Here is a 71,751-nt window from a genome sequence, read left to right on the forward strand (position 1 = left end):
AAAATAATATGTTAATTAAATTTGTGACTGAACTCCTTGGGGGAGAATTGTATGTCCCCTGCTGTTTTATCCACATTCTGACCTGTATTTCATGTTATAACAGTCTTGATCATGACCCAGAACATGTTGTTCATTTTCACTGCAGATCTCACCAAACGTAAAGAAGGTACCAATGTGAGGTTTCTAAAGATATCTACAGCACTTAACCCAAGGTTTAAGAATCTGAAGTGCCTTCCAAAATCTGAGAGGGATGAGGTGTGGAGCATGCTTTCAGAAGTCTTAAAAGAGCAACACTGATGCAGAAACTACAGAACCCGAACCACCAAAAAAGAAAACCAACCTTCTGCTGGTGGCATCTGACTTAGATAATGAAAATGAACATGCATCGGTCCGTGTTGCTTTGGATGGTTTTCAAGCAGAACCTGTCATTAGCATGAACGCATGTCCCCTGGAATAGCAGCTGAAGCATGCGCATCTGGCACAGCTGTAAGGTTAGCAGTGGAGCCCCAGGCAGGGGCTGGCAGCCGGGACTCCACATGCGGGGACAAGAGCAGAGCCCCGGCCATGGGACTGGGCACGGGGCCAGTGGCCAGGGATCGGGGCCGGCAGCTAGGGCCCCAGGACCAGAGCCCCGGGCGCGGGACCGGGAGCGGGGTGGGCCCTGGAAGCGGAGGCCTGGGAATGGGGATGGGGCCAGCGGCCAGGACCCAAGCCCCAGGTGAGATGAGAGGTTGGGAAGCAGAGTGCAGGCAGAGGACCAGGAGCAGGGCATAGGCACGGGAAACCCCCAGGTTTTATGCACGGAGACAGCGGCTGAGGAGTGGGGCATGAGGCCACTGCCCCCACATAAAACCTGGGGGTGCTGAAGCACTCCCTACACCCATACTTCCCGCACCTATGCTGGCTGGGATGATTTAGTTGTGGTTGGTCCTTCTTTGAGCAGGGGGTTGGACTAGATGACCTCCTGAGGTCCCTTCCAACCCTGATATTCTATGATTCTTCTATGATTCAATGAATGGGATGATTCTTAACCATGTCTTAATGAAAATATATGACACTATATATCTTAAATGTTATTAAGAAAATTTGCCCTCTAAACAATGTAATTTTCAAGGACATATATAACCCATGTGTCTAATAGGGAAATATCTAGAGAGACCCATTGCAGGGAGGTAGGAGGAGGACTGTCCGTATGGTGGTGCAGGGCCAGGACAACCCCCACCCCTCTGGCCCAGGCCCTGCCCCTATTCCACCCCTTCCCCCAAGCCTCCGCCCCCCACCCCACCTCTTTCCGGCTTCTGCCCCCTCCCCCCAGCGACGCCGGGAGCCGGCGGGGCCGAGTAGAGTGGAGCAGGCTGGGGCTGGGTCGCTCGCTGCTGGAATAAGCTGAGCACAGGAGTAGAAAACAGGCTGTTTGCTCTAACTCTGAAGCATTTTGCAGCAGGTTAGTGATATTGTTAACTCTCTAACAGGGAAGCATGGACAATGCTAATTATAGCAAGGGGAAATCAGGAGGGAAAAATAACTTTTTCTGTTTTAATTGTATTCTTTGAATGCTGTTTTGATTTTAGTTAGATTGTCTCAACTAGTTTGATTCACCAACTTCTCTTTAAATGTAGTAATGGGGAAAGAGTCATTTCTATTTTGCTATTCTCAGGCCGGGCCTGGTTTTATTTTCTGATTGAGAAGAGGTATGTATAATAACTTCCCCTGATTTCCATCAGGAGCAACTGAAATGTATAAGGGAAGCACTGACGGTGACACTGAAAATAAAACTGATGAGCTTTGTGGCAGAGACTTAAGGAGATCAGCACTCATCGGGTCTCTTCTCTCCACCAAGGCTAGCCAGAAACTGCTCCCTCCTGGCTCTCATCCTATCAGCGGTGTGTCAAGGAAATGCTTTGAGTGCCCCTCTGGTGCTGGGGCCGCTATCGCAGCTGCTACCTATGGGGGCTCGGGGGCAGGGCCAGCTCCAGGGCGTGTGGACAGCAAGCAGGTGCTTGGGGCGGCCACGGAGAAGGGGCAGCAGGTCCGGGTCTTCGGCAGCAATTCGGCGATGGGTCCCTCACTCCCTCTCGGAGCGAAGGACCAGCCACCGAATTGCCGCCAAAGACTGAAGCGGCGGCGGTAGAGCTGCAGATTGCGATTGTGGCTTTTTTTTTCTTTTTGCTGCTTGGGGCGACCAAAAACCCTGGAGCCGGCCCTGGGTGGGGAATGGCAGGGGGGTTTCTAATGGGCACACAGGCTGGCTGTCAGTGGCCCAGCAGGAGGCAGCATTTGGGAACCTCTTTAGACTCAATCTGCAAAGTGTAGCCCAGTGGGCCAGCTTACCTGTATTAATTCACTGCTTTATTATATTTAGTAGTAATGCAAGAAACCGACAGGCTTTTATCCTGTAAGATTTGGCTTTAGTAGATAGTGTGAGGCTTGAAACCTATTACCTTTGGCACAGATCAACTTAAGTAACTAATAAGTTATAAGGAACTAAAAGTAGCATGCAAGAGGGGGAAATTTGTCCAAAATACCAACATCAGCCAGCCACAGAACATACCTGACACTAGCAAAGAACATAGCTGACACCAGCATCCAGAAGGTTCCGGACAGAACGTCCAGTCACAGAGGTGCCATGACAGCAAATTAACGTGTATGCTAATACTTTGCTAAATTATTAATAAATTATATATTTGTAAATAGATATAAAAAGTTCCTATGGTGTAAGTGTTGCACCTGTGCACATCGGGGGGTCCCAAATTATATAATAATTTTACAATAATCTTACTGGGCCTAATCTTGAAACAAAAGCCAGTTAATCCTCAAGTTACAATTCTAGATACCCAACTTTGGGTCAGGGCAGGGGAGGGGGGGGGGGCAGGGACAGGAGCCACATTTTTTTTTTTACATTTCCACAGAGCGGGGAGGGAGGGAAGATGCTGATCCCAGTTCCTTTCCCTCAGGTCAGCAGCAGCAACAGCACACAGCTGTCCACCCACACCCAGGGCTAAGGGGGGTGGTGAGGTTCCTTTCCTTTTTGCACTCCTCCTGGGGTATTGAGAGAGGGGGGGGGGGTCCCGAGATGTGTCTAAAATCCTCTCCTTATTAATAATAATAATAATCATCAATAGGAGGAGGGGGGGGAAAAAAAAAAAAAAACAAAAAAAATTTTTTGAATTTTGATGTGGCCCAGGGCCCAAGCAGGGTCCCAGTCATTGTCAGGGCAGGCAGGTCAATGAGGGAGTCAGGAGCCTGGGGTCCTTTCCTCTTGTGTGAGCTGGAGCTGCTGGAGTCAGAGTAGGGTAGAGAAGCAGCCTGTGGGCTTGGCTACACTTGCGAGTTACAGAGCAATAAAGGAGCCGCGGGTGCACTGGCTCAGTAAAGCACTCTGACTCTGCGGCTAGAGTGCTCCTGGAACTCCACCTTGGAGAGTGGAATAACATTTGCTGCGCCCCCGCTGGAGTGTCGCGACACCAGTGTGGACGAGGTGTTGCATCACTGCGCTGTGATCAGCCTCCGGAAATGTCTCATAATCCCCTTAAATCAAGTGGCCACTCTTGTCATTGTTTTGAACTCGCAGTAGGAATGCGGATATGCTGTTTGAAAGCTCCGTTTCTGACAGCCAGCTGCTTATCTGCCCCGAGACAGATTAGTGTGGAATGCTGTGTGTGAGAGAGAGAGGCGGGTGGGGCGGGGAAAGGGGGAGGTCTGCTGCTGTCTGAACTTACAAGACAGCATGCTGACATGCTCTCGGGCCCCCCAAAACCCACTCTCTCTCCCTCCACATACACACAACACACTCCCTGTCACACACACCGCCCCCCACCCCATTTGAAAAGCACATTGCAGTCACTTGCATGCTGGGATAGCTGCCCATAATGCCCCGCTCCCAATGCTGCTGCAAGTGCCCCAAATGTGGCCACACCAGCGCACAAGCAGCTGTCAGTGTGGACAGACCGCAGCGCTTTCCCTACTGCGCTCTCCGAAGGTGGGTTTAACTCACAGCGCTCTTCATCTGCAAGGGCAGCCATGCCCTGCGATGGGCTGGAGGCAGAGCAGCGGCAACAAGGAGCCAGAAGAGGCAAAGCTGGGGAGCTGGAGCAGTGCAGACCAGCTGTACCGAGGGGGGGCCAGGGCTGAGCCACCGCAGGAAGTTGCAGACCGAGAGCTGGAGAGTGGATGCCTGCTGTGCCACAAGTAACACCAGAGATGAGTGCGGTGAGCAGCTGGGGAGAGCAAGGTGGGGACCCTGGGCAGCGAGGGCCTAGTGCAGGGAGATGACATCAGACAAGAGGTCTGGCAGGCTGGACTTGGGGGTGGGGATGTGACCCCAATAGGGTGGAGGGTGGGGGCGACGCTGGGAAGAAAGGCTCTGCACCTAGAGAGCCTGAGGGTGTGTGGCCACTGCCAGAGCAGGCGCCTGACCTGTCGTGTCACTGCAGCACAGCCAGGGCATAAGAAGGAGGCCTGGGACGTGTGAGGAATAGACTGAACTTTCCTTACATCCTAGAGACGGCGGTGAGTGGTTTCCCCATGCCCACAGGGCGGGGTTCCTTGTTTCCTTGAATCTTTCCCATTTTTTCCCTTATACTTGTTTAATAAATTGTATTTGGTTTGAATTTAAAGTAATGATCAGTGGGTCAGGGAAGCGTCCAGTGCAGAGAGAGTGCCCCAGAGTGGGGACATCCTAACTCCTGTTCTAAATGACCACGACGAGACTGGGGGTTAAGCCTCCCAGGAATCCTGGGCCCAGCTTTGCCAGGGTTACAAGGTGTACGGGACAGTGAAAGGGGAGTCCTCAAGGTCAGGCAAGCCTCTGGGTAAAGAGAGTTGGAGCAGGGACTCAGATCCTTTTACTAGCGATTCCACGGGGTAGTGCATAAACCAGGAAAGTTCCCCACAATCGGGGGACCATTCTGCTGCTTACATATAGTAGCTGGGGGGAGGGAAGAAAACCATTTCTGTATTTTGAGTTGGGACACTTCACTGTTGTGGGCTCCCAATACATTGTTCCTGTTGTGTTTTCTTGGGGTATTGTAAAAAATATCTTGGTTTAAACAAAAAATCTCCCAAATCTTGGCTAGCCAGTAAACTGGTGGCCTAGTCCCCAGCTGAGAATAGACATTCAGCTAGGTCTAGGGTAGGTTAAGTTTTTCTCCCTTGCTTCATGGTTCTGTTTATCGTCTTCACAAACAAGAAGGAAAAGTGTGCAAAAAATAACACAAGCAACAGTCTGGCTAGGGGACCAGAATGGGGTCCTCTGGTCTCTGCTAGCTACCAGGTAAGGCCCACTCTGAGTCCACAAGGAAGGTGGACAGGCTACCTCCTGCTCTGATTGGCCATTCTTTTATCCTGTTTTCCTCCTTTATATTGTCTAGCTGAGACTATGGGCCAATCATATGATAATGATCAGCTGTGTCAGATGATTCTTGCCTGCTGGACTTCTCTCTGGGGCAGAGTTGTCTGTTCCCTGTTCCCCTCACCCCTGTGCTATTAAAGGGGCAGATTGCCCTGTTACAGAGCCTTTATCTCATCATTTCTGTGGCGGGTAGGGACATCCAGACACCTGCTTTGCAGTGCCACAATCTCCCTTGATCTGAACATTTTATCCAAACTCTTTACCTAATGCCCTTTGTAAGCAGCAAAAAGGCTTTATTGGAAGGGTGGTTACTTCCTCATTGATCATTGTAACAGCAATATATCTACTGCCAGCTAAGAGTTACAGGCTAACACAAACTGCACTTGAAATTTTCAGCCACCTAAAGTCTCTGTTACTTCCAAAATCAGGGTGAGTGAGGTGAGGTTGTATATTTTCATATAGTTGTAAAATCCCCACACTTGTAGAATGTGGGGACTCTCATGAGCCTGCACTGAGGGTTCCTGGAAGGCTTAAAGCAGATGGCTGTCTGAAAGGGGGAGCTCCCTACCCACCTGCCAAAATCCACCTCCATCCATGTTTAAAAGTAAAGAGAGATTTTCAAAAATAAGGAGAAAGCTGCACGAGGGGCTGCCCCTTTTGGCAGGGCCGGATAAGTAAAGGATTTGTACAGAATAAAAGAAGAAATACAGCTAAAATCAGGGGGAAAAAATATGGCCCCTGTCCAGAGCTCCCTGAGAGAGCTGATGGGTAAAGAGAAGAATTTCCAGTGCTGCTATTAATCAGGGAATGCAGAATGAACTGAAGGACTTCAGAAAAGACTCATCTCCCTCCTTGGTGAGGTAAATGACTCAGTTAATGTAATCAAAGAGTTTTGTCAGAAAAGAAATGAGAGTAAAAGTTTTGGGGTTCAAAACTACTTATTTAATTGAGGAAACAATCTTTGTGAGAGGCAAAGCTATGATTTTCCTCTGTACAATGAAGTAAAATAAATCTGTCCACCAGTACCAAACACTATGGGTGCCTTGGCTCAGGTTTCACACTCTTTGGCACTTGGGTAAACTTTCAAACTCACAGAAAATATTTTCATAGGAAGACATACGTTCGTACTGTGTGATCACCTTCCAGTGGTGCATTAAGCAGTGTGACTAACATCTGTCACATGGTGATTGTTCTCTCATCCTCTCCCCCAGGGCAGAAGCATGTGCAGTGGTGTATCTTGTTTTGGTAGGATTTTAGGGTTTTGTTTGGTTTGGTTTGTTTTAAGATAAAAAACCATCTCTCTCTCTCTCTCCCTATGGAGGAGTGTCAAAGAGTGACTCAAACGGACTCCATCTGGAAAAAGGGACCCTGAAGGAACATTTAAAGCAAGCAAAAAATGAGGGATTCTTATGGCTCCACAAGCAACACATGGGGTCAGCTCTGAGGATAATAATATATATAGATACATATATATAGGAAAGTTATAAAGTGCATGAAATCACAGAAGCATAGTCCCTCTGGTGATTGTGCAAGGAGCTGGAACTATTATTCCATGATCCTGCCAAAAAGAAGCGTGCGTGGCACCACTAAGTAGGGAATTTCCAAAGTGTTCTGGCTTGCACTTATTCATCAAGGATTGCATCAATGGTAGAGGGTTGGTGGAAGTCCCCACCGTGCTAGTTCAGTCTCAGAAGATGAATATGGAGCATGATGCGGTCCCTGAATAGTCCCTTTCTACCAGCAGCACTTTAAAAATACTGATTGTTCTCTTTGTCACGTCATATACAGTTTTATCTATGACAGGCGTTTGATCTTGGACTGTAACTTCCTGGCCAAGTGTAAACACATTCCCATACTCCATTAAAGCAAGACTCACCATGAGGCTTTGCACTGTGCATTAGAGAAGGAAGAGCTGGCATGAAAAGGGGCATCACCTACCACATGAGGGAGCTCTGAGTTATCCTCAGCTGCAGTTCACCAGAAGCAGCAGTCACTGCAAAAGCACTATACTTTGAAATGGATATGGGAGGTCTCTGGTAATTAAGTTTCATAGCAGAAGATACTAATGTGGAATCTTTTGTTTCAACAGCCACCACAGCTGACTACTAGAATAAAATTGTAAAAAACATCACACACATTTCTTGGTCATCCTTTAGAGTAAGATTCCATTTGTAAATGGCTTATAAAGGGTTAATGATTAATAGATGTTACAGACATCAGTAATATGTGGTTATAAGCACATCAGTAGAAGGTGTTATAGATGTTTCTAAGCAATCTAGAGACCTGTTGGACTCTATAACAATAAATTAATCAGTTATTAAAAGATACATTCATCCTTTAGAAACCATACAGAAGTGGAACTTTAATATAAAATGTGTCCTATTTATTAACTCTAACTTCTCTCAGGGGAGTATGTCAGAGAATGATTCCCACATGGCACCTTGATTTGGAAGGAGTTATATTCCATCTGTGGTTTTCCATGAGAACACAAGGCATTCTAAGAATGGGAACAGGACATCTTCATTCCCAACCTGCTAGTCCTATCAACAGATGTTTATTCAAATTGATCTTCCAGTACTTTGGAAGTTCACCCATCACATGTAGACATTACATTAAAAAAGAGCCATACAAATTGGCACTGCAGTTTTCCAAGTGTTCTTCTTGCTAGCAGAAAAACACCACCGCAAAGCCAACCTGACATGTCCTGGGGGTGCTTTTCCTCCTTATAATTGTAACTGACAGTATGGTATATGAACTCAGTTCTCACACACCAGAAAACCAGGTACCATCCAGCTCCTGTCATAGTGAACAGAGTTTGCTTTTCCTCTCCGTAGTTAAATCCAAAGGGACTAGGGTGACCAGATGTCCCGATTTTATAGGGACAGTCCCAATTTTGGGGTCTTTTTCTTATATAGGCTCCTATTACCCCCCCGACCTCCTGTCCTGATTTTTCACATTTGCTGTCTGGTCACCCTAAAAGGGACAGAATTTTCCATTTGGGGGGTAAGTGTCCAAACCTGGCAGCTGAAGCTTTTCCCCACCCTTCTGACTGACAATTGAAATGAAGCTGAGAGTGCACATAAGAGCCACCTACCTATCAACCACTTCCTACACACCACAGCAAAACTGTATCACACATCATTAGTTTCATTCTCTCGCACAGATCTAGACAGCAAAGGGATGATATGCTGGCCAGAGAGAAATGTCCTAACTGCACCCTCCAAATGCCTATCCCTTTTTCTGTCATAGTGCAATTGACAGATCATTGATTCACCAAAAGCCCCATAACCTTTTAAAAACCTCCTCCTCATCAGTGTTGCGTTGAAAATACGTGAACAGGTTACATGGAGCTCATTTTTCTTTTCTTGTGGGGCTTGCTCAGATCCGGAGAGGCAGATGGACATGGAAATGGTAAGAGATCATCGCTGCTTTCTGGAAAATAAAACCAGGTTTACTATTGCTTGGTTGCTTTGATGTAGGTTACTGACACGCTGACTGCTTTAAGGTAAGGCAAGAGGTTAGTAGATTAAAGGACCTTTGTATTCTAAGGAAGCATGAGAAATGTGCCCACAAACCATCAACTGGAGACAATCCAGAGTGGGACCATTTGTCTGAGTAACAGATGACTCTTCTAACCCATCACTGGAACAGTGGGCAGATCAAAGGAATACTAAGCACTCTTCTAGCGCAAGTAGCTCTATGCATTTTTTTTTCCATTTTGCATGAAACTTTAGGAAATATAAAAATAGAAATTGAAATGTCAATGATCTCCTCAGATAACTTGCAAGTGACTTTGGTGTACTTGCTAGTAGCGGATATATAATCAAGGTTTGCTGCAGATGTGATTAATACCAATTATGCTTTTTCACCCCTTTAATAAATGCTACCTATTCATTCTAGAAGAAATTAGATTAACCATTCACCACGCACTACAGGTTTATATTAGTATTACCTGTTCGGGTATTCACTTACACTAAGAAATTGTCTGAATATAAGTAATTGGTATCTGTGTTTGAGTCTGAATTAGTATGTTTGAATGCAAAGATGTCTATAAATTGTAATGTCAGTACCTGGGATATTTCTATTCTAAACACCCCAAGGATTTCCAACTTCAGAGGTAAGAGCCGGGTAAGAAATTCAGAAAGAAATTCTTTCATGGGAAAGAAACTCAGACGAACTGAAGACTTCATTGCTAATTGCTCACATCCAGCACTGGGTACTGAAATTGTACCACAGCAATTGTAATTTTGAGAGGCGATTGTATTGTATATAATGGAACAACCTGACCTGGCTGTTGTCCCAATCTACTCATAAACAAAACGTTTAATCTCCAGGCAATTTTATCTTCAAAGAATAATGCATTGAAACATCTGCATCTTTTTATTAAATGGAGACATTGTAATGGCAAAATGAAATGCCAGCGTCCCTTGCATGATTTTAAATGAGGAATGTGACAGTCTCACTGTGAAATGTTCAGCAGGAGGTATGTAAATGGAGTCAGTTCGGGGATGAGTCAAGTCCTGTGTATCATGTTCTCTGTATTACTGTGCCCTGGGAGAGTACACACGGTGAGAGTACACACTGAGAGCTGCATTTATCAGAAGCCTTTCTTAGAATCATGGAAAAACTGAGGGGTGTGTAACACTTCATACTGAATTCTGCAATTGAATTCTGTGATGAATTTATAAATATAGAAGACTAACTTAAGATATTTCCATATAGTTATCTCTCCTGTGTTACACCCCCTCTTTCCTTCGCTTCCTGTACTTACTATGAATGCCTGTCCCGATACTTTCATGATTTTTAACTTCATTTTGTTATTCTTTTTATAATAATGGCCTTTGAAACGGAACTAACTCTTTACCACAATCTTTTCCCCTCCAGTTTAGATATTGTAGGATTGTCTCTGAGTACTGCGGGTGTTAGTGTGTTGTTTTCTTTCTTATGGGGAACATGTAAAGGACAGTAAGGAGTCTTGCAAATGCATAGAGCTAAAAGAGGATAGGCCAAATTATGGGCCAAACTTGACAATGTCTCTTTGTAATCACTGCGCCTACAGTACCCGCGGCACCACATTTATCCTTTGATTTTCCAGTTCTCCCAGTATGGCAGATCAATGTAATAAAATAAATTCTGTTGCACAGTTCATATAGCACAGGGTTTCTGGGCAAATACGCTGTCAATAATGAACATTTCTGGACGGGGAATGAAAATAAAAATACTTAGTTCTCATATCGCACTTTTCATCTGTGGCTCTCAAAGAGCTTTCCAGAATGTGGGCAAACTTCATTTCCCTCATTTTATAGATGAAGAGTCTGAGGCAGAGAGAGATCATTCACTTATTTAAGTTGCACAGTACAGCAGGGGCAGAGAGAACCCATGTCTCCTGTCTTCTGGTTCATTGGACATACTGGGTACGTCTACACTACGGGATTATTCCGAATTTACATAAACTGGTTTAACAAAACAGATTGTATAAAATCGAGTGTGCGTGGCCACACTAAACACATTAAATCGGTGGTGTGCGTCCACGGTCCGAGGCTAGCGTCGATTTCTGGAGCATTGCACTGTGGGTAGCTACTCCGTAGCTATCCCATAGTTCCCGCAGCCTCCCCCGCCCCTTTGAATTTCCGGGTTGAGATCCCAGTGCCTGATGCGGCAAAAATCATTGTCGCGGGTGGTTCTGGGTAAATGTCGTCAGTCACTCCTTCCGCTGGGAAAGCAACGGCAGACAAGCATTTCATGCCTTTTTTCCCTGGATTGCCCTGGAAGATGCCATAGCATGGCAATCATGGAGCCTGTTTAGCCTTTTGTGACTGTCACCATATGTGTACTAGATGCCGCTCACAGAGGCGATTCAGCAGCGCTACACAGCAGCATGCTTTTGCATGATAGCAGAGATGGTTATCAGCCATATTGTACCATCTACCATACCATAAATTGGTAATAAGATGATCGTGGCTACCAGTCCTTTTGCACTGTTCCATTTGCTGCTGTCATAAGTGCCCCTGGCTGCTCTTAGCCAGGGGCGCAAAAGCCAAAATTGGGAATGACTCCCTGAGTCAATCCCTCCTTTTTGGTATCTAAAAATAGAATCAGTCCTGCCTAGAATATGGGCAAGTGTACTAGAGAACCACTGTATCATAGAACCAAAGAGCACAGCTGCTCTGTGTCAGATCCTGCAGAAATTATGAGCTGTATTCTATTCACAGGGGGTGCTCCTGCAACAACCCCACCTGTTGATTCCGTTCTTCCCTCAGCCTTCCTGGGCTACCGTAGCATTGTCCCCCCACTTGTGTGATGAAGTAATAAAGAATGCAGGAATAAGACACAGTGATTTGTTAGTGAGATATGAGTGGAAGGCAGCCTCCAGCTGCTATGATAGTCCAGACAGGACAGTAAGGAGTGTGTAGGAGAGGAGCCCAGCATCCCTCTGCTAGTTCAGGGGCACTTGAATCTTTTCTTTACACATGAAGGGTGGGGGCTGATGGAGCTCAGCCCCCTGTTGCTATGACGACGATGGTTATCAGCCATATTGCACCATCTACCAGGAAAAATTAGGACCAGGCGCCCTTGATCGACCTAACAGATGCTGGTCATCATGGTTACCAGTCCTTTTGCACTGCCCCATGTGCCAATAGGCTGATGACGAGGACAGATACCAGTCGTATTGTACCATCAGTCAGCCATAGCGTGGGGGGAGCAAGGATGTTGGTGTTGAGTGCTGCACCATCGCATCTATCTGCAGCATTCAGTAAAGATAGGGTGACATGTAAAAGAGTCAAGAGAGGATTATTTTCCCTCTCACTTCTGGGGGTGGGTGGGGGGGGTGCGTAAATTGCCGAGCTATGCCCTGACCCACTGCGGACACTGTTTTTGACCCTAGAAGCATTTGGAGCTCAGCCAAGAATGCAAATGCTTTTCAGAGACTGCAGGAACTGTGGGATAGCTTGAGTCCTCCAGTCCATGAGCGTCCATTTGATTCTTTGGCTTTCCGTTACGCTTGTCACTCAGCAGTGCGCTGAGTCCCTGCTATGGCATCTGTCTGGAGATATTTTAAAAAATGATTTTGAATGTCGTCTTCTGTAACGGAGCGCTGATAGAACAGATTTGCCTGCCCTTACAGCGATCACTGATTAACTGCATCATCACCCGTGCTGATCAGAGCTCCACGCTGGGTAAACAGGAAATATTCAAAAGTTCGCGGGGCTTTTCCTGTCTACCTGGCCACTGCATCCGAGTTCAGATTGCTGTCCAGAGCGGTCACTGGTGCACTGTGGGATACCGCCCGGAGGCCAATACCGTCGATCAGCGGCCACACTAACCCTAATCCGATATGGTAATACCGATACTAGCGTTACTCCTCTCGTTAGGGAGGAGTACAGAAACCGGTTTAAAGAGCCATTAAAATCGATATAAGGTGCCTCCTAGTGTGGACGGTTGTGGCGTTAAATCGGTTTTACGCTCCTAAAACCGGTTTAAACGCGTAGTGTAGACCAGGCTACTGTCTCTTACCTTCTTCTTATTTATTGTTTGTGTTGTGATAGCACTTAGATGCCCCAGACACACACCAGGACCCCATTGTGCTAGGTGCTGTACAAAGAGCTTGCCATCCAACTAATCATCCTAGATTAATAGAAAATCATAGAATCATACAACCATAGGGCTAGAAGGGACCGCAAGGGTCATCTGGTTTGATCCCCTGCCAAATGCAGGATTTGTTATGTCTAAGCCATCCAAGACAGATGGCTCCAGCCTCTTTTTGAAAACCTTCAGTGAAGGAGATTCCACAACTTCCCTAGGCAGTTTGTTCCATTGTGCTACTGTTCTTACCATTAGGAAGTTTCTCCTGAGATCTGCTCTGCTGGAGTTCGAACCTGTTGCCTCTTATCCTGCCCTCTGTGGCAAGAGAGAACAATTTTTCTCAATCTTTTTTATGGCAGTCTTTCAAGTATTTGAAGACTGCGATCATGTCCCTTCTTAATCTCCCTTTTTCCAAACTAAACATACCCAGGTCCTCAGCCTTTGCTCGTATGACTTGCATTCCATCCCTTTGATCATCTTTGTCACTCGCCTCTGGACCCTTTCCAGTTTCTCTACATCCTTGCTATACAGCGGTGACCAAAATTGGACACAGTACTCCAGCTGAGGCCTCGCCAGTGCTGAGCGAAGCGGTGTTATCACCTCCTGTGACTTGCATGCTATGCCTCTGTTAATGTAATACAAAATTGCATTTTTTTTTGCCACAGCATCACATTGTTGACTCATGTTGAGCTTGTGATCCATCACAACTCCCAGATGCTTCTCGGCAATGCTGCTGCCAAGTCAGTTATCCTCGATTCTGTATTTGTATATTTGGTTTCTCTTCCCTAAATGTAGCACCTTATATTTGTCTTTGTTGAATTTCATTTTGTTGTCCATAGCCCAGTGCTCCAATTTGTCAAGACCCCTTTGAATTTTAATATACTGTATTGAAGTGTGGCTCATACCCAGGAAGGACTAAAATAAAAAATTGAGAATTTAATTTAAACTGTAGAGTACCAGTTCTCAGAAATGTATACACAACGTATGTATCTGTATACAATGCCCATCACCACGGTATCTGGATGTTACATACAATGTTAAATCATCAAGCACATGCACAAAGTCCTCACTAGGCTGACCAGAGAGCAAACTACTGTATAGCAACCCCTTGGACTCCCAGTTGCAGCAGCCCTTATCAAGTAAATGCCCAATATAAAAATACCCCTTGCTCTGTACTAAAAGACTGCCAACCCCATGGTCTGATGGTCTAGGAAAGGTAGACGTTGCTACAGACAGGGACTCTCTACGATATCTCCACTTCGAGATAAAGAAATTTCCTCTTGCCTCATTAGGGCCTAAGTGTACTCCAGTTTCTTATTATCCAGTGTAATCCTCTTCTTCCACTTCCCTTATCATGTCACCTTGCCGTCTCCCAAGCTCATGATCATGGTATCGTCTCTGACTCATCTCTTTCCTTCTAACCCCATATCCAGTCTCTCACTAAAGTTCCATTGTTAAAAACACATGCCCATGACTTTGGTCACGCTCGCCTTGATAACTGTAACCTCCTCTCTAGCCTCCTTGTTTCTCCCCTCCAGTCAGTCCAAAACTCTGCTACTAAAACCTGTTCCACTGCACTGTCAGCCCTCTCCACCCCTCGAATTCCTTCACCGGCTTTCTGTCTCTTCCTGCCCTTTGCCTTCATCTCCCAGGCCTGGCTGTGAACTTTAAAACAATTTCCCATTCTTGTTTGCCAGATTTCCGCTCACCTGGTTCAAATCCTTCCTCACAACCCATTCCGTCCCCCTTTCTTCTCTTCACCAATGATCTCCTCACGTCAGCACCGCCCTGCACTGCTGGCTTTTCTTTATCGTCTCATTTTTAAAGCTTCAGCCCTCTAGGTCAGGGAAGATGCTTTACTCTCAATTTTGTAAAATGGCAAGGTATAATTACATACTAATGAATAATGCTTGTTCAATCCTTGCTCTCCCTGCTAAGACTGCCAGTGAAAAAACAAATGACTGATTATTGTTGTGAGGTGGACATCACTCGGGCATGGTTCTTAGACTTTTTTCCCTACCATTTCAAACCAAACTAGTGTGATTCATAGTTTTTTTCAGTATTATCCAAGGTTGGATCATGTATTCCCCAACCACCCATATATTCTGGCCGTATGTTTGTCACCCAGAGTATCTTTGAAAACTCTTGGCGAACGGGGGAGGTCCCAGATGACTGGAAAAAGACTAATGTAGTGCCCATCTTTAAAAAAGGGAAGAAGGAGGATCCAGGGAACTACAGGCCAGTCAGCTTCACCTCAGTCCCTGGAAAAGTCATGGAGCAGGTCCTCAAGGAATCAATTCTGAAGCACTTAGAGGAGAGGAAAGTGATCAGGAACAGTCAGCATGGATTCACAAAGGGCAAGTCATGCCTGACTAACCTAATTGCCTTCTATGAGGAGATAACTTGGTCTGTGGATGAGGGGAAAGCAGTGGATGTGTTATTCCTTGACTTTAGCAAAGCTTTTGATACGGACTCCCACAGTATTCTTGCCGGCAAGTTAAAGAAGTATGGGCTGGATGAATGGACTATAAGGTGGATAGAAAGCTGGCTAGATCGTCGGGCTCAACGGGCAGTGATCAATGGCTCCATGTCTAGTTGGCAGCCGGTATCAAGCGGAGTGCCCCAAGGGTCGGTCCTGGGGCTGTTTTTTTTCAATATCTTCATTAATGATCTGGAGGATGGCGTGGACTGCACCCTCAGCAAGTTTGCAGATGACACTAAACTGGGAGGAGTCGTAGATACGCTGGAGGGTAGGGATAGGATACAGAGGGACCTAGACAAATTAGAGGATTGGGCCAAAAGAAAGCTGATGAGGTTCAATAAGGACAAGTGCAGAGTCCTGCACTTAGGACGGAAGAATCCCATTCACTGTTACAGACTAGGGACCGAATGGCTAGACAGCAGTTCTGCAGAAAAGGACCTAGGGGTTACAGTGGACGAGAAGCTGGATATGAGTCTACAGTGTGCCCTTGTTGCCAAGAAGGCTAACAGCATTTTGGGCTTTATAAGTAGGGGCATTGCCAGCAGATTGAGGGACGTGATCATTCCCCTCTAGTCGACATTGGTGAGGCCACATCTGGAGTACTGTGTCCAGTTTTGGGCCCCACACTACAAGAAGGATGTGGAAAAATTGGAAAGAGTCCAGCGGAGGGCAACAAAAATTATTAGGGGGCTGGAGCACATGACTTATGAGGAGAGGCTGAGGGAACTGGGATTGTTTAGTTTGCAGAAGAGAAGAATGAGGGGGGATTTGATAGCTGCTTTCAACTACCTGAAAGCGGGTTCCAAAGAGGATGGATCTAGACTGTTCTCAGTGGTAGCAGATGACAGAACAAGGAGTAATGGTCTCAAGTTGCAGTGGGGGAGGTTTAGGTTGGATATTAGGAAAAACTTTTTCACTAGGAGGGTGGTGTAGCACTGGAATGGGTTCCCTAGGGAGGTGGTGGAATCTCCTTCCGTAGAGGTTTTTAAGGTCAGGCTTGACAAAGCCCTGGCTGGGATGATTTAGTTGGGAATTGGTCCTGCTTTGAGCAGGGGGTTGGACTAGATGACCTCCTGAGGTCCCTTCCAACCCTGATATTCTATGATTCTATGATAATTCCTCTCATAGATAATGTTCTATTACACCCCTCTTTCCCCCCTCCAAAAAACCCAACCAAAACCCAAAATTGGGGAGGTTAATGCCAAAGAATAGGATTTGAATCTGTGTGCACGCAAACGCTTTTAATAGCCAAATCTCCTTCTTAGCAGAGTGACCTTTACCTGTGAGCATGAACACAGATGAGGCCAATGTTACAAAGGCCACATCTGAGTAAAAATGTGGTCAAGTCTATTCAAAACTGAAAATGCCCATGCACCAAAATAATGTGCTGCTCACACGATCTATTCAATGCCAAATGAGTATGCTGCTACTGCAATGTACTCAGCAGTTGCCCCGGAGAAGGACAAGCTCTTTGGTTTTTACCACAATGATCAGAGGGGTAGAAGAACCAAAAAAGACAGACTAGAAAATAAATTCTCCCATCTTTTGCTTTGTGCCTTTTCCACACAGCTCTCTGTGCTTGGAACAATTTCCCTCTTGACTGCATATTGAGTACTCTCCCTCTCTCCCTTAGCGTCCCTTTTAAAAAATCTGCCCTGTGGTCAGTGGTCCCTGGCATGGCTGCTTAGCACAGGATAGGAGTGAGGGACACTATACGTAGTGATACTCAGCAGCACAAACTGAGCAGGATTTTCTGGAATCATGTATAGCTCTGCAAAGTGCATGTCAAATACTACCAAGTCACATGCCTTCACTCATGTATGCTGGTGGTGGCATTTCACGCCCAAAGGGTACCACTTTGTACAGTTTAAGTGATGACACAAGGTATCAGGCAATGGTGAATCAGGCCTGTCATGTTTAGTTAGTCCATGAGCTAGAGAGCCTGAACTACAGGGTCTATCTAGGGACAGAAAACTGAATAAAGAAGCATCTATATAGTCATTACAATTGAGACCTGTCTCTTCTATACTGCAAGGAACTGTAGGTTTCTCCTAGCCTTTCAATGCTGATCTCCTTTCTGGTCCTGTTCACCATGCCTATGCCTGATTTTTTCATTTGTTTTTTATTTGTGTTAGTTAGATTGTAAACTTCTTGAGGAAAGGATCTTGTCTTCTTATGAGATTTTGTTAAGTACTGTACTACATGTGTTTACAACACACATGATCCAAAACCCCAGATACAAACACTCCCAAACTTCAGGGAACTTTTGAACTGGACCCAAACGTCACAGCTCAGATTCATTTCTAACTTACCTGTATACATAACAAATGACAATAAAATAAAACAACTTCAGGGGGGGAAAGTTGCAAAGACAGAACAGACACCCATTTTTTACTTTTAGATTAAAAATAGTTGGGAAAAGTTTTCAAAGCTGGAGCACAATAGTTACCATTTCAGTCCAGCAGATGGGTATCAGTTCTCCTCTTCACAGGTCAGTTTCAATTGTTGGATACCATCTAGAGATGATATCGTTTCAGAAACAGCATCAAACCCCTTGGTGGAATGAGCTCATGCGGTAGCTTTTTGTGGGAATCTCTGGATTTTGATACAGGGTTGAGTTTTTGCTAGCTCTCGGGAAGGTTTTCTTCACTTCTGAACTGTCTCTGTCTGCTGTGTTGCTTTCTCCAACAATTTCTGTGTCATTCAGAGCTGCCAGCCTACTACTGTTCCCTTCCATGTCACTCATGTACTCAGGGAAAAAAATGTCCTATTCTGTAGGGGAAGGGATAGCCCAGTGGTTTTAGCATTGGCCTGCTAAACCCAAGGTTGTAAACTCAATCCAAAAGGGGGGCCACTTAGGGATCTGGGGCAAAATCAGTACTTGGTCCTGCTAGTGAAGGCAGGACGTGATGACCTTTCAGGGTCCCTTCCAGTTCTATGAGATAGGTATATCTCCATATATTATTATTTGTATGTTACAGGTTTATATTCTGCATCAAACCCCATGTCAAAGCTAGTGTCACAAACCCACAGAAGGGAAAAAAAAAGCAAATTCTGAGTTCAGATTACCATGGCATCTGACTCACTATGTTGTGTCTACCTAGTACTATAAATACACATATCAAATTTCCCCTCTCACCTATTTTGGTAAAAAATGGTTGAATTTCTGTCTGGATTCCTGTATCAAACCAGTCTTCTAACTCGAATATTAATATGAAGTAGCCACGCAATTGGCAAACACTCGGAAGCCATGATCTTATCAGATTTCAACAACTAATAAGTTTTGGGACAACTCAACAGTATACCTGGATGGGGAACTTCTGGGAAAGAACCAAGTGCTAAAGGAAGTGATGTTGGTACTGAGATGTCACTCTTTCCTCTTAGACAGCATCATGGTGTTAGCAGACAATGAGCTCCTGGCATTAACATCTATTGAATAAGCTACAAAGTGGTGGTTATGACCATTAAAAGTCCCATGGCACTTATGCAAGAGCAGAGGAGTTAGCTTCAATGTCCTAATCAAATCTGAATATAGCTAAATACATTCAGCATACCTAAATTTCCCTTCTAAATCCAACTTGAGTTAATCTTCACTTCCTGTCCCAATCTGTTGTTAGTGTAACTTTACACTGCTCAACTATTGGCACGTTTCACCCAAGGAAATGAAAAATGAAATAGATTAGGTAGATAACTATGTAATAGGAGAAATGGATGTGTAATTTGTACAAATCAGTAAAAGGAGTAAACTACTTTGGGATTCATTTGGATTAAAGGCCCTATGAAACTGAGAGATCATTATCATTAAGAGGTAATAGCCTCTACTATTCCTTATATGTAAGTATTAGCCATAAAATAGTGTAGGAGACAGGTACTTTTTCAAAGAGCTTCTTACTAATTTGAGAGTATGTCAGGTCCAGTGGACCAACTTGTTCAACCCAAAAAGTTGAAAGATCCTTCTAAAGTCCTAAAGCAAAAGTCCTTCCTCCAGCATTCATTGTGCATTGGTATGTTCTGAAACATATGAACAATGCAGTCAAAAGCAAACAAAGAAATCCCAGACATAACATAACAGCTTTACAGGGCAGTAAGGGTATGTCAAGAACCAGTGACTTTTTTCAAAGGGCTGTAACATAACTTTTGTATATTGTGAAATAATAATTTCCAGTATAAATGCACCAAAATGTACATGGATGCTTGATAATCTTCCAAGCAACATGCTGTGTGACTCCGTGTGATGCCTTAGACTTGATGCCTGAGCATTATTAGTGAGTCAATTAATTATCAACTAGATAAGCTTTAATCAAATACACGTCAATGGGCTCAATACAGGAGTAATGAGATTAAATTCTATGGCCTGTGGTATACAGAGAGTCAGGGTAGATGATCTAATGGTTCTTTCTGCCCTTAAAATTTGTGAACCAGAAATGACCTGAAATGTCTCAAAAACCTAGAATTAAAATACTTGAGGTTTGACAAAGTACAGATAACTTTTCTTTTGTAACATTTGGGTATCATTCCATTCCCCTAGTTCTGACCAAAGAGTAAAAGCCTTTCCTGAGGCATTTCTTCTCAAGAAAAATTCCAACCATTCTAGATGCCATCCTAATAGAACTGCTGATGGGACTGAATAGAATGTTCTATGCAGTGTCCGTTCCAGGATATTAGAGAGACAAGGTAGGTGAGGTAATATTTTTTTATTGGCCAACTTCTGTCGGTAAGAAAAACACTCTTTCGAGCCACATAGAGCTAAAAAGATCTCTGTATGGCTGAAAAGCTTCTCTCTGTCACCAACAGAAGTTGGTTCAATAAAAGATATTACCTCACCCCTCTTGCGCCTTGAATATTAGGTTAGAAAGACTATAAAAGAACAATGAAAAATGCATTAATAACCATATTGTATTTAGTATGTTTAGGAAATGCCACGTTGTTAAGTATGTAGATTTTCACAAAATACCAAATCAGAACTATTCACATTAAGTCCCAACCAGCTGAGAAATGTCAACATTAAAAACTAAGGCATATGTAGCATACATGGCATAGGAATAAAAGAGAAAACATAGAAACCCTGAGAATTTTGCTTCCTTTACTCAAAATAGGCTTTGGAGGATTACCAAGGGGAACACACAATGGAATTCTTATCCTCACTTGTCTGATTAGAATTATAAATTGCAGCTAGTTTAAATCTGTAATGCACCCACATGCCAAAAACAATGGGTGCTCTGTAGGCCCAATATTCAAATAATAAAAAACAAGGCGTTCTTGTAGCACCTTAGAGACTAACAAATTTATTTGGGCATAAGCTTTTGTGGGCTAGAACCCACTTCATCAGATGTAAGAAGTAAAGGATACAGGAGCAGATATAAATACACGAAAGAATGTGGGTTGCTTTACCAAGTGTTAGGTCAGTCTAACGAGATAAATCAATTAACAGCAGGATACGAAGGGAGGAGAAATAACTTTTGAAGTGGAAAGGGAGTGGCCCATTACAGACAGTTGACAAGGTGTGAGTTCCCTTTGCAGATGAGCAATATCGAGTGTACAATCATTATTATTCATTATTATTATTGTTTATTTGTACTACCCTAGCACCTAGGAGCCCCGATTATGGACCACATTGTGCTTAGGCAGTGGTCCCCAACCTACCATGGCGGCAGTCAAGCATCCGCCAAAATGCCGCCGAATTTCAGTGGCATTTCGGCGGATGCTCGACTGCCGGCCAGGACGCAGGCACATTTAGAATGGCCCGTGGGCGCCATGGGTAGTGATTGTATACTGACTGGTTTCAGAGTAGTAGCCGTGTTAGTCTGTATCAGCAAAAACAAGGAGTCCTTGTGGCACCTTTGAGACTAACAAATGTATTTGGGCATAAGCTTTCGTGGGCTAAAACCCACTTCATCAGATGCATGGAGTGGAAAATACAGTAGCAGGTATATATAGACATAGGACATGAAAAGATGGGAGTTGCCTTACCAGGTGGGTGGGGGTCAGTGCTAATGAGACAATTCAATTAACAGTAGAATGCCAAGGGAGGAAAAATCACTTCTGTAGTGGTAATGAGAGTGGCCCATTTCAAACAGTTGACAAGAAGGTGTGAGTAACAGTAGGGGGAAATTATTTCAGTAAAATTAGGTTTTGTAATGACCTAATGTCAACTGTTTGAAATGAGCCACCCTCATTACCACTACAAAAGTGATGAAAACCTAATTTTACCATACTAATTCTCCCCTACTGTTACTCACACCTTCTTGTCAACTGTTTGAAACGGGCCACTCTCATTACCACTACAAAAGTGATTTTTCCTCCCTTGGTTATCTACTGTTAATTGAATTGTCTCATTAGCACTGACCCCCCACCTGGTAAGGCAACTCCCATCTTTTCATGTCCTATGCCTATATACACCTGCTACTGTATTTTCCACTCCATGCATCTAATGAAGTGGGTTCTAGCCAACGAAAGCTTATGCCCAAATACATTTGTTAGTCTCTAAGGTGCCACAAGGATTCCTCGTTGTTTTAGGGACCAGATGGTATTCACCCTAGAATTCTGAAGGAACTCAAATATGAAATTGCAGAATTGCTAACTGTGGTATGTAACCTATTGTTTAAATCAGCCTCTGTACTAGATGACTGGAGGGTAACTAATGTTACACCAATATTTAGAATAGGCTCCATAGTTAATCCCGACATTACAGGCAGGTAAGCTTAACTTTAGTACCAGAGAGATTGGTTGAAACTACAGTAAAGAACAGCATCACCAGACACATGGATAAACAGAACAGATTGGGGAAGAGTTAACACATCTTTTGTCAAGGGAAATCAGGCCTCAATAGTATATTAGTATTCTCTGAGGGTGTCAACAAGCATATGGACAAGGGTGATACAGTCGATATAGTGTACTTAGACTTTCAGAAAGCCTTGGACAAGGTTCTTCACCAAAGACTCTTAAGCAAGCTAAGCAGTCAGCAGATAAGAGGGAAGGTCCTCTAATGGATTGGTAACTTGCTAAAAGGTAGGAAACAAAGGGTAGGAATAAATAATCATTTTTCACAGTGGAGAGAGGTAAATAGTAGGGTCCAGTAAGGATATTTACTGGGAGCGGTGCTGTTCAATGTATTCATAAATGATCTGAAATAGGAGCTACACAGTGAAGTTTGCAGACAATGCAAAATTACTCAAGATAGTTAAGTCCAAGGCTGTCTGTGAAAATTTACAAAGGGATCTCACAAAACTGGGTGATTGGGGAACAAAATGTCAGATGCACTTCAGTATTGATAAATGCAAAGTAATGCACACTGGAAAACATAATCCCAACTGTACATACAAAACGATGGGGCCCAAACTGGCTTTTTCCGCTCAAGAAAGAGATTTTGGACTCATCGTGGATAGTTCTCTGAAACCATACACTCAATGGGCAGTGGCAGTCAAAAAAAGCTAACAGAATGTTAGGAACCATTAGGAAAGAGATAGATAATTAAACAGAAAATATTGTAATACCAGTACAGAAATGGATGGTACGCCCACACTTTGAATACTGTGTGAAGTTCTGGCAGCCCCATCTCAAAGAATATATATTAGAACTGGAAAAGGTACAGAGAGAACAGCAACAAAAATGATTAGGGGTATGGAACAGCTTCCATATGAAGAGAGATTAAAAAGACTGGAACTGTTCATCTTAGAAAAGAGATGACAAAGAGGGGGGGCATGATAGCAGTCTATAAAATCATGAGTGATATGGAGAAAGTGAATAAGGACGTTTATATTCACCCCTTCATATAACACAAGAACTAGGGGTCACCTGATGAAATCAGTAGGCAGTAGGTGTAAAACAAACCAAAGGAAGTACTTCTTCACACAACGCACAATCCGCCTGTGGAACTCTTTGTCACGGGATGTTGTGAAGGCCAAAGGTATAACTGGGTTTTTAAAAGAATTAGATACATTCATGGAGGCTAGGTCAATCAGTGGACAACAGGGGATGGATCACTCAAAACTGCTCTGTTCTGTTTATTTTCTCTTTGAAGCATGTGGCACCGGCCACTGTCAGAAGACAAGATACCGGGCTAGATGGACCATTGGTCGTATGGGCATTCTTATGTTCTTACAGAGATGATAGGTAGCATGGGGATAAATCATGACAGGCCATGAACATGGGTGGTGGGCGAACCGCTGGCTCAGGGAGGCTAGCCCCCCAGCCCCATCCCTTTGCCCCCCCCAAGAGCCTTCTCTCTGTGGCATCTGGCCCCTGCCCCAGGCTAGCGCCCCCAACCCCAGAGTGCCCCCAGCCCCGGAGCACTCGGAGGTGAGCAGCGTGGCCCCGACCCTGGAGGGCTGGGAGGGCAGGCAGCACAGCCCCAGCTGTGGCCATGGCACATGGGAAAAGCTGCCCGCAGAGCAGGAAGCAAGAAGGGAATTAGGGGTGGCATGTGGGCAGGGGTCACACCTGGCTATTTGGGAAGGTTCAGCCTCCCCCAGCCTATGATACCCACCACCCATGGCCATGAAAGTGAAGATAAGTAGTTTATGTCTGATGCAATGGAGGAGGGCAACGTGGTGGACGGAAGCAAAGAAAGGGGTGACATGGTCAAAGGGAGGAAGTAGGAACATGATCCATACAGCAGCGTTCTGATTGGATATGAGTGGGGCAAGACTGCATGTCAAAGCCACAGAAAAGGATGCTCTGAGATGCTGAGAGTCTGGATGAGTTTTCGCTGTGTGGATGGAGAAGAAAGGTTGGATCTTAGGGCAGGTCCATACTCACCGCGCGGGTCGACGCGGTGAGTTCGACTTCACGGAGTTCGAACTATCGCGTCTGATCTAGACGCGATAGTTCGAACTCCAGAAGCGCCGCGGTCGACTCCGGCACTGCAAACGGCGGTGGTGGAGTCGACGGGGGAGCCGCGGAGTTCGACCCCACCGCGTCTGGACGGGTGAGTAGTTCGAATTAGGGTACTTCGAATTCAGCTACGCTATTCCCATAGCTGAATTTGCGTACCCTAATTCAAACCCCCTTTTTAGTGTGGACCAGGCCTTAGAGATATTGTACAGGAAGACTTGGAAAGATCTGGACACAGCCCGGCTGTGAGGATCCAGAGAGAGAACCAAGGTGAAGATGACACCCACACTATGGGTCTGGGTGGAAGAGTGGGTGGAGGTGTTGTCCACAATCACTTACAAGTGTCATTTTTTTTGTGCAGTATTGTGCACGACGGCTCAGCAGAACCCCAAGCATCTCACCTGCCTGCCAGATAAGCGAGCAGTTGCCCTTTACAATGAGTAGATTAAATGTTGTGCGTTTTTATTAAGAACTTAAAGAGATGTAGGCTGGAATGCTGTTTGGTGAGATTGAGATCTACCAGCTGCTTCAAAGAGGCGTTTGAAGTCTCGAGGGAACCGTGCTTTTAGCTTTAAGGGAAAGTGAGAGTATGTGTTCACGAAATGTCTCTCATCTGATAACTCTTTAATTTTAATCACCCTGACGGTCTGTGGTAAAGCATGTGGTTAACTATTTCGGGTACAGCAGCTCCTCTAGAAGCCACAGTCTGCTGCCAGTTTATACAAGGCAAATCCTTTAACAATGGATTAAAGACGTTAAAACAGTTCAGATCATTTGTGCACAATGGATCTCTTTGCCTTCTTCCTCCCTTTCCTCCTGTGTGCCCACTTGCCCTCAGCTTTCACCAAAGCAGGAGAGTACAGAGAGGGGGAGGGAAAAGAACAAAGCGAGACATTAGGTGACAGTGAAAGTAAAGAAGAGGAACCTGGAGAATGACATCATAGCACTGGGTTTAGAAATCACTGATTTCCATGGCTGGAAGTAATGTCAGCAAGACCATGATTATCTACACAGAGAGGACATCTTAGGAGTCAGGGATAGAAGGCAAGAAGAATTAAAGATGGAGGGCTGTCTGGAGTTTGAGATCCTAGCCCTTGTCCTCTGAGGGGGTTGCATTGTTGTTTCTTGTCACAGGAAATGGGAGGAGGTGGTGAGTAGGGAAGTCTCATCATAGCAACTTGCAATGAGTATTACAGATAAATAGCCACTGACCACATTTGTCTTATCTTTCGCTTCCTACATTGACTGAAGGCACCTCCATCTACAGATCACCCCCTCTTCTTGGCAGGTTCCCTCTCTAATGGATTCATCAATTAATCAGTTGCCCTTCCTAACACAGCACCCCATACTAAGACAGCCCTCCAAGTCCAGAATCCCATCTTTGAGTTTCTCAAGATTCAGGGACCCAGAGCAAATGATTCCAGAACCTCATTTGGGAACGCATTCATCCAACAGTGGGTCTATAGAGAAGCCTGATCCTGTCTCTCAACCAGCGTTAATATGACCCATTCTTAATTAATCCTAGGTCACTGAGAATTATATTTGGATATCATTTGCTGCTGTCATAACAGTCCTTGTTTTCTGGATGAATTATTTTTAGGTTTGCAACCTCCACTTTCTCACAATAAGCTGTTGTTGGTTGGTTGCTGTTCAGTGGGTGGGGACATAACTGTGAATCTCCTCGTTTTTTATTGTTTTGCTTAGTGGCTGTTGTAACTATTACCCGGTTCAATGACTCTGTGCTGGATTATCTTTGTTTTTTCAACATTACACCATACAATTAGGGATGCAAGTACTGAGGCTGATATCAAGTTTAATTGTAAAATATATTTTTATTTAATTTCATTAAGAAAATAAAATACTTAACCAGAATATTAGAAATTGTTCCTGATAAATAATTGCCTTTTAACTACCAGTATTTACAGGTGTCAAAATAGGAAAGTTGAAAAATAATGTCTGAATCTAAGGAAATGGAAAAATGGGGTTTCTAATTAATTTTTACAGTGTTTTTGACCCTCATATTTGGGAGCCACCACAAAAGAAACTGGTCATGAATATTCCTCTATACTGAGGTAATGTTATTGGCATTGCGCTGCTGCTAGGCAGGATCGAGAGGTGTGATCTGAGCCCAGCCAGAAGGGATCACGCAGCTATTGCTCCTGATAGCCATTCCCCGCCACCATGAAGCCTTCTGTCTCCTGCATTGCTTCTCTCTCAGAGTAAAGGATGGAGGGTCGAACCCACTCCACCTTACTGGGCTCTGAAATTCATTCAGCAGCATCACCCTTATTACTGGGGAGTGGGAGTAAACAGTGCTGAGACTCAGTGATTGCAAGGCAGATTCCTTCTTTGATGGATTAAAGACGAGGGGTGAAATCCTGAGTCCACTGAAGTCACTGACAAAACTCCCAGGATCAGGATTCTCCCAATATCCTTTCCTCCTCTTGTAGAAACCTCTGCTGCTAATAATCCTACTGATGAAGTGAATGGCAGCAACCACCGGAGCATGGGCGGTAAAATGTTGTATGGAGATCTTTTTTAAAGTAGCAAAGAGTCCTGTGGCACCTTATAGACTAACAGACGTTTTGGAGCATGAGCTTTTGTGCATGCATCCGATGAAGTGGGTATTCACCCACGAAAGCTCATGCTTCAAAACATCTGTTAGTCTATAAGGTGCCACAGGACTATTTGCTGCTTTTACAGATCCAGACTAACACAGCTACCCCTCTGATACTTTTTTAAAGTAATAATAATATAAGGCCAAAAATGTTCAAAAGCTTGGCTAGGCAGCAAGAGCCATTTATGTACCTATTTTGGGGCTCAGGTGTGATTTCAGTGATATGACGGTTCTCTACACCTACCCCGCGCCTCCCTCCTGCTCTGCTTACCATTGAGATGCTATTTGAATAGTCAACTCTTTTCACTGTGCATCGTGGATTACAGTCTATGTCACCACAAGAAACTGTTGTGAACCAATGGCTTCTCATCCCCCCTAACACTAGAGCACCCTTGAAGAAGAAATTAAAATCCAGAATAGAGAAAGTTCTGTCCTTTCAGTCACAAAGGCTTTTGGTTAATATTGGGGTTTGAACATTATATAGTTTAAGCAACAAAGAATCCTGTGGCACCTTATAGACTAACAGACGTTTTGGAGCATGAGCTTTTGTGCATGCATCCGAAGAAGTGGGTATTCACCCACGAAAGCTCATGCTGCAAAACGTCTGTTAGTCTATAAGGTGCCACAGGATTCTTTGTTGCTTTTACAGATCCAGACTAACACGGCTACCCCTCTGATACTATATAGTTTAAAGATGTTTTACATTAATTTAGTGGTGGTTTGACAGCCACAGACTCTGAAGGAAAAAAAATCAGGAAGCAAATCATCCCACACTGACTCAAGGGTGTGTTGGAAGGGACTCTGTCCTGGGATCCCCTTCTTAGAATTCTCCCCCTGAATCAAAGGGAAAATTAGGATGATTTTCCTGCCTCATGTAGACCTTTCTCTCTTTCTGGATCTTGGTAAACAATCTGTCAGAGATGATGGGTGACATTATGGTGTATAAGTACCTTCACAGGGAGAACATACTGAGTACAAAAGGGCTGTTGAATCGAGTGGAGAAAGGCATAGAAAAAGACAATGGCTGGAAGCTAAAGCCAGACCAATTCAAATGAGAAATAAGGCACCAGTTTTTAACAGCGAGGGTGATTAGCCTCCAAGGAGCAGAACTCTGCAGCACACAAGAGATCCATACTCCCTTCTGGGCATCCCAAATTCTTCCGCATCCTCTACCCAGCCAAACAGTCCCAATTCCACTGCCATGGGCTCCTCTGTGTTTATGGAAGAGGGGGCTCGATTGGCTTCTCAGAGCCCAGTAAGCAAAGACCTACTCAGGTACCTGAGAACTCTTCTCAAAAGCAGAGTTTTCAAGATGTCTTTCTTATAACACTTGGCAAAAACACCCCAGAGCTTCATTATCGGCTATTAGCAGGTATCCGTGGACTATTTTAGTTGCTCAAGTATCAGAGGGGTAGCCGTGTTAGTCTGGATCTGTAAAAGCAGCAAAGAATCCTTTGGCACCTTATAGACTAACAGACGTTTTGTAGCATGAGCTTTCGTGGGTGAATACCCACTTCGTCGGAATGAAGTGGGTATTCACCCACGAAAGTTCATGCTATAAAACGTCTGTTAGTCTATAAGGTGCCACAGGATTCTTTGCTCCTATTTTAGTTGCTGTTTTGGAGCTTCAGTACTACACGAAGATAGATTAGACAAGGAGTTCTCAACTTTTGGGGGCTCAGGGCCCATTTGTAAACCTTGTGGGCCTGTCGTGACCCAGATCATGCCCAGGATACCCCTCAGACCTGATGTGCCCCCCAGCAGGGGTTCATCAGGGAGATATCTGGGGTACCCCCACCAGCAACTGGGGAGAGGGGCAGTGAGTTGAGAGATGCCCCCAAAACACAGAGCTCCTCCCATGATTGATGGGGGGCAGAGGGGGATTTGTGGGCCTGGAGGTGAAGTGGGCATAGTGGGGAGCCTGGGGGACATAGTGAGGAAGCAGTTGGGGATTCTGGAGGGTTGGGGAAGGAATTGGGAGGGCAGAGGGTTGTGGGGTGCATTGGGGGGATGATATGGGGTTAAAGGGAGGACTGGTGAACCAATAGCTCCTCCAAAAACATGTAACTCCCATGCATGGCCAATGTGGGGCAGAGAGTAAAGGAGTGGGGAAGATTTTGGGTCCTGGGGCAAAGTGGGGGGTCTGGAGAAAGGAGTAGGGGGCGGAGCATGCAAGGGGATTATCTGGGAGCCAAGATAGCTAGTATGACAGAGGAGTATTTGCCTGGTTGTAGGGCAGAAGGTATCGTCTGGTCCGTACTGGAGAACATGACACCAACTGCTCCTGTCCCCCCGCGGTTGGCTGGATGTGGCTCCCTGCTCTGGGGTTGCACCGCTCAGGTTTGCTCCAGACCCCTAACGAGGAGCTAGCGGAGACAAATTTGTGTGAGTGGCATTGCAACCTGGCACATGGGATCCCAATGCAATCTACTTAGGGTATGTCTTCACTATCGGCCGGATCGGCGGGTAGCAATGGATTTCTCGGGGATCGATATATCACGTCTCATCTAGACACGATATATCGATCCCCGAACGCGCTCCTGTCGACTCCGGAACTCCACCAACGCGAACGGCGGTAGCGGAGTCGACATGGGGAGCCGCGGACGTCGATCCCGCGCCGTGAGGACGATAAGTAATTCAATCTAAGGTACTTCGACTTCAGCTACGCTATTCACGTAGCTGAAGTTGCGTATCTTAGATCGATCCCCCCCCCCAGTGTAGACCTGCCCTTAGTTTGGCATCATGATGGGTGGGGGACTGAGCCAAACCAGAGCAGCGGTGCAGCCCCATACCCCAGGTCACAATGCCCTGAGCGGGAAGCTGAGGTCAGAGAGCCCTGTGACCCTTTGGCAGATTTGACAGTTTTGGGTTGTGACCCACAGTTGGTAGAACCTGATCGAGTGAAGCTATCTAGTGGGTTAGGGCCCCATCCCGAGAGGCAGCTGCACCAGTCACTCAGTGGAAAGTGGAGGGACCATTAAAGGGAGCCCCCGCTGATCTGGAACAGATATTCTGGGTGTCATTTTCCATTCAGCCTAGGTTTTATCATTTCCTGTTCCCTGAAGATGTAGTTCTCAAAGGAGAGCCCCATGTTACTGGCACCTTGGACTGGATTTTCCCAGCCGCTTTCTATCTGGACTGGGATTTCATCTCCCTTAGTCGCGGGGGGTAAGCCCTTTAAAACTCCTCCCCCACCCTCATTTTAAATCATTTTCCTTCTTTTTTTTAATTCCATTACCTTATATGGAGCTCGTGCTTTATATCAGGGTGACTGAGAGCAGGATCAGGCCCCATGTCATTAGTTTACTTCTGCAGTGATTCTTTCAGCTTCCAAACCAACTATGAGATCGCAGAACCTAGGAACAATGCACGGGAAGGGGGGAGGTATTCAAACATGCAATCCCCCATTTGCAGTAATGGAACTAATCAAGTGCCCTAACCCTATGGCCATCGTTCCTCCCTGGTTGTCTAAAATCAAAATTATTCAAAGCCCTCCAGCCATGTACTGTTACCCTAATGGACCTTCTTCCTCTTTGCAGGGAAGTGCTCCACCCCACACTACATTGAGTTCGCTGAGATTACCATTGACAGGGTCATGGTGGGCAGCAAGGTGCGATACATGTGTGAAGCTGGCTATAGAAGGATAATTGGGAAGAGTAATTTGATTGTCTGTACCAACGATACTGGGCTTATTCACTGGACCACAAAAGCTTCTGTATGTGAACGTAAGTGATTACCATCCTTCATAGAATCATAGAATCTCAGAGTTGGAAGGGACCTCTGGAGGTCATCTAGTTCAACCCCCTGCTCAAAGCAGGACCAATCCCCAACTAAATCCCCAACTAAATCCTGCTAGGTCTAAGCACATTTTCTATATGCACAGGAAATTTTCAATTGATTTAGCTATTATAGTGGCAACACAATACTGTGGTATTGAATTATGTTTTGTATTCTTACTTCTCCCAGGCAAACCTGCCACCCAGATATTGACTCCCACTGACAATACAAAACCTAATATACATAGAAGTGTGTACAATGAAATTAAAACAAAGGGTTCAGTGTATGATTACTATTTAATAAACATTTCCTGCAGAGCTGGAAACACCACAGTGTTGAACTAGTGCATAAGAAAAGGAAAGTAAAACAGACTCTAATCAGAAAGTGAAACTGATCAATTTAGAATCAGAGGGGTAGCCGTGTTAGTCTGTATCCACAAAAACAACGAGGAGTCTGGTGGCACCTTAAAGATTAACAGTTTTATTTGGGCATAAGATTTTGTGGGTAAAAAAAAATCACTTATTCAGATGCATGGAGTGAAAATTACAGATATAGGCATAAATATACTGGCACATTAAGAGAGGGAGTTACCTTACAAGTGGAGAACCGGTGTTGACAAGGCCAATTCAGTCAGGGTGGATGTGGTCCACTCCCAATAATTGATGAGGAGGTGTCACACCAGGGCTGAATTTGTCCTGTTTTGTTGTACTTTAGATGGAAAATGGATTTAGGGATGCCATCTCTGGTAAGGTTAGGGTGACCAGATCACCCAGGTCAAATATCGGGACATGGGGAGGGGGGCAGGGACAGAGGGGAAAAAAATGGCGGCAGAGCAAAAAAAAAAAAAATCCCCCATCCCCGATTCCGCCTCCCTCCGCAAGCGCTGGAGGGAGGCAGGGGAGACTCAGGGGAGCGCGGGGCTGGTGTGAGTGTGAGTCTGGCCTGGCCCCGAGCAGGCAGGACTCGGGCGCGGTACCTGGAGGGAGAGTAGGGGGCGGCCTGCAGGGCCAGGCGGCGGTTGTTCTCCCCACCTGGGCAGCGGGACTTGGGAGCAGCCGCTGCTGCAGCTCCCACTGCCGCGGGGGGAGGAAGCGGCTGCTGGCCAAGCTCGGCGGCTGCGGCTCTAGCACCCATTAACCCCCCGAGCCCGGGCCTGCTGCGGGGACCCAGCGTGCACCCAGCCCCTGGCCAGTCGCGTCTGGGCTGGCTGCCCAGCTGGTGCAATCCCGCGGGCGGCCCCGGAGAGGGGGCAGCAGGCCTCAGCCCCCCCATCCCGCTTGGGTCCCGCAGGAGAACAAATGGGGCTGGGCTGCCAATGCCTCTGCCGTGGGATTGCACCAGCCGGGAAGCCAGCCCAGACACGACTGGCCAGGGGCTGGGCGCAGCGTGCGCGCTGCTGGGTCCCTGCAGCAGTCCCGGGCTCGGGGGGTTCGGCCCGGGCGCCAAAACCACAGCCGCTGAGCGCCACGTGCTTGGCCGCTTCCTCCCCCCGCGGCAGTGGGAGCTGCAGCAGCGGCTGCTCCCGAGTCCTGCTGCCCAGGTGGGGAGAACAGCCGCCGCCTAGCCCCGCAGGCCACCCCCCTACTCTCCCTTCAGGTACCGAGTCCTGCCTGCTCGGGGCCAGGCCAGACTCACACTCACCCCGGCCCTGCACTCCCCTGCGTCTCCTGGGCATGGCATGCTTGGCAAGAGGTGGGGATTTGGGGAGGGAGCCAATGGGGGAAGGAGGGGGCAGAGTCAGGGCGGGGGAGGGCGCGAGCCCTGCCAGGCTCCGGAGCCTTTGCTTGTTTGTCCAGTGTCCCGACCTAACATTGGTCGGGACGCGGGACAAACAAGCAAATATCGGGACAGTCCCGATAAAATCGGGACGTCTGGTCACCCTAGGTAAGGTAAATCATAGGCTTGTATAGCAAAGCTACCTGGGTGCCACATACTGTTTCTTTATATCTAATCCTGTTATGCACCATTAACCAATACAGGAACACACCAAGTAAGGAAACAATTATCTTTACCTTCAAACTAAGAATGGGGAATATTTAGGTTAAATATAAGGAAAGTTTCCTGGCATTGAAATATGGTGTACTGGGCTGTGGAACGGTCTCCCTATGGAGGTGGTGAAAACCCTGCCATTTGTGACTTTTTAAACTAGACTCCACCAGAACATAGGAATGGCCAGATTGGATCAGACCAATGGTCTATCTAGTCCAGTAAACTGTCTGAGAGGGGCCAGACCCAGATGCTTCAGAGGAAGGTCTAAGAAGGCAAATATGGAATACTCTGAATTACGTGGAGGCAGATTATGTGCTGTAAGGAACAACCTTGTACTGGCAGGGGTTGGCCTAGGCAATCAAATGTTATGATTTCCAGTTATGATTCTATAGAATATCAGCTTCTCTTACAGAAAAAAAACACTAAGCTTAATCTTCTCCATAGAGGACTCCAGGGCTACTTCACAACCGTCAGAAAGAAAACCTGAGTATCCAGTCACCATCGTGCCATCTGACACAGCAGGTACCACTCATTAATGACTGTAACATATTTCTCCTGTTGACTTCCATAGAAGCAGAAAAAGTCCAATGTTGAGTATTTTCAAAATCCCACCCTTTAATGTTTTGTATTAGATTTTGTCATCTTTGATTCAGACACAGCGGTTACAAAACCCACTTGCTAGGAGCAGTTGTTACCGTGTGAGCAAATTTTTTTTGCCCCAAAGAGTTAGGAGAGACTGGTTTTCTCCACACAGGCCCATTTTGTGCCATTGCAAATCTCACTGATGCGATAATAGCCACAGTGGGATAAAAACAGCACCTAGCTAACTGTCTGACTCCTTTGGATTTCATAGGTTATTGTGGGATACCCAGCCCTGTGGAACATACCACACCTAGGGTGACAGAGTATGCCGTGGGTCAGGAACTGCATTACAAGTGTCTGCGTGGTTACGATGCTCGGCCCCCAACCTCTGATATCAGCACATGTAAGGAAGAGCATGGGAAAACCTTCTGGACAAGGCCAAGTCTGCTGTGCACTAATGACAGCAAGAGTGAAGAAGAGATGACACGACCGATTCCAATAACAGGTTCGACAGGGTGCTCTGGCATTGACTAGTCCCTGATGAATGAGGTGTTAGCTCCACCTCAGATTCATTTCCCTTTGTGCAGGTACCAGCCATCTCCAGCTGGCTGTGACTTGGTGCCTCAGGTGTAGGGAACAATGGGGAATCTTCAGAGCTTCTGAGCAGGATGTGGAAACCACCCCTGGGGAAGGGAAGAGGAACTGCCATGCTGCAGTATAGTGCTGGGTTTCTTTCACGCTATAGTCACGTCACTAGGAACGTGGCTACCAGCAAAAGCAAAGATCAGTTTGGGGCTAGATTGTGCCTGACCCTTGTGCAGACCCAGTTTCTCCAGACACGCTACTGCCAGACAAGGAAAAAAAGTCTCCTTATCATAGATGAGGTCTCCAAAATCCCCCAATCCAGCAGCATTAACTGCTACTTCTCAGGGCATATCCACCATCTTCACAACACACTGGCACTAGGTCACACACGTGAAAGCTTCCGAAAATGATGTCTCATCGGAGCCCCTCTTGTAGCACTGGGGGTTTAGGGACTTCATTGGGCTGTAGGCAAATGTATATACGGTCTTTATACAGTCCCCCTTGCCATAGTATCCGAGCACCTCACAATCTGTCATGTATTTATCCCCACAACACCCCTGTGAGGCAGGGCAGTACTATGACCCCTATTTTACAAGTGGGGAACTGAGGCACACAGAGGTTAAGGCCCAGTGCTGTAACTGATTTCTGTGGAAGTTAGGAGCCTAAGTACTGTTTGGAATCTAGACCAACGTCATTTGCCTAAAGTCACACAAGAAGCCCATAGCAGAACAGGGAACTGAATCTTGGTTTCCTAATGTCTAAGCCGGAGGCCTAATGGCTGGACCATCCTTTCTCTCCAAACTGACATGGAATTACCATGCCTCTTGGTGAGATCGATCCCAGTTCACTGGATGCTGCAGTTTACATCACATATATAACAGGCAGGGCACACTCGCAGGCTGGAAGTGTTGATTGATTGTTTAAAGAGCAAACATGGCAATTATAACATCTCTGTGTGATGAAAGTGAGCTCTCAGATGCAAGTGCCCACCTCAGCATGGCTCTGATTCCATGAATGACCATCCCTCCTCATTGGAAGCAATACATCAATAATTAAAAAACAGGAATTTCTCTCTTTTTAGATACATCAGAGCTTTTCCATGTCCCATCACTGATGTTTCCTGTCACAGGTACACCAGGCTCAGCTCATTCATGGGTGGTATTTCTCCCTCCTTTAGGACAGTCACTTTCGCCATTTAAATTCGTGACTCCCCTTAAGAGACCCAGCACAATCAGAACTAAGGAACATTTTGCACCATACAATAATCACCTACTACTCTGTGATGGATGTAAACCCCAAAGAAGGACATACATTGTTCAGGGTGGCAAATGGGGGTATAAGCATTTAAGCCACTTAGGGTGGAAACTTCAGCACCTAAGGGAGTTTGGTGCCCGAGTCACATTGAAAATCAATTTGCTGAGAACTGACAGTGAACTTGGCCCTGTAAGGATCACAGAGAAAGGTGCCGTGTTAGTCCGTATCCACAAAAACAACAAGGAGTCCGGTGGCACCTTGAAGACTAATAGATTTATTTGGACATAAGCTTTTGTGGGTAAAAAAGTGAAGTGAAGTGAGGTTATTACCCACGAAAGCTTATACCCAAATAAATCTGTTAGTCTTTAAGGTGCCACCGGACTCCTTGTTGTTTTAGAGAAAGGTGCAGTCCCATCCATGAAGCCAGTGCCCAGGGCCGGTGCAAGGATGTTTCGCACCCTAGGCGAAACTTCCACCTTGCACCTCCTGCCCTGAGGCGCCCCACCCCCGCAGCAGCTCCCTCCGCCCCCCCTGAGGCGCCCCCCCATGGCAGCTCCCCCCCTCCACCCTGAGGCGCCCCCCTTGCGGCAGCTCCCCACCCCCCACTCTCCGCTCTGAGGCACCCCCCCGCCCCAGCTCATCCCTGCCCCGCCTCCTCCCCGAGCACACCATGGCTGCTTCACCTCTTCCACCTCCCAGGCTTGCGGCACCAATCAGCTTAGGCACCACAAGCCTGGGAGGCAGGAGAAGTGAAGCAGCCACGACGTGCTTGGGGAGGAGGCGGGGTAGGGGTGAGCTGGGGCAGGGAGTTCCCCTGCGTGCCGCCCCCACCCAACTTGCTGCAGGCAGTCCTCCCCGTGCCCCCCTGCCCCAGCTCCCTCCGCCTAAATGCCGGCGGCGACCAGGGCGGCCGAAGATCCAGCCGCCGCAGTCGCTGCTGAAGAAAATGGCGCCCCCAAATCCCAGTGCCCTAGGCAACCGCCTAGGTTGCCTAAATGGTTGCACCGGCCCTGCCAGTACCCCAAAAACCATACAAATCAAACCAAAGGTGCACCAGCCAAGCAACTAGTTTTTAAGCTGTTTGGGACAGGGACTGACTCTTACTATGTGTATGTATAGGAACTAACACAATGGGTTCTGGTCTCAGTTGGGGCCTCTAGGTGCTACTATAATACCCATAATAAATAAGAATAAGCGGGAGTGATGGAATGAAATTAAATGAACAGAGTAAATAGCATCACAAATATTTCTCATGAGAGAGGCATTTGTATCCCAAGGCTATTTTGCAATGGCCTAACCATAACTGCAGTGGTGAATGCTCTTAATATGGATCTCTCTGGCCCTTCTGTAGGAGTTCTGCAGGAGGGCTGAGTAAACAGCACTGCCGTGGTACTGGGATACAGCTAGCTCTCTCTTTCTCTATAGTGCAGGGAGACGAGTTCCGATCCCTTTTCTTTGCATCTGAAGAAGTGGGGTTTTCACCCACAAAAGATTATGCCCAAAGGGGTAAGCCCTTTAAAACTCCTCCCCCACCCTCATCTTAAATCATTTTCCTTCTTTTTTTTAATTCCATTACCTTATATGGAGCTCGTGCTTTACATCAGGGTGACTGAGAGCAGGATCAGGCCCCATGTCATTAGTTTACTTCTGCAGTGATTCTTTCAGCTTCCAAACCAACTATGAGATCGCAGAACCTAGGAACAATGCACGGGAAGGGGGGAGGTATTCAAACATGCAATCCCCCATTTGCAGTAATGGAACTAATCAAGTGCCCTAACCCTATGGCCATCGTTCCTCCCTGGTTGTCTAAAATCAAAATTATTCAAAGCCCTCCAGCCATGTACTGTTACCCTAATGGACCTTCTTCCTCTTTGCAGGGAAGTGCTTCGCCCCACACTACATTGAGTTCGCTGAGATTACCATTGACAGGGTCATGGTGGGCAGCAAGGTGCGATACATGTGTGAAGCTGGCTATAGAAGGATAATTGGGAAGAGTAACTTTATTGTCTGTACCAACGATACTGGGCTTATTCACTGGACCACAAAAGCTTCTGTATGTGAACGTAAGTGATTACCATCCTTCATAGAATCATAGAATATCAGAGTTGGAAGGGACCTCTGGAGGTCATCTAGTTCAACACCCTGGTCAAAGCAGGACCAATCCCCAACTAAATCCCCAACTAAATCCTGCTAGGTCTAAGCACATTTTCTATATGCACAGGAAATTTTCAATTGATTTAGCTATTATAGTGGCAACACAATACTGTGGTATTGAATTATGTTTTGTATTCTTACTTCTCCCAGGCAAACCTGCCACCCAGATATTGACTCCCACTGACAATACAAAACCTAATATACATAGAAGTGTGTACAATGAAATTAAAACAAAGGGTTCAGTGTATGATTACTATTTAATAAACATTTCCTGCAGAGCTGGAAACACCACAGTGTTGAACTAGTGCATAAGAAAAGGAAAGTAAAACAGACTCTAATCAGAAAGTGAAACTGATCAATTTAGAATCAGAGGGTTAGCCGTGTTAGTCTGTATCCACAAAAACAACGAGGAGTCTGGTGGCACCTTAAAGATTAACAGTTTTATTTGGGCATAAGATTTCGTGGGTAAAAAAAAATCACTTATTCAGATGCATGGAGTGAAAATTACAGATATAGGCATAAATATACTGGCACATTAAGAGAAGGGAGTTACCTTACAAGTGGAGAACCGGTGTTGACAAGGCCAATTCAGTCAGGGTGGATGTGATCCACTCCCAATAATTGATGAGGAGGTGTCAATACCAAGAGAGGGAAAACTGCTTTTGTAGTGAGCCAGCCACTCCCAGTCCCTCAGACAGAGACAAACACCTACCAGATCTTTATCACGCATTCTTAAAACTAAAATACCCACCTGGGGAAGTGAGGAAACAGATTTACAAAGTGAGATGGGTACCCAGAAGTCACCTACTACAGGATAGGCCCAACAAGGAAAATAACAGAACACCACTGGCCATCACGCATAGCCCCCAGCTAAAACCTCTCCAGCGCATCAGCGATCTACAACCTATCCTGGAAAACGATCCCTTATTCTCACAGACCTTGGGAAGCAGTCCAGTCCTCACTTACAGACAGCCCCCCAACCTGAAGAAAATACTCACCAGCAACTACACACCACACCACAGAAACACTAACCTAGGAACAAATCCCTGTAACAAACCCTGTTGCCTTCTCTGTCCCCATATCTACTCTAGCGACACCATCATAGGACCCAACCACACCAGCCACACCATCAGGGGCTCATTCACCTGAACATCTCCTAATGTGATCTATGCCATCATGTGCCAGCAATGCCCCTCTGCCATGTACATTGGCCAAACCGGACAGTCTCTATGTAAAAGAATAAATGGACACAATTTAGACATCAGGAATGGTAACATAGAAAAGCCAGTAGGAGAACACTTCAGTCTCCCTGGACATTCAATAACAGATTTAAAAGTAGCCACCCTTCAAGTAAAAATCTTCAAAACCAGACTTCAAAGAGCAACTGCAGAGCTACAATTCATTTGCAAACTTAACACCATTAAATTGGACTTGAACAGGGACTGGGAGTGGCTGGTTCACTACAAAAGCAGTTTTCCCTCTCTTGGTATTGACACCTCCTCATCAATTATTGGGAGTGGATCACATCCACCCTGACTGAATTGGCCTTGTCAACACTGGTTCTGCACTTGTAAGGTAGTTTCCTTCATGTGCCAGTATATGTATGCCTGTGTCTTAATTTTCACTCCATGTATCTGAAGAAGTGTTTTTTTACCCACGAAATCTTATGCCCAAATAAATCCGTTAGCCTTTAAGGTGCTACTGGACTCCTTGTTGTTTTTCACCAATTTAGAGTCACACTGCAAGTTGAGTGAATAGAAAGAGTGGAAACACACAGCTTAAAAAGTGAAAGACATTCGGTACCTGTCAGAGGACAAAGCTTCTGTCAGGAACAAAACAGAGATGGGCCTAGAGCAAAATCGTAGCTGTGAACTTTGGAAAAATTTGGATCTGAATATGAATCCAAACTGCTCTTTATTTATCTGGGTGTTTATACAATGTTAACCATCCTAATTCCAGAGCGGCTCTGTGGCTCAGGCCCAGTTCTAGAATCAACATGCAGCATGTCAGGGAAAATTTCCTAACGGTGGGAATCTATTCATTTATTGTTTGCTGATGGCTGACAGCGAACTCAGTCCTGTAAGGATCACAAAGAAAGATGTGGTTCCTGCCCCAAGAAGCTAGTACACCTAAAACCATACAAATCAAACGCAAACCTCACTGGCTGCCCAACACAATTTGACCAGTGGGAGGAGGACTTGCTATTCCTTAGACCCTTCTCACACTGCTGCCGCTGTGGTTTAGTCTCTTCTGACCACAGTAGAGCCTTCATGCCTCCTGACCTACTTAGCAGAGGTTTGGATGTTCATTTTGCTAGTTCCATGGGACTGCTGCCAGTGAGGCAACAAGGGGGTTTCCTTGTCATGTCTCCCTCCAACACCCTGCCTCATCACCGACTCCTTCTTCTTCAACAAAGAGCAAACTCCTGATGCAGCAATTAAACCTTTTTTGAACTATTTCAATCTGATCTGGTGGAGGGAACATGTATCTGTCCCTGTGTCCTCTGGGGCACACACTCATGGTTCCAGTCCTCTTTGCTAGGAGCCCTATGCTTCCGAAACATGTTTGATGCTCAGTTATGGTCTGTGGTTGTTGTTATGTACACTCATAGACATCAGTAAGAATGGACAGTGGAACCAATCACATGTGCTAAGACACATGCTGCTCTACTGTCAGTATAGGGGCACCTCCATTGACTTAAACTGAGATACACCAGGGCTGAATTTGTCCTGTTTTGTTGTACTTTAGATGGAAAATGGATTTAGGGATGTCAACTCTGGTAAGGTAAATCATAGGCTTGTATAGCAAAGCCACCTGGGTGCCACATACAGTTTCTTTATATCTAATCCTGTTATGCACCATTAACCAATACAGAAACACACCAAGTAAGGAAACAATTATCGTTACCTTCAAACTAAGAATGGGGAATATTTAGGTTAAATATAAGGAAAGTTTCCTGGCATTGAAATATGGTGTACTGGGCTGTGGAACATTCTCCCTATGGAGGTGGTGAAAACCCTGCCATTTGTGACTTTTTAAACTAGACTCCACCAGAACATAGGAATGGCCAGATTGGATCAGACCAATGGTCTATCTAGTCCAGTAAACTGTCTGAGAGGGGCCAGACCCAGATGCTTCAGAGGAAGGTCTAAGAAGGCAAATATGGAATACTCTGAATTACGTGGAGGCAGATTATGTGCTGTAAGGAACAACCTTGTACTGGCAGGGGTTGGCCTAGGCAATCAAATGTTATGATTTCCAGTTATGATTCTATAGAATATCAGCTTCTCTTACAGAAAAAAAAAACTAAGCTTAATCTTCTCCATAGGGGACTCCAGTGCTACTTCACAACCGTCAGAAAGAAAACCTGAGTATCCAGTCACCATTCTGCCATCTGACACAGCAGGTACCACTCATTAATGACTGTAACATATTTCTCCTGTTGACTTCCATAGAAGCAGAAAAAGTCCAATGTTGAGTATTTTCAAAATCCCACCCTTTAATGTTTTGTATTAGATTTTGTCATCTTTGATTCAGACACAGCGGTTACAAAACCCACTTGCTAGGAGCAGTTGTTACCGTGTGAGCAAATTTTTTTTGCCCCAAAGAGTTAGGAGAGACTGGTTTTCTCCACACAGGCTCATTTTGTGCCATTGCAAATCTCACTGATGCGATAATAGCCACAGTGGGATAAAAACAGCACCTAGCTAACTGTCTGACTCCTTTGGATTTCGTAGGTTATTGTGGGATACCCAGCCCTGTGGAACATACCACACCTAGGGTGACAGAATATGCCGTGGGTCAGGAACTGCATTACAAGTGTCTGCGTGGTTACGATGCTCGGCCCCCAACCTCTGATATCAGCACATGTAAGGAAGAGCATGGGAAAACCTTCTGGACAAGGCCAAGTCTGCTGTGCACTAATGACAGCAAGAGTGAAGAAGAGATGACACGACTGATTCCAATAACAGGTTTGACAGGGTGCTCTGGTATTGACTAGTCCCTGATGAATGAGGTGTTAGCTCCACCTCAGATTCATTTCCCTTTGTGCAGGTACCAGCCATCTCCAGCTGGCTGTGACTTGGTGCCTCAGGTGTAGGGAACAATGGGGAATCTTCAGAGCTTCTGAGCAGGATGTGGAAACCACCCCTGGGGAAGGGAAGAGGAACTGCCATGCTGCAGTATAGTGCTGGGTTTCTTTCACGCTATAGTCACGTCACTAGGAACGTGGCTACCAGCAAAAGCAAAGATCAGTTTGGGGCTAGATTGTGCCTGACCCTTGTGCAGACACAGTTTCTCCAGACACGCTACTGCCAGACAAGGAAAAAAAGTCTCCTTATCATAGATGAGGTCTCCAAAATCCCCCAATCCAGCAGCATTAACTGCTACTTCTCAGGGCATATCCACCATCTTCACAACACACTGGCACTAGGTCACACACGTGAAAGCTTCCGAAAATGATGTCTCATCGGAGCCCCTCTTGTAGCACTGGGGGTTTAGGGACTTCATTGGGCTGTAGGCAAATGTATATACGGTCTTTATACAGTCCCCCTTGCCATAGTATCCGAGCACCTCACAATCTGTCATGTATTTATCCCCACAACACCCCTGTGAGGCAGGGCAGTACTATGACCCCTATTTTACAAATGGGGAACTGAGGCACACAGAGGTTAAGGCCCAGTGCTGTAATTGATTTCTGTGGAAGTTAGGAGCCTAAGTACTGTTTGGAATCTAGACCAACGTCATTTGCCTAAAGTCACACAAGAAGCCCATACCAGAACAGGGAACTGAATCTTGGTTTCCTAATGTCTAAGCCGGAGGCCTAATGGCTGGACCATCCTTTCTCTCCAAACTGACATGGAATTACCATGCCTCTTGGTGAGATCGATCCCAGTTCACTGGATGCTGCAGTTTACATCACATATATAACAGGCAGGGCACACTCGCAGGCTGGAAGTGTTGATTGATTGTTTAAAGAGCAAACATGGCAATTATAACATCTCTGTGTGATGAAAGTGAGCTCTCAGATGCAAGTGCCCACCTCAGCATGGCTCTGATTCCATGAATGACCATCCCTCCTCATTGGAAGCAATACATCAATAATTAAAAAACAGGAATTTCTCTCTTTTTAGATACATCAGAGCTTTTCCATGTCCCATCACTGATGTTTCCTGTCACAGGTACACCAGGCTCAGCTCATTCATGGGTGATATTTCTCCCTCCTTTAGGACAGTCACTTTCCCCCTTTAAATTTGTGACTCCCCTTAAGAGACCCTGCACAATCAGAACTAAGGAACATTTTGCACCATACAATAATCACCTACTACTCTGTGATGGATGTAAACCCCAAAGAAGGACATACATTGTTCAGGGTGGCAAATGGGGGTATAAGCATTTAAGCCACTTAGGGTGGAAACTTCAGCACCTAAGGGAGTTTGGTGCCCGAGTCACATTGAAAATCAATTTGCTGAGAACTGACAGTGAACTTGGCCCTGTAAGGATCACAGAGAAAGGTGCCGTGTTAGTCCGTATCCACAAAAACAACAAGGAGTCCGGTGGCACCTTGAAGACTAATAGATTTATTTGGACATAAGCTTTTGTGGGTAAAAAAGTGAAGTGAAGTGAGGTTATTACCCACGAAAGCTTATACCCAAATAAATCTGTTAGTCTTTAAGGTGCCACTGGACTCCTCGTTGTTTTAGAGAAAGGTGCAGTCCCATCCATGAAGCCAGTACCCAGGGCCGGTGCAAGGATGTTTCGCACCCTAGGCGAAACTTCCACCTTGCACCTCCTGCCCTGAGGCGCCCCACCCCCGCAGCAGCTCCCTCCGCCCCCTTGAAGCGCCCCCCCATGGCAGCTCCCCCCCTCCACCCTGAGGCGCCCCCCTTGCGGCAGCTCCCCACCCCCCACTCTCCGCTCTGAGGCACCCCCCCGCCCCAGCTCATCCCTGCCCCGCCTCCACCCCGAGCACACCATGGCTGCTTCACCTCTTCCACCTCCCAGGCTTGCGGCACCAATCAGCTTAGGCACCACAAGCCTGGGAGGCAGGAGAAGTGAAGCAGCCACGGCGTGCTTGGGGAGGAGGCGGGGTAGGGGTGAGCTGGGGCAGGGAGTTCCCCTGCGTGCCGCCCCCACCCAACTTGCTGCAGGCAGTCCTCCCTGTGCCCCCCTGCCCCAGCTCCCTCCGCCTAAATGCCGGCGGCGACCAGGGCGGCCGAAGATCCAGCCGCCGCAGTCGCTGCTGAAGAAAATGGCACCCCCAAATCCCAGTGCCCTAGGCGACCGCCTAGGTTGCCTAAATGGTTGCACCGGCCCTGCCAGTACCCCAAAAACCATACAAATCAAACCAAAGGTGCACCAGCCAAGCAACTAGTTTTTAAGCTGTTTGGGACAGGGACTGACTCTTACTATGTGTATGTATAGGAACTAACACAATGGGTTCTGGTCTCAGTTGGGGCCTCTAGGTGCTACTATAATACCCATAATAAATAAGAATAAGCGGGAGTGATGGAATGAAATTAAATGAACAGAGTAAATAGCATCACAAATATTTCTCATGAGAGAGGCATTTGTATCCCAAGGCTATTTTGCAATGGCCTAACCATAACTGCAGTGGTGAATGCTCTTAATATGGATCTCTCTGGCCCTTCTGTAGGAGTTCTGCAGGAGGGCTGAGTAAACAGCACTGCCGTGGTGCTGGGATACAGCTAGCTCTCTCTTTCTCTATAGTGCAGGGAGACGAGTTCCGATCCCTTTCCTTTGCATCTGAAGAAGTGGGTTTTTCAACCACAAAAGATTATGCCCAAACAAAAGGGTAAGCCCTTTAAAACTCCTCCCCCACCCTCATCTTAAATCATTTTCCTTCTTTTTTTTAAATTCCATTACCTTATATGGAGCTCGTGCTTTACATCAGGGTGACTGAGAGCAGGATCAGGCCCCATGTCATTAGTTTACTTCTGCAGTGATTCTTTCAGCTTCCAAACCAACTATGAGATCGCAGAACCTAGGAACAATGCACGGGAAGGGGGGAGGTATTCAAACATGCAATCCCCCATTTGCAGTAATGGAACTAATCAAGTGCCCTAACCCTATGGCCATCGTTCCTCCCTGGTTGTCTAAAATCAAAATTATTCAAAGCCCTCCAGCCATGTACTGTTACCCTAATGGACCTTCTTCCTCTTTGCAGGGAAGTGCTTCGCCCCACACTACATTGAGTTCGCTGAAATTACCATTGACAGGGTCATGGTGGGCAGCAAGGTGCGATACATGTGTGAAGCTGGCTATAGAAGGATAATTGGGAAGAGTAACTTTATTGTCTGTACCAACGATACTGGGCTTATTCACTGGACCACAAAAGCTTCTGTATGTGAACGTAAGTGATTACCATCCTTCATAGAATCATAGAATATCAGAGTTGGAAGGGACCTCTGGAGGTCATCTAGTTCAACACCCTGCTCAAAGCAGGACCAATCCCCAACTAAATCCTGCTAGGTCTAACCACATTTTCTATATGCACAGGAAATTTTCAATTGATTTAGCTATTATAGTGGCAACACAATACTGTGGTATTGAATTATGTTTTGTATTCTTAATTCTCCCAGGCAAACCTGCCACCCAGATATTGACTCCCACTGACAATACAAAACCTAATATACATAGAAGTGTGTACAATGAAATTAAAACAAAGGGTTCAGTGTATGATTACTATTTAATAAACATTTCCTGCAGAGCTGGAAACACCACAGTGTTGAACTAGTGCATAAGAAAAGGAAAGTAAAACAGACTCTAATCAGAAAGTGAAACTGATCAATTTAGAATCAGAGGGTTAGCCGTGTTAGTCTGTATCCACAAAAACAACGAGGAGTCTGGTGGCACCTTAAAGATTAACAGTTTTATTTGGGCATAAGATTTCGTGGGTAAAAAAAAATCACTTATTCAGATGCATGGAGTGAAAATTACAGATATAGGCATAAATATACTGGCACATTAAGAGAAGGGAGTTACCTTACAAGTGGAGAACCGGTGTTGACAAGGCCAATTCAGTCAGGGTGGATGTGGTCCACTCCCAATAATTGATGAGGAGGTGTCAATACCAAGAGAGGGAAAACTGCTTTTGTAGTGAGCCAGCCACTCCCAGTCCCTCAGACAGAGACAGGGGCGGCTCTAGAAAATAGGCTGCCCCAGGCAGCGCGGTGTGCTGCGCCGCCCTTCCTCGGTCCCGCGGCGGGTCCCCTCTTCCCGCGGCTCCGGTTGAGCTCCCGCGGCAGGTCCACCGGAGCCCCGGGACAAGCGGACCTGCCGCAGGCACGGCTGCGGACGGTTCGCGGGTCCGGCGGCTCCCCTTGAGCTGCCGCAGTCATGCCTGCGGGAGGTCCAGCCGCGCCGCGGGACGAGCGCCCCCTCCGCAGTCATGCCTGCGGGAGGTCCGGTCGTCCGGTGGACCTCCCGCAGGCATGACTGCGGCAGGTCCACCGGCCCAGCCTGCCGCCCCCTAGATTTGGCCGCCCCAGGCAACAGCTTGGTTTGCTGGTGCCTAGAGCCGCCCCTGGACAGAGACAAACACCTACCAGATCTTTATCACACATTCTTAAAACTAAAATACCCACCTGGGGAAGTGAGGAAACAGATTTACAAAGAGAGATGGGTACCCAGAAGTCACCTACTACAGGATAGGCCCAACAAGGAAAATAACAGAACACCACTGGCCATCACGCATAGCCCCCAGCTAAAACCTCTCCAGCGCATCAGCGATCTACAACCTATCCTGGAAAACGATCCCTTATTCTCACAGACCTTGGGAAGCAGTCCAGTCCTCACTTACAGACAGCCCCCCAACCTGAAGAAAATACTCACCAGCAACTACACACCACACCACAGAAACACTAACCCAGGAACCAATCCCTGTAACAAACCCTGTTGCCTTCTCTGTCCCCATATCTACTCTAGCGACACCATCATAGGACCCAACCACACCAGCCACACCATCAGGGGCTCATTCACCTGCACATCTACTAATGTGATATATGCCATCATGTGCCAGCAATGCCCCTCTGCCATGTACATTGGCCAAACCGGACAGTCTCTACGTAAAAGAATAAATGGACACAAATTAGACATCAGGAATGGTAACATAGAAAAGCCAGTAGGAGAACACTTCAGTCTCCCTGGACATTCAATAACAGATTTAAAAGTAGCCACCTTCAAGTAAAAATCTTCAAAACCAGACTTCAAAGAGCAACTGCAGAGCTACAATTCATTTGCAAACTTAACACCATTAAATTGGACTTGAACAGGGACTGGGAGTGGCTGGTTCACTACAAAAGCAGTTTTCCCTCTCTTGGTATTGACACCTCCTCATCAATTATTGGGAGTGGATCACATCCACCCTGAGTGAATTGGCCTTGTCAACACTGGTTCTGCACTTGTAAGGTAGTTTCCTTCATGTGCCAGTATATGTATGCCTGTGTCTTAATTTTCACTCCATGTATCTGAAGAAGTGTTTTTTTACCCACGAAATCTTATGCCAAATAAATCTGTTAGCCTTTAAGGTGCTACTGGACTCCTTGTTGTTTTTCACCAATTTAGAGTCACACTGCAAGTTGAGTGAATAGAAAGAGTGGAAACACACAGCTTAAAAAGTGAAAGACATTCGGTACCTGTCAGAGGACAAAGCTTCTGTCAGGAACAAAACAGAGATGGGCCTAGAGCAAAATCGTAGCTGTGAACTTTGGAAAAATTTGGATCTGAATATGAATCCAAACTGCTCTTTATTTATCTGGGTGTTTATACAATGTTAACCATCCGAATTCCAGAGCGGCTCTGTGGCTCAGGCCCAGTTCTAGAATCAACATGCAGCATATCAGGGAAAATTTCCTAACGGTGGGAATCTATTCATTTATTGTTTGCTGATGGCTGACAGCGAACTCAGTCCTGTAAGGATCACAAAGAAAGATGTGGTTCCTGCCCCAAGAAGCTAGTACACCTAAAACCATACAAATCAAACGCAAACCTCACTGGCTGCCCAACACAATTTGACCAGTGGGAGGAGGACTTGCTATTTCCTTAGACCCTTCTCACACTGCTGCCGCTGTGGTTTAGTCTCTTCTGATCACAGTAGAGCCTTCATGCCTCCTGACCTACTTAGCAGAGGTTTGGATGTTCATTTTGCTAGTTCCACGGGACCGCTGCCAGTGAGGCAACAAGGGGGTTTCCTTGTCATGTCTCCCTCCAACACCCTGCCCCCATCCCCGACTCCTTCTTCTTCAACAAAGAGCAAACTCCTGATGCAGCAATTAAACCTTTTTTGAACTATTTCAATCTGATCTGGTGGAGGGAATATGTATCTGTCCCTGTGTCCCCTGGGGCACACACCCATGGTTCCAGTCCTCTTTGCTAGGAGCCCTATGCTTCTGAAACATGTTTGATGCTCAGTTATGGTCTGTGGTTGTTGTTATGTACACTCATAGACATCAGTAAGAATGGACAGTGGAGCCAATCACATGTGCTAAGCCACATGCTGCTCTACTGTCAGTATAGGGGCACCTCCATTAACTTAAACTGAGATACACCAGGGCTGAATTTGTCCTGTTTTGTTGTACTTTAGATGGGAAATGGATTTAGGGATGTCATCTCTGGTAAGGTAAATCATAGGCTTGTATAGCAAAGCCACCTGGGTGCCACATACAGTTTCTTTATATCTAATCCTGTTATGCACCATTAACCAATACAGGAACACACCAAGTAAGGAAACAATTATCGTTACCTTCAAACTAAGAATGGGGAATATTTAGGTTAAATATAAGGAAAGTTTCTTGGCATTGAAATATGGGGTACTGGGCTGTGGAACGGTCTCCCTATGGAGGTAGTGGAAACCCTGCCATTTGTGACTTTTTAAACTAAACCCCACCAGAACATAGGAACGGCCAGATTGGATCAGACCAATGGTCTATCTAGTCCAGTCAGGGCCGGCTCCAGACCCCAGCGCGCCAAGCGCGCGCTTGGGGCGGCGTCCCGTGGGAGTCCCACGGCTCCGGTGGAGCATCCGCAGGCATGCCTGCGGGAGGTCCACCGAAGCTGCGGGACCAGCAGACTCTCTGCAGGCACGTCTGCAGGAGGTCCACTGGAGCCGGGGGACTGGTGACCGCCAGAGCACCCCCCACGGCGTGCCACCGTGCTTGGGGCAGCGCAAATCCTAGAGCTGCCCCTGAGTCCAGTAAACTGTCTGAGAGGGGCCAGACCCAGATGCTTCAGAGGAAGGTCTAAGAAGGCAAATATGGAATACTCTGAATTACGTGGTGGCAGATTATGTGCTGTAAGGAACAACCTTGTACTGGCAGGGGTTGGCCTAGGCAATCAAATGGGGCTTTTCCAGTTATGATTCTATAGAATATCAGCTTCTCTTACAGAAAAAAACCACTAAGCTTAATCTTCTCCATAGGGGACTCCTGGGCTACTTCACAACCGTCAAAAAGAAAACCTGAGAATCCAGTCACCATCGTGCCATCTGACACAGCAGGTACCACTCATTAATGACTGTAACATATTTCTCCTGTTGACTTCCATAGAAGCAGAAAAAGTCCAATGTTGAGTATTTTCAAAATCCCACCCTTTAATGTTTTGTATTAGATTTTGTCATCTTTGATTCAGACACAGCGGTTACAAAACCCACTTGCTAGGAGCAGTTGTTACCGTGTGAGCAAATTTTTCATATTGCCCCAAAGAGTTAGGAGAGACTGGTTTTCTCCACACAGGCCCATTTTGTGCCATTGCAAATCTCACTGATGCGATAATAGCCACAGTGGGATAAAAACAGCACCTAGCTAACTGTCTGACTCCTTTGGATTTCATAGGTTATTGTGGGATACCCAGCCCTGTGGAACATACCACACCTAGGGTGACAGAATATGCTGTGGGTCAGGAACTGCATTACAAGTGTCTGCGTGGTTACGATGCTCGGCCCCCAACCTCTGATATCAGCACATGTAAGGAAGAGCATGGGAAAACCTTCTGGACAAGGCCAAGTCTGCTGTGCACTAATGACAGCAAGAGTGAAGAAGAGATGACACGACCGATTCCAATAACAGGTTCGACAGGGTGCTCTGGCATTGACTAGTCCCTGATGAATGAGGTGTTAGCTCCACCTCAGATTCATTTCCCTTTGTGCAGGTACCAGCCATCTCCAGCTGGCTGTGACTTGGTGCCTCAGGTGTAGGGAACAATGGGGAATCTTCAGAGCTTCTGAGCAGGATGTGGAAACCACCCCTGGGGAAGGGAAGAGGAACTGCCATGCTGCAGTATAGTGCTGGGTTTCTTTCACGCTATAGTCACGTCACTAGGAACATGGCTACCAGCAAAAGCAAAGATCAGTTTGGGGCTAGATTGTGCCTGACCCTTGTGCAGACCCAGTTTCTCCAGACACGCTACTGCCAGACAAGGAAAAAAAGTCTCCTTATCATAGATGAGGTCTCCAAAATCTCCCAATCCAGCAGCATTAACTGCTACTTCTCAGGGCATATCCACCATCTTCACAACACACTGGCACTAGGTCACACATGTGAAAGCTTCCGAAAATGATGTTTCATCGGAGCCCCTCTTGTAGCACTGGGGGTTTAGGGACTTCATTGGGCTGTAGGCAAATGTATATACGGTCTTTATACAGTCCCCCTTGCCATAGTATCCGAGCACCTCACAATCTGTCATGTATTTATCCCCACAACACCCCTGTGAAGCAGGGCAGGACTGTGACCCCTATTTTACAAATGGGGAACGGAGGCACACAGAGGTTAAGGCCCAGTGCAGTAATTGATTTCTGTGGAAGTTAGGAGCCTAAGTACTATTTGGAATCTAGACCAACGTCATTTGCCTAAAGTCACACAAGAAGCCCGTAGCAGAACAGGGAACTGAATCTTGGTTTCCTAATGTCTAAGCCGGAGGCCTAATGGCTGGACCATCCTTTCTCTCCAAACTGACATGGAATTACCATGCCTCTTGGTGAGATCGATCCCAGTTCACTGGATGCTGCAGTTTACATCACATATATAACAGGCAGGGCACACTCGCAGGCTGGAAGTGTTGATTGATTGTTTAAAGAGCAAACATAGCAATTATAACATCTCTGTGTGATGAAAGTGAGCTCTCAGATGCAAGTGCCCACCTCAGCATGGCTCTGATTCCATGAATGACCATCCCTCCTCATTGGAAGCAATACATCAATAATTAAAAAACAGGAATTTCTCTCTTTTTAGATACATCAGAGCTTTTCCATGTCCCATCAGTGATGTTTCCTGTCACAGGTACACCAGGCTCAGCTCATTCATGGGTGGTATTTCTCCCTCCTTTAGGACAGTCACTTTCCCCCTTTAAATTCGTGACTCCCCTTAAGAGACCCAGCACAATCAGAACTAAGGAACATTTTGCACCATACAATAATCACCTACTACTCTGTGATGGATGTAAACCCCAAAGAAGGACATACATTGTTCAGGGTGGCAAATGGGGGGTATAAGCATTTAAGCCACTTAAATTCTGCAGGAGGGCTGAGTAAACAGCACTGCCGTGGTGCTGGGATACAGCTAGCTCTCTCTTTCTCTATAGTGCAGGGAGACGAGTTCCGATCCCTTTCCTTTGCATCTGAAGAAGTGGGTTTTTCACCCACAAAATATTATGCCCAAACAAATCTAAGGTGCCACCGGACTCCTTGTTTTTGTGTATACAGACTAACACGGCTACCTCCTGATACTATCCCTTTCCTGACACCTGTTTCTCTACATTAATTTTGGGGAAACTGCTGTTTTCTTTAGAACCATGCTAATCACTCTGTAGTGTTTCAGACAATATCATCTGCTAACAGATTTGATTTTTTGTGTCTTCTCAAAAGTTGCTGTCTCTACTGTCTTCCCAATCATTTTCATCATTTTGGGGTGGATCATCGTATCGAAACTATGGTAAGTAGCATGGGATGACAGGAATGAGTTAATTGAATCTAAACGATCCCTAGCATGCATGGCGTTATTAGTCACATGACTCCATACACAGCATAGGCAGGATTCATGGATGTATTCTTTTTATGATATAAATGATTAACTATATTAAATAAAGGCACAATGAAAAAATCAGGATTAACATTTTTAAGCTTGAAATGGGCACAAATCTGCTTACTCTGTGAATCTTGGAAATGAGTCTGTGAGACAGAGGTGTCAATAAGGGAATAAGTTGTCTAATAATGAGTGGACAACATTGCTAAGAGGTAAATGAGGTTTGATTGGTGCAAATACACTGGATTTAAGGTGGATTTCACAACATTGATATAAGAGGCATCACAGAAACTTGGTGGAATGATGACAATCAATAGGACACTATAATACCAGGTACAAAATATATAGGAGTGACAGAATAGGTCATGCTGGTGTGGGAGAGGTACTATCATAGGTACTGGAACTAGGGGTGCTGGGGGCATGGGAGCACCCCCTGGCTTGAAGTGGTTTCTATCATATACAGGGTTTACAGTTTGGTTCAATGGCTCTCAGCACCCCCACTATACAAATTGTTCCAGCATTCCTGGGCACTATATGTGAAAGAAAGTATAGAGTCAAATATAGTAAAAATCTTAAATGAATCAAACTGTACCATAGAATCTCTATGGATAGAAATTCCATGCTTGAATAATAAGAATCTAGCAATAGGAGTATATTACCAACTTGCTGACCAGGATGGTGATGGTGACTGTGAAATGCCCAGGGAGATTAGAGAAACTATAAAAATATAAACTCAATAATACTGGGGGATTTCAACTATCTAGGGGGCAAAGGGGGTTCGGGCACAGGATGGGAGTTGCAAAGAAAACCTAAAAAAATGTGAATCAAGGTGCAGAGAAAAATGTGAGGAGGCGCTGCATTGTACATCAAGAATGTATTGTATACACTTGTTCTGAGGTCCAGAAGGAGATGAGCAGCAATAAGACCATAAGAATGGTCATACTGGGTCAGGTGAAAGATCCATCTTGCCCAGTGTCCTGTCTTCTGACATTGGCCAATGCCAAGTGCCCCAGTTCAAAGACCAGTTGAAAGCCTCAGGGTGAAGATACAAGGGCAAAAAATAGGGGCAATATCATGGTAGGGGTCTACCACAGACCACCAAATCGGGATGTATATAGAGCTGTTGGGGGTGGATAGTGAGGACACATGGCTGTGGTGTCTTCAGTCCCCAGTTCCATATTTCTATCACTTCTGGCCCTTGGAGGAATGGTGCAGCACCTGTCTATAAAAAGAACAGGAGTCCTTGTGGCACCTTAGAGACTAACAAACCTATTTGAGCATAAGCTTTCATGGGCTACAACCCACTTCACTGGGTGCATAGAATGGAATATATAGTAAGGAGATCTATATACACATACGGAGAACATGAAAAGCTGGGAGTTGCCCTACCAACTCTAAGAGGTTAATTCATTAAGATGAGCAATTATCAACAGGAGAAAAAAAACTTTTGTAGTGATAATCAAGATGACCCATTTCGAGGCCTGGATGAAAGTTAGCTAAAAAGCCTCAGTCCAGATAAGACTGAGATGATGCTTATAAGATGATGGAATCAGTTATTGTCAGTTGTGTTTCTTATCATCTGTGTTTGGCAAGCAGGCTGTGCTCTTTCCTTTCCGAGGGAGGATCTCAGCGGTTCTCGGTGCCTTTTTCATCATTATTGCCTTGTGCCTAACATAGGGCTGGCCCCATCAAACCATTCAGAAACAGCAGCCGGGCCTGTTTACTAAGCAGGCTCTTACACGGAAGGCACTTTGCTCCAGGGCTGTGTAGCCACTTCTGATCAATTTCCAGTTTAAGCTTAAAATATTTGTTTCAATTTTTAAAACCGTAATTGCTTAAGCTCCAAGGTTTTGTTTGCTAACAGATGGCTGCAATACCCACTCCCTTCTGTCCTCTACCAAAGAACTTTCAGGTACGTGCTGCATTCTAACCAAAGGCTGTGATTTTACTGTCTTTATAGGAGACGGAGGAGTTTGACAGAAGATGTCAAGATTGAAAAGACAAAGTCCATTCTAATAACAGCAGCAAGTGTGGAAATGGAGAGTGAGGAGGAAGCTCACAGACTAAAATCTAATATGTGAAGGAAGTAGCAGATGTTTCACTTTAATGCTCGAGTTGGATTGCCCTGGGACAGACTGGTTCCTGCCTAGAGCCAAGATATCGGAGCTCTCAATGCTAGGAAAAGACATATAGCACATGCAATATGGGCCGTATTGTTATTAACAGACAAAGAACTTCTTTCACATTCATTTCAAGTTGCTACTATGTATGTATCTTGAAGAACATTAGAGTTAAAAACCTAAACAATTAAAAGTATGGAAATCACCAGTTAAGAGCAAGTAGATACATATTCAAATATATTCATAGCTTATATAATCTCTTTTTTAAAAGGAACGTGTAAAATATCACATTGGATATTCCAGAAATAGCCTTCAATCTGCCCCTCAATCCCTGCCTAACCTGAAAGTGTTTACCAGAAATGCTCTTCACCCTCCTCTCTTATATCAAATGTATTTCCAATATGGGCTATAAACTCTCACAAACTACCAGCCAGCACATGTGGTCCACAGGCCTAACCAGACTATGTGGCCATTATTAGACAGAGACACCAATATCATGACGCTTACTCCTCCTGTACAAGCCACATATCTGACTCTCCCCATCCCATCTCTGACTGCTACACTCAAGAGATCACAGAAGATCTTATTTTCCACACATTGCCCAGAAATGACACCTTTCTCGCACACTCCCTATTCTACTTTGTGGGAGGAAAACCCAGTAAACCCCAATCACTCTTTTCATGTGAGCTGAAAAGCTCATCATACCCTCTTCCTCCTCTCACTGTGAACCAGAGGCTTCACTTTGCACATACAGACCACACATCCATCCCCTCTACCCTTATATTTCAGACTATCCCATTGATCAGAGCAGGCTAGTACATTGTTTAGCATAAAGGAAGGAAGGGTGTTGGCCTTGTCTGTAGAGCAGTGCTCCCCAAACTGTGGGGTGCACCGCCCTACGTGGGTACAGAGGAACATTTGGGGGGGGGCATGTGGCAAGTCCTGGGCCAGCCCCCACAGGGGGCAGGGAGGGAGTGCCACCCAACCCCACTCTGACCTAAGCCCAGTTCCAGCTCCGGCCCCAGCTCCACTCCACCCCTTGCTCTGCCCCCAACCCAACTCCAGCCCCACTCTGCCTCCTGCTCCGTCCCCAGCTCCAGCTCCAGCTCCACTGCACCCCCAGCCCAGCTCTGCCCTCATTCCCTCTCTGTCCCCATGCCAGCTCTGCTTCTAGTCCCAGCTGCTCCCCCATCCCCAGTTCGGCCCCCAGCTCCGCCTTCAGACCAAGCAGCTCTGCTGAGCCAACTGTGCAGTAATGCATGGGGGAAGCGGACAGATTCCATTACTGGTAAGGGGGATGCAAGAGGAACAGTCTGGGCACCACTTCTGTACAGCGTATCAAGAAATACTTGACAGCTCATTCTGCCAAAGTACTCGGGGCCCTGGTATAGAGGGGCAGAATTAAGTATGACTTTGGAATACACAAACTGATATTTGACATGTATATTTATTTATGGGATTGTATGAACTGCAAGTGCATTTGAATATTTATCTACCTTCCCATAACTGCTCATTTTATACTATTGTAGACTACTAGACTCTTGGGGTGACTCCAAGAATGGGAACTACAGCATCCTGGCTCAGCCTTATATTCTGCACCACTGGCTTGTTAATTCTTTTCATTTTTTTTCTTGCTCAGTATTCTTGATAGTTATACTTTACATGCTTGACACTGAATCCTGTTGGGATAGACCTAGCTCATTATATGAATAGCTTTGTTAAGGTGAGCAGCTGATTATCTAATCTCAGTGCATTATAGAATGTTTGTACAACATTTTACCTTTAGATGCTATTATTTTGGGTGGGAAAAGGAGAAGATCTATATTTATGTAATAGGGTGGATTGTTCACACCCTTCAGCTGCTGCAAGGGCTCCAAGTCCTGACAGATTGGGATTCAATAAACCAGGGGTTCTCAAACTGGGGGTCGGAACCCTTCAGGGGTCGTGAGCTGTCAGTCTGTACCCCAAATCCCGCTTTGCATCCAGCATTTATAATAGTGTTAAATATATTTAAAAGTGTTTTTAATTTATAAGAGGGGTCGCACTCAGAGGCTTGCTGTGTGAAAGGGGTCACCAGTACAAAAGTTTGAGAACCACTGCAATACACTGCCTTGTTCCTAAATTATCTGACCCTCTTGCTACTTATTGCTTGCAGCTCCCTAATATTTTTATTATACATTGCAGATGTTTCTGGCATACATATATGCTGGCAGGCAGTTGGTCCCGCTCTGCACAGCTGGTTCAGTGGGCTCTCCTGCTCTGAAAAGCTCACTGGAGAAAACAATCCTTCATCTGTCCTAAGGTGCACATTATTATGGAGAATTCTCCATAATTTCCCCAATAAATAACTGCACTGTTATATGTCCCACCTGCCTTGAAGCTTGTCCAGTCTCCTGCTGGCTGGCTGGCTCATGAGTTCCCTCTCATGTCCTGTTATTTCTTTGTTTCTTGAAAGTGTACCTCTCAACGTTGAAAGAGACAAACTTTCGAGCTACACAGTGAGTTCTGCCTCAGGTCTGGGAAAGCTAATCAGTGTCACAGCTAAATACAATGTGGAACAGACTGTTAAGCATAAGGCGTTAACACATGTTGCAAGAGACCATTCAAAATGAAGTTGGCAGTTAACACCTCTGAAGTCATAGGACAAAAGGTTACAGATTGTTGTAATGAGACATAAAACCAGAGTTCATGATTTTTGGTGTCTAGCTGAGGCTATGTGTTGTGTATTTGGTTGTCATGGGTTTTGTTACTATGGCAACTGAGTTAGACTATTAAGGGATATAGCTCAGCGGTCAAACGAGTGAGTGGTCTGTCTCTGTGTCTAAAAATAAAAATTTGGTTAGCTGTCTGCTCTCTGCTCTCCTGGCCTCAGCTTCCACACCGGCCAGCTGCCTGCCCACTGGCCACTGAGGATGGGATCCTGGTGCTGGTGCTGCTCAGTAACAAAGTAGAAGTAAAGTAAAGACAAAAAAAAAAAAAAAAAAAAAAAACTGACTGTGTTGAAACTGAAAAAAAAAATAAAAACTCTGACCAGGCCCCTGGCCCCTTTGATGAGAATACAGAGCAGTGGCATGTGTACAGGGTGTAGGCTGGCTAGTAGGGCTTGGCTGCCCCAAGCCGGAGCGCTGCGCCCCCCCCCCCTCGCGGCGCCCCCCCCCCCCCCGGGCCGGGCTCTCTGGGGAGGCGGGGCTCCTTGTTTGAGCTCCGCGGCTCCATGCCTGCGGGCAGGGCACGCCCGGCGCGGGGACCTGACGCCGTCCAGCCCACGGGCCTCTCCGGAGCCGGCGGGAGGGCGACCGACCGCCGCAGGCATGACCAGGCATGACCTCGGCCGCGCCGCTCCGCTGCTCGACGCCAGCCATGCGCCGGGCGGAGGCAACACGCGCCCCAGCAGGATGCAGCCAGGATGCCGCCCAGGCGCCGCTGGCCAGCCTAGAGCCCCCCGCCTACTGTATACTGATTGCGCTTTTTGCTTTTTTTTTGGTTGGACAAATGACATTACAGAAAGGTGCCAAGATTTGTAACAAGGCTGGCTAAAGGGCTAGGGCCTACTCTCTACACCTACTCTCTGTTATGCTACTAAGCCTGACCTGGATTCTGTGGACTTCACATGGTATTTGTAAATCCTGGGGTCTCATTTCTCCAAAAACACATAGGTTCCAAAAAAGAGATAAAGGAAGAAAAAAGAGACCAAAAATTTGATGAAACAGTTTTAAGCTAGCTTTAAAAAACTAGCAGAACACTAAAGTAGTGATAATGTTATGTTGTAGTGTGTGGCCTCTGCAGTGCGTGTGAGTGCAGCGCCTCTCTGACAGAGCTGCAGCTATTACAGGCTCAGAGGCTGTATTGATTACTCTCTCTTGTTGGAGGCTGCTGGCACAGGCACAATACATCAGTGCACCCCTGCAGTGGTGCAACAAGAACCACCCACAAAACAAAACAAAAAGTGTCTGAGAACCGTGTGCAGAGTGGTACAGCAGGGACACGGAGGCTGCAGATAAAGCCAGGACACCCAGGCATGTGGTGTAAAAAGGACACATTGAGTATGCCTGTAAACAAAAGAAAAGAAAACCTGTGGTCTGGCCCTTGCAAGAGGAACCTTGCAAAGAGAACCTTGCATGCCTAGAAGGTGACCAGGATGATCAAGACTGAGACAAGTGGCACTGCACCTCCATGGCATGTTTGTCTTTTGCAGCTGGCATGAATACTACCTACTCCCCCCTTATTGGAGACCAAACCTCGCTGCAGCTGACTCGGAGCAGGTGTACTGTGGTCTCTAGACACGCAGTGTGTATAAGGAGCAACAGCATCTTCCGCTTAAGGGGCAAAAAAAACTGTTCTGAAGCAAAGGCAAACTGATGCCTGTTCTGGGTGGGGCATGGGTGAAGGTGGAGCACATGTATGGCTAGGCTGGTAAAGGTAACTTGGTGCCTTAATGGGCCAGGTTTGTAGTACCGGTAGGAGCTGAACTGGGCAGAGAAAAGCTGAACTGGGCAAGAAGAGAACTATCTGAGAAAAGAAAACCTGACTAAAGAACAAAGGAAACATGCTGCTGTTTTGGAATTGATTTTGGAAAGAATGGATGATGCTGTGAGTATGAAGAATATCACTGTGACATTGAATAAGCCCGAACTGTGTCATAAAGCCACCGCCAAAGTAAAGCTTGAGACCTGCATGGAAGCCTAATACCAGCGCCTGGTCACCAATGCCCCACTCATATGGGTTACTCCTATTGTTCCAACTCTCTCTGGATCCAATATCTCTTAAAGTCACTGTTCTCTGGATTGTGTGTGATTTTAAAGTTTGTGTCCCCGCATCGATGACCCCTCATCGATGCCCTCCCGGACAAAGCTGGCTAGGATTGATCTGAAGTCAGATGGGACTGAAGTTCAGTAAGATTGATCTGAGTCATGATGAAAAGGAGAGTAAGCTTGATCCAAAGTGACTAGAGTGACTCACTATTGTGACTCATACCTCCCCCTATCCATCACATATCCTCACTCCTGTGGCTTGTCAGGCTATCTAGATTGTCTGTGTTTCAGAGCAGTCAGGGGGTGATCCATGATATCCTCATCTGGTCAGAGGAGAAAGGGATAGAAGATGATCAGTATGGCTACCTGGAAGAGATGAAGAGAGTCAAGGAAGATAGAGAAGCAGTTACAAAGACTGGAGAGTAGTGTACAAGCTTCAGAAGAGTGAGACATATGTGGTTCTTTAAAGCTATTGTGGAGGCCTTCAGCCCTCTGTTGCAGGTCTACCCAAAGCCATTAAGCCCCCTGCCAGCTGCAGGCAAGCTAGGACTACTGAACTATTATGGAAAGTTCATCTACCAGCTCATTCCACTGCTACTACCACTGCCTTCCTAAAAGCCCTTCTGCCTCCTTGGGCAGAACAAGGCCTGAAGAGGATGCAAGGCATGGATGCCATTGAAAAAAGCTAAGGATGCATTGTTAAAATCTGAAGTTACCCTGCAAATTCTGAACGATGCTTCCCATTGGGGTCACATGCTTCCCCATTTGGATGTATCCCTTCATTAGAGCTTATGCCCTGGTATGCTTCCTCCCAAACTGCTTTGCTTCCCGCAGAGCTACCTAGCCAAATTAATAAAGCTCATTATCTCAAAGCAGAAACTTAGGAAGTTTTTGTTTTGGCAGAAGTTTTGTTTTTCAGTTTACCTTTACCTCTGACTTTCTCTTTTTACAGACCATCGACTTTAGACATCAATTTTGTCTGACACACAGGCATTCCCCATTAGCTGCTCTCTATTACAATGTTGGGCATTGATACTTTCTGCACACACTGCGTGCAATGAAATCAAATATCAAATATGAAATCAACAATGCAAATCAACTCTCCTCGCCCAAGGCAGTGCCTAACAAACACACTCTCAAAAAGGAAAGATTCTACTTTGAAGAGGTAGAGAATACACCCATCCAGAACTCAGATAAAGAAGGCAGCCCCTGGTGACTGCGTATTATCCCAAGTTATGGACCTGGTGATTTGATGGCAAAATATCTCATTATGGACTCTGGTGATCCACACCGACCTGTTTGTTGTGGGATTCGGCGTCGAACCTCCTCCCCTGAGATCACAGATGTTAAAACAGCTACATTCATTATTCCACCACCCTGAGATCACAGATGTCATAAAGTTATTCTTCACTGTGTCAAGATTGCACAAAGGAAAGGCACAAGCTATTTTGGTAGCCTAGGTTGACAGTGCTTGGCAAAAGCACGCTGTGCATGTGCAGGCCTGGAAGCTATTGTAATTGGCAATGGCAGTATTCCATGGGACTGGCCTGCCATTGGACTGAGCATGTTCCTCGACGCAGCAGAAACCCATTTTGAACTGCCCTGAAGTTCTTGGCAGTAGATGCCCATTCTAAATGGCCAGCCTAAATGGCCAGAAGTCTCTATAATGCAGAGCAGACTTCTAAAAAAAACTAGAACTGCTTACTAGTCGTCTTGGTCTGCCAAAACAACTTGTCTGCCAGGGTGACCAAGTTCAACTCTCAGTTTCATTCAAAGTTTCCAAATTTTATGGATATCATCACTCTCAACCCATTCAATCCGTCCACCAGCGGAAATGGGATATTGGCTGAAAGAAAGCACAAACGCTTTGAAATCAGCAAAGGTTAACAATCCATTTAAAGCGTCTGAAACGCTTCTTACTTTCCTGTAGAAACAGACACCATGCCCTCGACCTCCATTTCCCCAGCCTTTCTAATGATGGACGACAGCCTGCGCACTTGCTTTGATCTGCTGAAGCCTTACAGAAGATTTGGCTACACATCAGCAGCACGGCACAATCAGCAGGCGCTCAAAGTCATCAGCAAAACTGTGCAACATCAGCAGCAATAGCAAGTCATCAGACGGGCACCCAGAGCAAAGGCTACCCTTTAGCCCAGAACATAGCTTTTGGCTCGAATTATTGCCATCCACTGTGTCCGGCCGATCCAGTCATGCAGCACCTGTAGACATTCCCAGGATGTCCCTCCTGCTGTTGCCTGGTCATGCCGCGCTTCAGCAGATCAGCTGTTACTGTCACTGACTCACCACTGACGGGGAGTCACCGTTGACCTTGTTGCCTCCACCTGACTTTTTCACCTCCATTTGAGTTGCCTGCTCCTGACCTGACCCCCCTGATACCACCCTCTGCCCAGCCACGTGCTGCCAGCTGCTCTCCACCTAACACCTGAGGTGACCCTCGACCAGACCAGACTTTGCTGGAAGGCCTCCACCTGAAGTGGATCTTTCCTTCGGGAGAGATCTTTAGTTAGAAAATCGCATAATCCTAGGGGGTAGAATCCGGGGGAGTGTAGCGGGGAATGGGCAGTGTTGTTGGTTAGGTTTATTTGTTGGATGTTTATTTTTGGGTTATTATTTTATGTCTTTGTTAGTTGTTGTTGTTTATGTAGGGAGTAGATTTGTTGTTATGTTGGTTGTCAGTTTGTTTTGAGATACTGATGGGAGTTTTTGTATTCTTTAGGAAAGCTGTCTCTGCTGTAACCTCTGAGGTCTCTGTTTTGTGCTGCTGCTCTCTGGCCACTATGTTTACACTGGCAATTGAAAGACAAAAGTTTTGCTGGCGACAAGCGCCAGTGTGAACAGCACTTTGTTGGCAGGAGCTGATCAGAATTAGGCCACAGAACTCCAAGATTAATCCAAACACGTGCTATTTATACACACAATACTTTGCTAATTGAGAATAACCATTTATTGAACTAAGACAATCTTAGCATATCTCTTTGAAAGGGCTTGGACTCCAGGATATAGAAAAAGTTGCTTTTCTGCAATTTCTCAAAAATGTGACAAGGTGAATTCACTGTAAAATTATCGGTATTTCTTTTCAAATGCCAAAACAATTCTTGCAAGACAAAAAATTGTTTGTTCGTTATTTTGCCAGTTCTCAGGTCACCATGGATCTGAGAAAACAAGTTCACTGAACTGTTTTTCATGTAGAGATCACTGTGGCACTTGAAGGGGAAATTCTCAATAAATACCCTAATCCAAGTTCTGTGGAAGCACTCAGGCACCATCGTGCCCTATCTCTCAACACATAGAGTCAGAATAATCTGGGCATAAGTTTTTATTCTTCCCTCTCTTTGGACACTCACATCCAGGACCTAGCTCCAAGATCTGGCCTTTTCTCTCTGTCCAAACTGCTGAAGCTCTCGTCCAAGCCCTTAGAAACTTGCATCTAGACTACTGTAATTTCCTCCTACTTGGTCTCGGCTTCAGTTACCTTGCTACCTTCAGGTCCATTCAAGAGGCTGCTGCCGAAATCATCTTCCTAGCTCATCATTTTGATCATGTCACTCCCTTTGTACAGTCCCTCCATTGACTTCCCTTCTCCACCACATCAAACGTCTAGTCCTTACCTTCAAGGCTCTTTAATTTATCCCACCTCTTCTCTCAGAGTACATTTACACAGCACGCTTCTTTTTTGGCGGTGTGTAGAGCCCATACGTGGGTATAAATAGCAGTGTATATGGGGAGGCCCAGCTTAGGTGAGCAGAGTAAAGACCTGGTTGACGGGTACCCATGTACATACCCTACACAGCTCTCAACTCACCCAAGCCAGGCCTCCCCATCTACAATGATATTTTTACCAGTGTCAAGTCGTGCTGCCTCCCGACTGCTGGAGCCTTTCCCCATGCTAGGAAAAGACTCCAGCAGTGGGGAAAGGCTCTGGTGGGGGGAAGCATCAGGGAAAGGGTCCTTTCTTTGCCACAGTGAAAGGCTCCAGCAGTGGAGAGCTGCTGAAGCTTTTCTCTGCTGCCTTCCCACTCCCAGCACCTTTCACTGACACATGTAGCTACAACGCGCAGTATGGCCACGGCCTGCAGCTACATGCACCCTACATGCTGCTACCAGTGGTGTGTAGTGTAGATATAGTCTTAATGTGCTGTGCTATGGTACTTAATTTAACTCTTTAATCTCTGTCAAGTGCTGCAAGGACCTCAGATGGAAATTCAAAGAAATTTCAGAGCAGGAAATTCAAAGAACTATCATCCATGACTTATTTTTTAATTTGTTAAGCAAGAGATTTCATTGTGTGTCAGATGCTTGGCTGAATAGTTAAGAGAGAAAACATACATTTCAAGCCTGCCTGATTTGGTAGCATCTTTCCAATATCTCAAGATTACAGTGTCTTCAAAATGGGGTGGGTGGGTTGTTAGTTCCTTTAGGGCCAGATTTTCAAAAGCAACCATGTGACTTGGGAGTTTAAGTCCTATTGAAAACCACTGGGACTTGCACTCCTACGGCATATCAAATCCTACCATTAGATCCCAACAGGTGCCCTGGGTCATATGCTCCATTTCTCCCCTATATGTAATGTAACTAAACATTTATGTTGCTCCAGCTTTCAAGCTTGTGGGTCTGAAATCCTGTGCAATGAAATGCAAATGGAACGGGTATTCTTAAATAACATGCATGTCCAGAGAAAGTCACTTAATGAAAGCCAGGTTGTCCTGCAAGAATCTCAGTAATTATGACACAGAACACTTGAACCTCAGTCACTGCCAAGTCAACCTGGGCAGTAAGATTGCTACCTTCACCCTGACCAACACTGTGCCACAGAATCAGCCACCCAACAATGGAGAATGGAAAATAACGCAAAGAAGAAATAATGAAGAATAATGCTACAGACTGTATTACAACATATTCCTTGTGGGGGACCATGGCAACAATATCTGACGACAGAGTGAACAGGCCCAGACAGATCTTCTCTGCAGCTTGCTGTAGTAACAATACACCCATGAACTTTGGGGCAGTTATTACTGAACAGGACAGCAGGTAACTCTGGGTCAGCAATCAGAGCAGTTCATTGTGCTGGACAGTCAGAATGACATCTCTCTATTTAAATGTCTTTTATTACCTCACCCACCTTGTCTCTCTAATATGCTGGGCCCAACACGGTGACCTCAACACTGCAAACAACAATGGAAGATCTCTCTGTTTGACAGTGATGGCCCCTGAATTTAGACACCTGACCACATACACCTACCATCCCATATTCCAAGGAAGAGAGAGGGTTGGGAACCTTTCCTATTGGCTGCACTTTTACTACACATGGTTTGTGTAATCTATCCTGCTTCATTTATTTAATTCTTTTACAAAACTGCTTATAGAACTGTCTCTTTCTAAAGCACTCTGAGCATTTGCCTCAGCTCTTCTGACGTAACTGGAGAAAGGGATCACTAATATCTGCAGAGGACACAATGCAATGTGCGCTCTGTACCTGCTACATGTAATTTCAGCCCAGGTGTGGGTACAGCAAAGCATCAAATAAAATGAAAAATCAGACTCAGAACATGTCATCTACCTGTAACTGAAGTTGGGGGAAATCCAGAGAGGCAAATAGCAGGCAAAGGAGCAGAGACCCTCGTAGCAAAGAAAGCACCCAAATTATGAATAATTATGAATTATTACTAATTAAGAATTGCCCAGGTATCAAGACTTTCAGAAGAGAAAAGACAAAGGCCTGAGAGGGTAGAAAGTGGCAGAGTTTCTTCAGGCTTTCACAACGTATGTAATGCAACTCAGCACAGGCAAGCCAGGTTAACCTACACCATTGGGGTAGCTGAGCCGAAACCTCCCTTTTCCCCTTCTCTAATCTACTTTGAATGAATGAATTAGAACATAGAGACTAAATATAAGATACTCTGTGATGTTGCTTGATATGGTACCCATAAGCACTGGTGCATCTAGTCATTTCAAGGATACAATTAGATATTAATACAATACAATCATCATAATAAGGCATCCATATGTAATCTTAGCACCACACAGACACAGGATAGGACAGGTCCTTGCACCCAAAAGCTTACAATCACAATAGAACCAGAAAAGCACTGGCTGAAAGGGTTACAATGTACAAGCAAAATGATTCACCCCCTTATGGCTTCTCCGGCCCCTCCTCAGAGTCGTTTGACAGCCCCAACCACTTGCACTGCAGACTGGGAAGGGCTGTCTGGTCAGTTGCAGGGTCTGCTGGGGCAATGGACAGAACCTTTATGAGCTTTCCTACAACCTCCCTGGAGAGTTTTGCTGGCTCCCGCTACATCCCTGCAGAGTTGGGACGGTTTCGAGTATGGGGAGTGCTGCATCTTGCCCCATTCCTAAAGTCTTTTTTTCTTCCCTGAGGGGATGGAGGCCCTTGTCCAGTTTGCTGAAGGTTGGGTAAGGCCCTCCTGGAGTCTCCGGTGGCTCGAGTTTCTTCCCCTGAGAGGAAGGACTCTCTGGTTTGGCCAAGGGGTCTGCTGGGGTTGGAGACCGGTTTCTCCTGGCCTCTCAACTAACTCATGTGTCACCATCAGTGAAGGCAATGGAGAAGTACACACAGCAATGAATGGCATTTTCCTGTTACGGTTATAGGCTTTTCTGTGGTGCTTGTGACAGCAGTATCTGAGCACCTCAGGGACATTCACATATTTATCCTCATGGCAGCCTCCTGAGGTAAGGAAGAATTCTATCCCCATTTCATAGATGGGAAACTGAGGCACAGAGAGGTTAAATGGCTTGCTCTAGCTCACATGGGATTAAGTCTGTGGCAGAACCAGGATTAGAACAGAAACATATAGTTTTAAATACTTTGGAGACTTTTTACATGGCTACCAAATAAATAGGAGATCTGACTTCTATCTGACTCCCACTCCAGTGCCCTCCGTCCCTAAGACCGTTCCTCTCAATGACAACCTCTTACTTGTCCACACACACAAACAGAGGAGGCAGGCATATGTGAAGGAATGAGTGGATTAAGTAAAGATCTATTTGTGGGCTGTGTCTGGAAGGTATTGCCTTTGTTTCATAGCATGAGAGTCAGCAGAAAAGACATGCAGTGAGGCTTCCAGTGTGAACAGAGATGGAGCAGGTTGGCTGACATTATTATTATTGGTTTGTATTATGTTAGCACCCGAGGGCCCCAAACAGAACCAGGGTCCCATGGTGATAGCGCTTTACAGACATAACAGTCCCTGTCCCAGAAAGCTGACGAGCTCAATAAAGACAAGACACAATGAGTGAGGGTAACCAACAACAGGGGGGGATGGGATCAGACGGAGGGTATGTCTAAAAGCTTGCGTAGGCATCCCTTTAATCTAGCTAGTGCAGCTAAAAATAGCAGCGAAGAAGGTGGCAGAGTGGGTTAGCAACATGAATCCGTCCCAGGGCTCTGGGCAAATGTGTCTAGCCTGTACTGCAGTCGGTGCCACCACCTCTACATTGCTATTTTTAGCTGAGCCAGGTAAATTCAAGCTAGTGTGGGTATGCCCACCCTCACTGCAACCACACCTCCCACTGCAATGTAGACCCGCACTGAGACCACGTGGTTAGTTACAGGCACAACTTCATAGCATTCCGTCCTTTAAAACATTTTTTCCCTCAATATAAATAAATAGCAACAGCCCAGCCCAGCCTGTCACCAACTGGAAGCTTAGAAACACCCGCAGGAATTACCTTCCTTTTCCGATGCAGTTCCCAGTGTACGCTTGGCAGGAGGAGCTCTCTCCCGGCAGGAGTTTTCAGACTCCATGCGGAGCAACGCAGGGTACTTTGTACATGGCTCCCTGAAGAGGCATTTGGGTCACCACCTCACTGGACATTATTGGCTGCATCACTTTATTGACTGGGATTTAGCCCAGTCACAGAGCGCTCTGTGACTGGGGCATCCCTCCGCTGTGCTGCCTGCACCAGTGGAATGTGATATCTCCTTGCAACTGCTGGGGCTCAGGCCCTGAGCTGGGCACAGCTGGTTCATTCACTCCTTTGGAGTCCCAGGTATTTCATGCCGTTACCAAAGGGAGTAGGGCATTTCTAGGTATAACCAGAGGAGTGTCTGAGCTTTCCCAGGGCTGAGGCTCTGAGAGACACTAGAGGAGTGTGTCAGGTGGTGGAGGGAGAGGTTACTAGCCGAATAGGTGGGGGATTCCAAGTGGCACTGGAAAAAGAGGGAGGGTGTTTCCATTGTAAAGAGAGGAGGGGGGATTGTGAGTGTGACTGTGGTTTCTAGCCTCTCAAAGGTGAGGGGGAAGGTTTCTGAGCACTCTAGAAGGTGGATGGAAGAACAGAGTGTGTGACAGGAAAGGCCCATGAGTAACCAGAGAGGTGGCTGGTGAAACCATTCATCTCCTATTGCTGATGCCCTTGGATGTCCCCATTTCCCTGAAACAGCATCACTGGGTTTCATCTGTTCTTTAGTCCTGGTTTCAGTGCTTGGCCTTTGATAACTTTTTTAATTAGTGGTGGTGAGCAACAAGGAACAGGCTTTGGCCTAGGAGATGCTACAGTTCAGTACCCTAGTGTGCATTCCTCCAGGGATAGTTACCATTCAGTGGGGTTTTCTAAGAAGTTTATATCACTTTTTAAAAAGCAATTCAGTAGTTCAGCCCTGTGAGCATGAGACTCCTTCCACCTGAGTGAGCAGCAGGACTAACTAAAGAAAATATTATCATTATTATTCTTTGTATTACAACAGCACCGAGACACCCTAGGATTAGGGCCTGTTGGTGTTAGGCATTGGACGAGCATCAAGTAAAAACACAGTCTCACCCTAGAGAGTTTACAATCTGGATTTATCATGAGATCCAGCAGGCGGGTGAAAGAGAAAAGGTGTGCGGCGTAAAAGTTAACAGTAGAACAAGCCTGGTTTTGCACAGGCTGCTGTATTCTGCATTTATTTACCTACCTATCAGTTGGCAGGGTTCTGTACGCATCATGGCATCTTCTGGTAGTATTGGACTGGCATCCTCTTTGGAAATTAACAGTTACTATCTCCTTATTGCACGGATGTTGTAATTGCTCCTCCTCTAACTCACTCCACAGGGCACCCACCAGTGTCCTCCATTTATTTTGGTCTTCTGTGGGTCTGTTCAGGCTTCTGAATGTCACCACCCATTATAAACAACATTTATTCATACTGTATTTTGGAAAGAAACATTTCAGCTTTCATTGATTTCAACCCCCGCCCCATTTACTTATGTATCTGTTTTCTCTTCAGTGCCCTTTTTTCTCCCTAGAGAAGCAACCTTCCTATTCCCTTTAACCATTTGGCCACCACTCAGGCCCAGATACTCAAAGGTATTTAGATCCTAACTCCCACAGAAATCAATGGGAGATAGACTCCATAGGTGGCGGGTATAATAGGCCAGGGGAGGGTAAGCCTCCCTTGGAGCAGCTGCCACTCACCTGCCTGAGCTGTGGTGGCCCAGCCTGTGCTCCGCCCTTCCCCGAGGTCCCCACTGCCCGCCGCTGACTGGCTGAGTCCCTCCTCCCTTCCACTCCACCCCCTGGAGGTTCTTGCTGCTCCACACGTCCCTCCTCTCCTCTAATCTCCCTCCCTTGCGAGGCCTCCCCCATCCCGCATCCCTCCTCTCCTCCCCTCCCCTCCCCTGTGAGGCTCCCTCCACCTGCTGCTCACTGCGTCCCTGGGGCGGTGGGGGCCTCATGGGGGAGGGACACAGGAGAGGAGGGATGCAGTGAGCGGTGGGCAGTGAGGGCTTTGTGAGGGGCAGGAGAGGAGGAACACTGCGGGTGGTGGGGGCCTCGGGGGAAGGGGAGCTGTGGATGAGAGGAGGGATGCGGCAAGCAGGGGCGTGGAGCGGGGCGGGGCCTGGGGCGGAGCGGGGGTGCAGTGTGTGCGGGCCATGGACAGAAGAGACGGGACAGGGAGCTAGCATCCCCCAAGGGAAGCTTCATCCACTGCCCAGGATAGACACCTAAATATGTTTGAGGAGCTGGGCCTCACACCTTTCTCCTCCCCATTTGTCCATCTGGGAGCCTTAACTGAACCTGGGTGTTTTCTGTGTTGGGTGATCTCTCCCATTTCCATCTCCACTTAGGTTTTTTTTTAACCCCTCATGTCATCACCTGGGCTGCTGCTAGCTCTATTCTTCTTTTACACAGAGTGACGATGAACTTGCAACGAACCTGCTGGCTCTTTATCAGACACCCCTGCCCTGCCCTGCACGAGCTAGAGGGGAAGAACAGAGCCGCAGGTCATTCTCTGCCTAATGGCCAGAGAAAAGAACTATCATCTGGGTGTGGAGAACAGAGGGAAAAAGCCAAAGGACTGTGTGAGCTGCAGGCCAGAGACAGTAATCTGGGAACTACCTGCGGAGGGAGAGCCAAGCAGTGGGCAGCCTGAGAAAGTAAGGATCCTGGAAAGCTGACAGCCAAGCCTAGAAGCAGGTTGCGGCAGACGCAGATGTAGCACGGGCAGGATAGATAGAATGCAGCCTATAAGCAGAAGGCGTGAGCTGTTACAGCAGCACCATCCCTTCCTCACCTACACCCGCCAGCATTAGAGGTGGGTGAATAATGGATTTTTTGATTTGCTGGCGGTTCCGAAACAAAGGGTCAAAGCGACAATGTCATTTTTTTTCCAAAATTTGTGGGGAATTGAAAAAGTTTCAAGTCAGGTCGAAACAAAATGGCTTATTTTGACCGGACTCAATTTTTTTCATCTTGATTTTGGGTATCTTGACAAAAGCAAGGGTGGACCAGAGGCACAAATGCAGGGTGGAGGAAGCTGCAGGTCATAGAATCATAGAATATCAGGGTTGGAAGGGACCTCAGGAGGTCAACTAGTCCAATCCCCTGCTCAAAGCAGGACCAATCCCCAACTAAATCAAGGTCCTTTAGCCCAGGGTACTCGCTCAGAATGGGAGAATTGCACTTGGGTCTCCCACAGTACAGAAGAGCACACGGGGCTATGCTGGTCTAGGCTTCTCTCGGTTGAAGCTATTCCACTTTTGATAAATAATTGAATAGTCATTGAATCAAAGACTTGAACTCCCACATCCTAGGTGAGTGCTCCGATTCCTAGGCTATAGAATCAGTCTCACTCAGGTTCCCTGGCCCAATGATTATTCATTGTCATTTGCAGACTATTCACTGAAAAAATACACCCAGCTCCAGCCAGAGCGTGTCCAAGTCTGTGCTAGGAAAAGGGGTGGACCCTGGTTTGGTGAGGGGGAGGAGTGAGTGGGCTGGGGGTCATGCACTCTGGTGCCATTAAACTTACCCAGGAAAAGTAGTACAGCCCAGGCTGTATTACATTTCCCCCATAGCACTGCCTTCAGGGGTGGCAAGAATTCAGGCTGGGAGACAGACCCTTCCTTCATATGTGCAAAGCCCTCTTCCCGAAGAGCACCCTAAAGAGGAATCTCTGTGAGATCTCTCAGAGACATTTCCAACTGAAGAACCTGCCACCCATGACTTGTAACATGGACGGGAACAAAATGGCCCCAGCCTTTCTGGACCTTTTCCTCTCATAACAGGAGAAGTTTGGAGACAAATGCTTAGACTCATTTGGGAAGCGAGAGCTGTAAACACATTTAATAAACAAACAGGATGGGCTAAATGCAGTGTGTATAATGGCAAGACAGCACAGCTACTGGTGAAGGCTCCCAACCCCTTTCTCCAGGCGGATATGGAGAAGTGTGTGAGTGGGGTCAGGAGTTTATTGTCGAGGACAGTCACTGTCAAACAGAAGGATCTCCTCCTTTCTGTACAGTTCAACCAGCTTCTCCTCTAACTCACCCAGAGTGAGCAGCTCGACTGCATTCTGATCATTCAGAGCAATGACTGCCCAGGACTTCCTGTGATTGTTATCAATCTCACAGCAGGCGGCAGACCAGATGTGGCTGGGCTTATTGACTCTGCCTCCAGCTATGTAATTGTTGCCAGGGACCACTCCCACAACGACGTATGTGGTAGCACACTCTTCAGTCCTACTCATCATTACTTCTTGCTCGTAGTTGTTCCATTTCCCACTATTGAGATTCATAAACTGGGGCACAATGTTGGTCAGGGTGAAGGTAGCAGCCTTATAGTCAGGGTCGGGTTGGTGCCCATTCGGGTTCAAGTGGCCCCTGTTGAAATTAGTCAGATTCTTATAATCTCGCAGGACGGCCTGGCTCTCATTAAGCAGTCCCTGGTCAACACCGATATCATTTAAGAGAATCCATTCTTTTGCCATTTCCTTTTGGTAATTTGAACCCATGAGCTTGAAAGTCAAAAAACAAATACAGGGGTCAGTCATGTGTGCAGCAGAAACAGAGCCAGTGTCCTGGGGCAGGTGCCTTTGGAGGTCTAAAGGAATTGGTACCGCTAGGCAAGAGATCTCCCTAGGGCTCTGTGTTCTTGCTTCCTGGGCCCCTGGGGCCAGTGTGTGAGCTGGAAGGAAGTTCACCAGCAGCCTCATTCACAGTCGTGACTAGTGTGAAAGAGGAGCCACACTTGGAGTAACTTCCTTGCTTCCTGAGGGCTGGATTGTGCCCACAGTAATGTGGCACAGAGCTACCCTGACCCGGAGGAGCGCAGAAGTCTGTATTCAGTTTGGGGCAACTCATTCATAGAAAAATGTAAAAAAAAAAAAAGGGAGGGAATTCTGAGATGAGCAATAGATGATCCACCCTCAGTGCTCTACAGGGAGCTGACAACTCCCAAGGTTTCTGCTAAAATGCCCCTAGGGTAACCACAGATTTGCCAGTTGACTCAACCCTGTCCTTGTGAGCCAGAAACACCCGGGTTAGTATATAATTCCATTTCAACGTGGAGATTGCATTAGTACAATAACTAAGTACATTTTTGACCACTGTTTTCTTGAGTTCCAGTAAGAGTAAATCATAAAAATGCTTTGCATGACCACAGCACATTTTCCCTGAAGAGTCCAAACCACCTGACAAAGATCAATTAACTCTCACAATAACCCTATGAAGTAGATAAGCATTAATATCTCCATTCTATGCCTGGTGATGGCAGGGCACAGACAAGGTGTGACCTGCCCTAGGTTGCACAGCAAGTCAGTAGAAGTGAGGAATAGGACTCAGCAATTCTAGCTCCCAGTGTCCTGCTGCAACTACACATCTTTGTCACAATGATGTGACCCTGCACTACAGCATGGGACAGGGAATTCCCGTGTGTGTGTGTGTGTGTGTGTGTGTGTATATATATATATACATATATTGGGATTTATTCTATATTTCAATTTTTCACGTCCAAGATTGTGCCCTATTGTAATGGAAAGGCAGTCAGGAGAGCATCTTACCTGGGGTTCTACCATCCAACTATCAGGTCGCTTACCATAACCAGGTTGGTACACATATGCAGAGTATATTGGAATGCGGTTGTCCCTGTCGTACAAAGTAGCAAAGCGATACTGATTCTTGTAAAGTTGGCAAATCTGGGCTGGATTGGCAGGTTTGATGGCATCGTTTGGGGGGGTTTCCCTGAAGAAAAACCCAGGGCATGTGTTTTCAAAAGATGTCACCACCTCACTGTTCCCCAGCATGAGGCAGCATATGGAAAACTGGAGCAGCAGCAGCAGCAGCATGGGAACGAGTTAACACTAAAGGCTCTTCTGTACCTGGGGAACAAATGTAAATA

At 46.2% G+C, this 71,751-nt stretch overlaps 2 protein-coding genes across 7 annotated transcripts in view; one reads left to right on the top strand and one right to left on the bottom strand.

Annotated features, from left to right (window-relative positions):
• The first annotated feature begins 8,523 nt into the window (after positions 1–8,523).
• Positions 8,524–55,272, top strand: IL2RA (interleukin 2 receptor subunit alpha). Of its 6 annotated transcripts, none has more exons than XM_039516234.1 (15): positions 8,524–8,761; positions 30,405–30,590; positions 33,076–33,153; positions 33,485–33,718; positions 34,880–34,927; positions 36,930–37,115; positions 40,535–40,612; positions 40,944–41,177; positions 42,339–42,386; positions 44,393–44,578; positions 48,644–48,721; positions 49,056–49,289; positions 50,451–50,498; positions 51,083–51,149; positions 53,200–55,272. In XM_039516234.1, exons 1-15 carry the CDS (start codon positions 8,695–8,697, stop codon positions 53,318–53,320), a joined length of 1,893 nt encoding a protein of 630 aa, XP_039372168.1. In that variant the 5' UTR covers positions 8,524–8,694; the 3' UTR covers positions 53,321–55,272. The 6 variants fall into 6 exon arrangements, with proteins under 6 accessions (XP_039372168.1, XP_039372414.1, XP_039372251.1 ...); XM_039516580.1 differs by lacking the exon at positions 8,524–8,761 and adding an exon at positions 29,960–30,033; XM_039516480.1 differs by lacking the exon at positions 50,451–50,498.
• A 14,409-nt stretch (positions 55,273–69,681) lies between these two features.
• Positions 69,682–71,751, bottom strand: part of LOC120387206 (endonuclease domain-containing 1 protein-like) — a 3,252-nt gene continuing 1,182 nt past the window's right edge. The window contains exons 2-3 of the mRNA XM_039507580.1: positions 71,414–71,731; positions 69,682–70,369 (exon numbers count right to left, since the gene is read on the bottom strand). Coding sequence (XP_039363514.1) covers positions 69,824–70,369; positions 71,414–71,698 — 831 coding nt within the window. The 5' untranslated portion in view covers positions 71,699–71,731 and the 3' untranslated portion in view covers positions 69,682–69,823. The remainder of the gene's footprint in view (positions 70,370–71,413; positions 71,732–71,751) is intronic.

The sequence above is a fragment of the Mauremys reevesii genome, linkage group 1 (genome assembly GCF_016161935.1).
Source record: "Mauremys reevesii isolate NIE-2019 linkage group 1, ASM1616193v1, whole genome shotgun sequence".
In the NCBI taxonomy this organism is placed as follows: Eukaryota; Metazoa; Chordata; order Testudines; family Geoemydidae; genus Mauremys; species Mauremys reevesii.

What these genes read in the sequence shown, in the direction of transcription:
- IL2RA (XM_039516234.1), top strand. Translation starts at nt 8,695, where the DNA reads ATGGAGCTCATTTTTCTTTTCTTGTGGGGCTTGCTCAGATCCGGAGAG. An exon ending in CGTGCCATCTGACACAGCAG is followed by an intron (nt 33,154 to 33,484) that starts GTACCACTCATT and finishes TGGATTTCATAG; the next exon opens with GTTATTGTGGGATACCCAGC. An exon ending in AGTGATGTTTCCTGTCACAG is followed by an intron (nt 50,499 to 51,082) that starts GTACACCAGGCT and finishes TCTTCTCAAAAG; the next exon opens with TTGCTGTCTCTACTGTCTTC.